The sequence below is a fragment of the Rattus norvegicus genome, chromosome 8, assembly GCF_036323735.1.
Source record: "Rattus norvegicus strain BN/NHsdMcwi chromosome 8, GRCr8, whole genome shotgun sequence".
NCBI classification, from domain to species: domain Eukaryota; kingdom Metazoa; phylum Chordata; class Mammalia; order Rodentia; family Muridae; genus Rattus; species Rattus norvegicus.
The window spans coordinates 48,733,941-48,806,029 of NC_086026.1; the positions used below are offsets into that span (position 1 = coordinate 48,733,941).

Sequence of the window (72,089 nt, forward strand, 5' to 3'; positions counted from 1 at the left end):
GGTTTAACGAGTCCACAATAAGAATGTATGTTAAACAGATTTTTGTGCACAAAGCAGAGCTTAGTTCTTTGTGCATGTAGAATTGCAGGACGTGAAGAACTATAGGCAACTGAGGAAAGCTGGAAGCCGGAGAGAGCTTCTTCCCCAGGGAATGGCACACCCACTGTGTGCACACAATGACAATTAGAGTAACGAGAGGCTGTGAATCTGAGGGAGAATGGGAATGGATATAGGAGTATTTGGAGTGAAAAAAGGTGAGGGAGAAATGTAATTATATTATGGTCCAAAAATTTTAAAAAGAAAAATAATAATTTAAAAAAATCATAACAATTTAACTGTTATGACTGTATCTTACCTAAGAAACAAATATGTACCTTTCTATGTATATATGAGACAAAGTGCCAATACTCTTTAGAGAATATGCCAATACTCTGCTCAATTGCCATTCTTTTTTTCTTTTTGTAATTTTTGTCTTTCTGCTAGAGTTTGTCTCGCCTTTAGTGGATAAAGCTTCTGTGAGAGAGACCTTTTCTGGGTAGATATTACTTCAAAGAAAGGCAAATAACAACTAAGACTAAGCTAATTTAGACCAACGTTAAGGAAGCTCACTTGCTGTGCAGAGGTCAAGGGCAAGATTGATGCTATATCACAGAAGTGATTATCATTATCATCATCATTACCATTATAATGGACAAGCAGCACCTACAAATATACAAAAAGATGTTATTGTGGAGTGTTTACATAACCCCCTGTGTTTTAAATGTTCCAAGTTACCTTCATGTATGAAGATTCCAGATTAGAATGTTACATCTTGGCATAGAAAGAATTCCAGGGCAACATATTCAATCGTTTTATCTTCCTAAACTTCAGAAATTGATCCCTTCCCATGCAGTATCTTTTTCAGAGCTATCTTTACCTCCTTATTCCTCAAAGTATAGATCAAAGGGTTCAGCATTGGTCCTACCAAGTTCATCAGAATCTGCACTGCAGTTCCCAGCATGGGGTTCGGTGTGGGCTGCAGGTATACAGTGATTATAGGTCCGTAGGCACAGAGGATAGCAATAAGATGGGCGCTGCAGGTGGAGAAGGCACGCTGACGCCCCTCTGTTGAATGAATACTCAAGATGGAGATTGTGATTCGCGTATAGGATACAAGGATCAGGAGAAAGCAGACAAGAGACACTAGACCAACGTTAGTGAAGCTCACTCTCTGTGCTAAGGATGTATCACCTGAGGCCAATGGCAAGATAGCTGGTATGTCACAGAAGAAGTGATCCACCTCATTGGGACCACAGTAAGATAAAGTGAAGGTGAGGGAAGTTAAGACACTGGAATGTAGGCAGCCTAACAGCCACGTGCCCACAGCGAGAGCCACACAGATTCTAGAACTCATGACGATTGAGTACCGCAGAGGGTGACAAATGGCCGCAAAGCGGTCATAGGCCATCACTGTATACAGAAAGCACTCAATGCTCCCAAGGAAATGAAAGAAGAAAAGCTGGGAGACACAGTCTTGGTAGGAGATAAGTCTGCTAAGTCCCATAAGGTAAAGGAGCATTTTTGGACAAGTCACAGAGGAGAAACCCATATCAAATACAGACAAGTTCCCCAGGAAAAAATACATGGGTGTATGGAGGCGGGTAGAGGAAATAACAGCCACAAGGATACACACATTTCCCACCAGGGTACATGCATAAAAGGGCAGGAATAACACAAAAAGCATAGTCTCCAAGCCCTCTGTGTGTGGGATTCCCAGAAGAATAAACTCAGTCACCATTGAGCAGTTTTTTGTCTCCATGAGAGGCACCTCTGAGAGAGGGAGAAGGAGCAGCAGTGGTGGAGAATGTCTTTGCTTAGCATCCACAGGGTGCACATGACAAGAAAATGAAATGCAAGTGGCAGTGTTTGGGCTCTGTGACACAGAAAGACTGCCAGTAATTCAATTTAGAAAATGTCATTATAAAAATGCTTGCCATAGTCAATTGAGTGTTTCGTCCACGAAATAGTTTTGCTGTATTGATTCCAAAAGCAGATGTTTTTCATTAAGTTAATGTTGAGTAAAGATCATGCTTGAGAAAGTAAGGACAATATACACATAAATACACACTGCTCTGTCACCATACCATAGATATGAAGCCTCAAAATAATTTAAAATTTTTCACATCACTAAAGTTAGGAACTACAATTTCAACACCATTTTATTTGCAATCCACTATTAATAACAATGTTATATTTTATCCCTCTGTTCATGAAGTAGTATTACCTGCTCACTACTTGACAATTCCAAAACAGGTTTATTTAATCTCAGTTCACTTAATTCTCACCGAATGTCTAACACTTTGTGTCTGAAATACAGAAAATACTAACATATTGGGTGGGACAAGCAACTTAGCTAAATCCAGGTTAATGGCAGAAATTAGGATCTAAAATATATTTTGTAGATATCAGTCTTTTCAAGGAATGACATCTCTGATGGAGTGTTCATATTGCTGCACCTGTTGGACCAGACACAAATATTATTTTTGTTCTTGCCCCCTTAGTAAGAAATGAAAGAGTAATGTGTCTTTCTGACTACATACACATGCACACATGTACATGTACGTAATTGCTAAGTCCAGGAGCAAATTGTGTCATGTGTAACTGTACCGATGGTGGAAAGTATAATACTATTTAATATTATTGAATGCTGAGAAATTAAAGCTCTCAAGAAAAAATAGCTCAGTGCCTAGAAGAACTGGACAAATTGTTTGTCTTTACAAATACTTATGTGGAAGATCAGATGGCTATATTCCTAAATAATTTTGTAAAGCGGTTGATGCTATCTACCTGTGCTTTTACTAAATATATACTTACTTGCCTCTCATAACTGGAGAATACTTGTTATTGTTCTGCAAAAGAAGAAAGAAAAGAAAAGAGAAGAGAAGAGAAGAGAAGAGAAGAGAAGAGAAGAGAAGAGAAGAGAAGAGAAGAGAAGAGAAGAGAAGAGAAGTAGGCTCCAAACAAGAGCTGCACATGTACTTATAATATCCATGTATTTATAATATCCATGTATTTATAATATCCATTCCAAAATGGTTGTCATCAATTTAATAGAAATGCAAATAAAGCTATCAATACTATTTTTATCAATGAATGATTCTATACATCCTGAATTCTAAGATCATTTGTAAATGAGCATTTCAAATTCTCTACTATGGATCCATACACTATGAGCAAAGGTGAACTTGACACTTACATAACTTACAAAAGGAAGTTTGCTCTTTAAGCTTCTGTCCATCGGTGCTGATTCACATTAACATTGAAATTGGAGATCTCTGGAGAAACCACTGAGGGATCTTCTCTCATGCTCACTAAAGCTCTTCTTAGTCAAGAAGGGGACAATGACGAAAAGAACTAAATGTGCTCCTGTCTTCCACAAAGCTATCTTCCAGGCAGCTTCCCTGTTTAATCATATATGGACATTTCAATGCCTTTGGAACTCTTTGAAGTCCCTCAGAGTCAATAAGCTTGTGCTATTCCAACAGGTTTCAGAACAAAAGGAGTAAACGGATACTAGTAAGAATAAATCCACATGTGATAATGCCTCAACAAGTGGCATTACTGTGAAATTATTTTAAATAATAGAATGAAAATAAAAAAGGCGGAGCCATATCCAACATCTTAATCCCATGACTGACCTGGAAAAGGAGAAAAATGTAATCACTATAGTTCAGTATGGGACCCATCTAGATATCACCTCTCAGCATAACTGCCTAGTAGTAAGTTGTCAAATGTCAGCCATATGCCTCGGTCTTTCTTCAAATGTCCAATTCCAAATATTTTAGTTGAAAATTTTCATACTTCTTGCTGTGGACTCAATTGGGTCTTCTAAAAATATAAGCATAAAATACCTCAAAACACTATATTATATTGTTGAGAGGAAAACTGATTAAAGTGAAGTAAGGTTATAAGGCCGATTGATCCAAAAGAAGCAACGATCTTACATACAAGAAAGGGATCACCAGATTGCTTTCTCTCCCATTTCTCACTCCCGGTGTTTCCCCACCTGAGGACACGGTGAAAACATGACCGTGCCAGCTCCCTAAACCAATCCTGACACAAGCTTTCAATTCATCTTGGATGATTGTCTATGCTAAGTGCTTGTGGGAGGCCATCATGATAACTATAATAAACTAAAGTACTTCTAATTTTCTATTAGTTTGATTTGTAAATATAGCTCCAATTATTGGCTTCCCAATAAACATGCTTTTCAACTGAAAACAGAAAGTGACTTCCAAAAGCAGAAATAAATCTCCACATGACTTTTCCAGAATTAAATATGTATACACATTAGTCAAAATATATTAATATCGGCAATAAATTAAAAATTGCTGTAAACCCAACTATTTTTGCATGAAATTCATATATTTATAATCTGACCTTTCTTTTCCACAAACCAGAAACTTCACATTCTCAAACAACTGAAAATAAATAAAACATAAGGTACCGAAATAAAGAAATCCAAAGATTAGCTGCCAAAATTTAGTTATTTGAAAAACACTGAAAAATATTGCTCTCTGATGATGATTTCTGGAAAACGAAAAAAGAAACTTACCCAAATAATGTGCAGGAAAGTAAACAGAATTACTTATACACTAGCTAAATATGAAGCACTCAGTCAAAATAAGTTATTAAAATGCAACAAATATTTATAAAAACTAATAAACATAAAATATAATTATTCACATGAAATACTTTCTATTCCAACTATGCAATTAGTTAATCTTAGTGGATGAAAGGCATTTGTTATCTTCCAGTTTTATGGGTTGGGAATCCAGGCATTACCTAATTGCATATCAGGAGTTCTGCCAGGGAGGTTGCTCTAAAGCTGTCAGCTGGGAACTGGGACTTCCATCATACCTGAAGTGCCCACTAGGGCAGGACCTCTGGGCTACTATCCAACTGAGACCTGTGACAGGATGGCTTCATAATGTGGGAACTGCCTTTCCAAGGCAGTCAAACTGAAATACTACAAAATGGAGAATACCAACTAGATGGATGGAAGGCACAGCTGTTTACATTCTAATCTCAGGGCAACATTCAACCACCCCTGTCACCTTCTACTGCTAGAACCAATATGCTAAATGCAAGCCGGAAAGGGGCATTGTACAGCAGTAGAGGAGACAGGGATCTAGTAAATAATTATCTACCTTGGGACAATGAGATATTTGTATTTTTTCAAAATCGAAATGGAAATAATTTCTTACCCTGTCATAAACACAATGCAATTTGATGTAGATTAAAGATTTAAAATGGAGAAATAAAGCCATAAAAATTAAAGGCCAATTAAGAGTAAGGTAGTAAAATACATAAATACATCCAAATATAACATGAATAACAAATTTAGACATAATAGTTACATTTAAAAACTAAAAATTCAGACTTTCATTTGTCATATCATTTTTACAAACATGCAATTATAATATATTTAACAAAATTTTGAAATGCCAACATGTGATGAGATGAAGATGCTTCCTCAAATCAATGTGAATCAACGTGGACTATTATGAAAGTCTATTGTCTATTAATTTTAATCTTGGTAACATTTTATGATTTCTAGTTTAAGCATTAGTCAATATACTCATAAAGGGTATGGAATAACTGTATCAGTCAGCCTAAGGATTTACGTTGTTTTACACTGTCACCAAATCAATGACTAAACTATAAGCTGGTTTTCCCCAGGTCCTCAAATGCACTTGTTCATTCGATAGACAATGTACAGACATTTTACAACTATCAGAGATTTTTAGTAAGGAAAACAATTTTCGCAAACATGTCAAAATCTTATTAAAAAGAAGAGCACTGTTGTTTCTTTGGACAATATATTGAATGTTCACATAGTTCTGGAAGCTCCCTTAGGTTCATTTTGTTATTAAAATCATTTTATTAATTTAAAGAAAAAGTATAAATAATGCAAATGAAATTGGAGTGACTCATGAATTGATGAGAGAAGGTCATAGTGAAGACAGGTGTTTTTTTTTTTGGTATAATCTATGCTTTACTTATTTAATTTTATTTTTCTTGAATACTTTATGTATTTACATTTCAAATGTTATTCCCTTTCTCTCTTCTCGTGTACTCCCTCCGCACTCCGCCTACTTCTAGTGGGATGCTTCCATCCCACCCACCCACCCTTGGGTTCTTTTGAAGCACCATTTTGACACTGCCGTTATCCACACTTGGAGCCCCTTAGGTAGCACTCAGAAGTGATGCCACCCTTTTCACACAGGTCATTCCATTCATAACCATCTCTTCTCATTGATGCTTGCTTTCCTCATTTTTCAGGAAAATGTTTCTTCTTTTGTGCTTTGCACTGTGCCAAACCAAACATGTGTTTTCTACAGACATCTTTCTAAAAATATTTGCCTTCTTAATAGATTGTAGTTCTTTGGATGCCTAGTCATTTAACATTTCAAAGTGTCAGTCTCTGAAAGATAGTCCTGGGCTTGAAGCTGATATTCCATGTGTAATGAGGTCCTGGATGAACCTGGGATATGAAAGTGTTCTTAGATTTCTGTGAATGAATGAGGAATGAGTGAATGAATGAATGAATGAATGAATGAATGAATTTTCCTCATTATGTGAATTCCTTGCATTAGTGTTGATTTGTTTTTCATGCTAGCACTCCTACTCCTACCCCAAGTGCCAGCTCCACATGGAAGACAGACAGAGAGAGAGAGAGAGAGAGAGAGAGAGAGAGAGAGAGAGAGAGAGAGAAGTAGTCTAGGTAGTCTTCCCACAGACCTTCTCTACTCGCTCTGTCCTGCACCACCCCTACCCAATCAACCAGGCTTCTGGGTAGCACTGAAACAGAATACCAGCTGCAGCCCTCTTCTTCCCCATCCATATCTCTTGTGCATCTTACAAACCATCCCCTCCCGGTTTCTCTCACACTACTTTACAGTGTGTGTCAGACCCCAGCTCAACCATAGGCTATACCTGCCTGAAGACCATATCAGCTGCCAAAAGACCTTCTCTACTCTCTCTCTGGCAACCCCCAGAAACAGTTCGTCAGACATGTTCCTAGCTCTTCAAAAAAACACTGAGGCCTCTAGTCCCCGACAGCCCATGTGTCCTTGTGGATCCCAGAGATCAAGACCATTCCCCTTTAACATCCTTCCCCCACTTGTCACTGCACCCCAACCACCAGCACGAGCAGCATTCCCTGTGAAAGCACCAGTCAATCAGTTCAATCAAACAGGCAATAGACAGCCATCACAGTATATGAAAATTTAGAGAGGAACTAGAAACCAAACACCCACCCAAACAAAAGACAAACTCAGAAATCAGTGCCTAGACCTACAATCACCCAAACTCCAGATGCATAGATGCTAATGTAACAATACAGTCAGTAGCAGCCAGGAAATACATTGTCACTAGAGACCAGCTACCACACTGTAGAAGGCCCTGAGCATTCCAACATAGCTGAGGGAAAAGCTTTAAAAGCAACTAAGTGAGGATGATAGAGGTCCTTATAGAGGAAATGAATAAATGTTGGTTTACAAATCCTGAATCACAATGGGCCGGATCGTCCCATATTAATCACTAATTAAGAAAATATCCTATAGTCTTGACTCCAGCTTAATCTTATCTAGGCGTTTTCTCAGTAACTCTACCCTGTGTCACATTGATACAAACTAGCCACCATAACTTGTTCCTTTGTTTCAGTTTAAGTAGCTGTCTCAGAGCCTTCAGCATGCTCAGCGAGCACTGTAGCCCTGAGCCATTGTAGGTGGTATCACCACTAGGCTGGCTGTTCCAGGTGCTGTAAGAAAGCAAGCTGAGAGGGTTGGGGATTTAGATCAGTGATAGAGCGCTTGCCTAGCAAGCCCAAGGCCCTGGGTTCGGTCCCCAGCTCCGAAAAAAAAAAAAAAAAAAAAAGGAAGCAAGCTGAGGAAGCCATCAGGAGAAGTACTGAAGCAGCCCTCTTCCATGATCCTTTCCTCCCTCAATGTTCATGACTGGTTTGATTTTCTGCCTTGACTTTTCTCACAGAATTGTGATTCGGGGTCTGTAAACCAAATAAACCCATTCCTCCATAAGTTGCTTTTAACCATGGTGTTTCAAAGCAGCAATAGTAACCCGAAGGTAAACCAACAATCACCACCGCCAAAACAAAACTATTGAGTTTCTGAAGCGAAAAATAGGCTGGCGTGGATTTTCTTACGTGTTATTTTTCTCAAACCAAACTGCATAGAAGTAAATCTTACTCATGACTTCTCTCTCACAAGAAAAAAAACAAAAACAAAATGAATTAAAGAGAAATCAAACAACTATAGAACAAATGGGATTCTAATAAAAGGGTTAATTGGAACAAATTGTATTGTTTAGAAAAATGAATTTATACTTGACAATAAAGGTGATACAAGGTTGGAGATTTAACGAGATATTTGCGAGCCTTGTGTTTTAATTTTTAAAAATTACTTTTAGATTTAAAATGTATTTTACTGGAGAAACAATTAAATTTGGATGTCAATATATTTCACTTGAAGGAAAGCTATCAATTCAAAGTGAGGCTATGATGCGAAAAGGCTCCATGGGAAAATGTGAGGAGCACAGAAGAGATAGATTAGTCTTAGAAGCCATAGAGGTAAATATGGATGACACACCTTAAATATGGCTCCCTGGGAGTTAGAGCAGGGCTATCAGTTTTACTATCACATATCTCTGTGAACCACGAACCCCATTGGATGCTATACAGAAGGAGAATGATGGCTGGCATTGATAATCACTTTCATTAGCTTTAATGAGCTTTCACAATCATCTAGCCTTTGCAATGCTCCCTGGCTACATTTTCACTGATCTCCTCTACCCCCTCATGTCTGCTTTCACAGGACCCTGTGAACCAGCTTTCATCTGCTGCTGATTCACTGGCTCTTCTCAGAAAGGTATCCATGGAAACCAAATGCAGAGACAAAGGGAAGCACACTGGGAAACAGATTAACATTGATTTTAAATCTACTTTTCTTTGAACCTTTACAAATGTTTCTTCCATGGCTAGTGCCAAAAACTTACAAATCTCTTATGTGCTGTAATCAAGGTAAATGTTAGAAATACTATCCAATAATAATATCATAAAGCAAAAGTAATGCACAGTCACGTGTCATTTAACAAAGGGAACAGCCCAGAAAACCTAATGAGACAATTATGTTAGCATGGAAAATCACAAAGTGATTTTGTACAAACCTAGATGTAATTCCAAGAAACCATAAACACAGGGTGAATCAGGTTGTCATCAGCAGAATAGAACATTCTGTTTTATAAAAGCCAAGGATTTTATAAGTAGAAGTACATTCTCATATATCCATAGACTGTGTTGTACTATAGATACATAAACTAGTATACAACTGTTCATTGTCATGATCAAGGATTTTTCAGCAAACAAAATTGTTCGTGCTGTACATTTGCATGGATTGCAGTAGAGTAGGTTTCTTGACACCTGTCCCACCATAAATGTAACAAGTGTAATGTTGCGTTGAAATGGCACTAAGTGGTATGAATTTTCCCAGTTTTATTATCTTTTAGTATCCCTTACAAATTAGGTTTTTGTTTCAGGATGTATTTATATTTTATGTGCATGAGTGTTTGTGCACAAGTGTGTGTGTGTGTGTGTGTGTGTGTGAGTATGTGTGTGTGTGTGTGTGTGTGTGTGTGTGTGTGTGTGTATACCATGTGCATGCCTGGGCCTGCAGAGGCCATAAGAAGATGTCAGGTCACCCGGAAGTAGAGTTACAGATAGTTGTGAGCCACCATATTGGTACTAGAAATGGAGCCCAGGTCCTCTAATCACTAAGCCATCATCTCTCCAGTGCTTCATTATTATCTTATGCGGCCAGCATTACATGTGTGGTCTCTCATTGACTGAGAATGATTGTAAGTGTTATTTAATGTTTGATGATTATGATGGTGATGATGATGATGATAGGCCATGCATAATAATAGCCTATATTATTGATTTTTAATTTTTATTATTTTTTACTTTTATGCATGGATGTGTATTACAATAAAAACTATATAAATTTTAGAGAACAACTTAAAGGAATTAGTTCTATCCTTCCACTGTATGGATCCTGGGGACTGAACTCAGGCTGTCAGGCTAAGTGGCAGGCACCCTTACATGCTGAACCATCTTGTTGGCTCTATTTTATGTTGTTTGGTTTGGTTTTGCTTTGCTTTGCTTTTGTTTAGTTTTAGTTTTTTAATCTGAAGCAGAGAAAAAATCAAAGTGTTAGTTTTTGAATTTTTTTCCTCATCTCGTGATTCCTTTGCCTCTCCCATTTTTTCCCCTAGTGCTTCAATCTCTATGTCTAACTTTTCCAAAACTTCAAATTCTCTCAGCTAATAAACATGATTTCTGTGTCATTCCCTTCTTCAAGTCTACCTGACATTTCCAGGTCAAATTTACTTATCCGAATCTACTTCATATTTTAAGTGGGCTGAACTTATGATCACTTGTATGCAATTTGTTTCATAGTTTCAATGAAAATCTGCCTGATTCATAGTTTTTATTCTCTGTAGTTTATTTCACACATTCTTATTAAATTGTCAGTAAATGTTGGCTAAATTAAGGCATTATTTCATTAAAATGAGTAGGGATATTCTAAATCTTGAGGCCCCTAAGTGAAACACAGAACTCCTCCACTTTATGCATTAGCCATAATGGAGTTCCTATCTAGCTAAATTCCTTTTTAAGAGTCAAGAATTAAAAAATAAGACAATTACAGTGCTGTATCTGTGTGGGTCTGATCTAAATGTTTCTGTTTAGCTCTGACCACCACTGGGTTCCAAGTTCTTAGCTGTTGCTCTAAAATAGTACAATTGGCATAGATGTGGGACAACTACACAAGGATATCATTTACAAGGAGATATCTATCCCCATTCTACAAATAGCTAAAGACTCTCAGCTGTGCTCAGCTCCTGGCAGTGAGCCACTGTGCAAAAAAATGAAGAAGGAATTGGTGTCATTAAATGCATAGAGGTATGCAGTCCCTGTTTGTTAGAAAATTGAACAGAAGCAGTAATAAGGCAAGCAACAAGATAATAGAAAATCTTATTCTAAAGCAAACAGTATCCACAGTTGTATCTACAGTCATCTACAGTACTACATTTAAATCCTGAATTTGAAGCCAAGCCATCCCTGAGATACCAGAGTTCCTCTTTATCGCTTTTTTCTGTGATATATATATATATATATATATATATTGACCTTTCAGTGTCCTGCTGATTTATTACACATAAAATAATTGCTTCAGATAATATTAAGATGCTAATTTTCTCTAACCCCTTAAAAAAGAACATAGTGTTCATCAGTCCATCATAAGATAGATTTTTGTTTACTATGGGTTCCGAATGATTTTAGGATGTGATTAAAAAACCTTTCTCTTATTGCGATGTAATTGTCTTTTTAAAAATCCTTGGCTCTTAAACAGGAATTTCAACTAGATAGGAACTCCATTATGGCTAATTCTACAAGCACTTTCTAAAGATGAACAGAATCTCTACACTGTGAAATGACTGCATAATCTTACATATCAGTGAAGAAGTTCTGTGTTCCACGGGGCCTCAGGCCTCAGAATACTATCTTAATGAACTAATACATTAATTTATCCAACCTTTATTTATGTTAAGAACGTGTGAAAAAGAGAAAAGTAGTTTCTCCTCTATTGGGTTTTAGGAATTTTATTTTTAGTCACATTGATTATATTGTTTGTAAACCCATGTGTGTACTATATAAAATAATAAATTTCCCTTATTTGAAGGAAAACATCTAAGAACATGAACTAGACTTAACTTTGTATTTTCAGAAGTGTGTCGTGATATAATATATTTTAAAAGCATGCATTAGTGTAAATAATCAGCAATTAGTTACTTAATTCAAACCATGTATGCTGATATGGTTTTCAAGTTGGGCCTTCTCAAGTCTCAAATTCCTTACCCTGGTTCTGTTGCACATTTAAACTGCCTACTCTTAATTTTTCTTTATGAGATGCACTGGCCAGAGCCAGTTCTGTCTACTGAGCTGTGATTGATAAATGCTGCTGACACTTCTTAGTGGTGAGAGGGGCCTAACCTTGGAGACTACTCAACCATTTGGAGATGTGCTAAAAATTCTGACTGATGACTAAATATTTTTAATTGTAGACTAAAAACTATTCAGTGGTATAGTAAGTGGCAAGTGAAATTTTATCATTAGTTCCTATAAAGGAAAATATTGGTAATCCTTTTCAATGCAGTTGTTTAGATACAACCAGCCTCATTATAGAAATGCAGTAAAAAACAGGAGTCAATGAACTTGTTTGTGATATCAGGCCTCGTGAGATATGTACCTTCCTCATTTTTCTCTCATGTTTTCTGTGTTAGGCACATTGTTTGACACCTCAGGGTCCTATTTACTTATCACATATAAAACAATTGCTTTACATGATAATTAAAATGCTACATCTGTGTTTTAATGATATATAGTAAAGCATTTTAATTTTATTTATAAAGCTATATTCATGCTTATATATTGGATGAAAGCAAAATTGAATGAGCATTTCCCATTGTAATTCTACTAATTTCCCATTACAATTGCGCTAATTAAAATGTGTGGGGAGGAAGCCGTGTGTTGGGATATGAATGTTACATTCAAACAAGATTTTCCTTGGAGAAACATTCCAGAAAGAGACTAAGCGATAAACACTTTAACAAGCATTTGTGTTATTTAAAGCCAACCCCCACACTGATTAATCTGCCTTTGCCCCATGACTCCTTCACACATGAGAATCAAAACTAGTGGGGGCAAAATCAAACTCATAATGAGCCCTAGATACATTTCAGGTACGCCACTCAGGAGACTAATTATTTTTAAAAAGTTCTATTCTGTGATTCCCTTTGAGAGACATTATAAGTTGATGTAAGTGGTAAGAGAAATTTCTGTAACCACATTTTCTGTTAAGAACTTTTGGTTACCTAATTAAGGCTAAGGCCCATTATCTGAATGTCAACAAATGATGGCAATAGACATTATTGCAGGGTGCATGTGTCCTCTGCTGTCCAGGAGAGGCAGAGAGCAGAGATAGCATTGGGTGTAAGACAAACTCATGGGCAGTGAGAGCAGGACCGTATGGGTAATGCTGAGCAAGCTGCCCAGCCTCTCAGTCAAAAACTAAGAAACAGGGCTAAAGTAGTAGCCACATATTCCACAGGTTTGGTGTCACAATAAATAAAATATGCGTATAAAAGACTCATCACAGCACTTACTTCACTGTAATCTTAGCCAAAATACCATTTTTGTGTTACCTCAATATTTCTTGATGGCAGCTCTTGTATATGCAGTTATAATTTTAATAGGCTTGCCTTAACAAGGTTTACTCATATAATTTAAATCCTATTAGTCTTAGTGTAAATTTTAATCTTACAGTTTGCTATAATAGGACACTTTGACAGATTCTTAATCTTTAATAGTAGTTACAAGTGAAAACATTGGTTTTTCTGATATTTAATGAGAAATTTGGACATGACAAAGTTCTTTACTCTGTTTTGTTGTTGGTTGGTTTTTTAGTTAATCCTTTTTTATCAACTGCATATAAATTGATAATTTCATTTCTAAGACCAGTGGATGTCCTGGTGACATAAAATATGTAATTCCAAATTTTATTTCTATTACTTTTATTGGGTCATATGCTCCTGGGTTTTACTGACATTTCAGTATTCTTACCTGAAACAAAATGAGTAGAAATATAATGGAAAATGCTCATCCAATTTTGCTTCAATATGTAATATGTGTATATTTAATTAGATATATAATGTAATATATAATATATGTGACTATAGTTTTATGTATAAAATATTTTATGATTAATTGAGTTTAAGTGCTTCATCGTATACAGTATTACTTAGGATAGTTAAGTGGGTGTATAAATTGACTGAGTCATAATGTTTTCAGATACCTGGGTAAACACAATTCTGAATGTGAGACTCATTAATAATAATAATGAGGTTGGCATTTTAACCATGAACTAAGTAAAGATTACCCAAACTGTGCAGGAAGCCCTCTTCTACTTAGTTGAGGCCTAAGCAGAACATAAGCACTAGGTGGAAGAGAACATTAAGGATCTAATAGATTGAGTTGACCATAGCTCTCCTGTCCTCAAATTGGATTCTATATTCTTAAATTTCTATATCCCTTGAAAGTCTCAAAATGGAATCTATACTTCTTGTTCTGAGGCCTTCACAGTCATTTAAATATGATTTACAACTATCCCTTCAGGTTTACAGCAGCAGACCCGGTTTTCTTTGTGTGAAATGGGCCTGATATATAAACAAAGAATAGTTAGTTATCAATGTAACAGTCACTCCATTGCATATCAATAGACACACTGTGCCTGACAGGCTGCTATTGTAGCATAAAACATTTATATCAGGGTGAAATCACTGATGAATTCCTTCCCTTAGCAGCCTTTGTGGTACCTTCTTCAATTCTAGGTAGACTTTTCGTTGTCTATAAGCAAGGTATATGATGTCTTTATCAACAGGGTCTTACTATTACTTCTTCTGTGCAGTTAAGAACAATGGCAATGTCCTGTATTGTTCTTATACAATCTAGGACTTCAGTGATCAATAACTCATAGGACATTACTGTATATATACCTACACTGGAATTTCATCTGCTTACTTATGACTCCAAGGATTGATATCATCTACTTTTGTAGAAATTCTCAGGACAAATTCTTTCTAATGTATTTTTAAATAAACTATATAGTAATGTGTCAATATTTTTCTCACATCCTCAGTTCTTGAGAACACTCTTCCCACTCATCCTCCTCTCCTCTATCCCTTTAACCCTTTCCCTGCTTAAAAGTTACACCCCAATATTTCTTCTGTTTTCAGTTCACCACTCTTTCAATCCCTTCACTATCATAAATATCTTCTTACTGCCTTCTCTTGCTATCTTCCTGGTCTCTACTAACATCTCAAACTCAACATCAATCAAACCAGAGTTCTATGATTTGAAGCAATGGTCCTTATTTGAGAGAGAACGTGCAGCAATTTTTTTCTAGGCCTACATTACTTCACTCCATATAATTGTTTTCAGTTCTATAAATTCATCTGAAATTTTCATAATTTGATTTTTCTTTAGTGCTTGATATAATTCTACTATGTAAATTTACCACATTTTTGTTATCTACTTACTTGTTGATGACCATGTAGACTGAGTCAATTTCTTAGATACTGTAAATGGAACAAAGTGACCATAGCTATGAATGTATCTTCATCATAGGGTGTAAACTCCTTTGGTTATATGTCCAAGAGTGGTAGAGCTGGATCAAGTGGCACTTACATTTTTCACCTTTTGTAGCACCTTCACACTTGTTTTCATAGTGAGTGAATAAATTTATGCTCCAATAAACTATATAGAAGAGCTCCTTTTTTGACCAAATTCTCACCAGCATTAATTACCATTTATTTTCTTGATAAAATCATTCTAACTGAGGTAAGACAGAATCACAAAGTAGTCTTGACTGGAATTTCTTTAAAGGCTAGTGATGTTGAACACATTTTAAAGTGTTTACTGGCCACATGTTCAAACTCATAATCATTTTTCCATGTATGGTTCCTTTTTGATGTGTAGTAATTCTTTGAGAATGTTTGCATGTGTTTTGACCATATTCACCATCCTCCTCCAACTCCTCCCACATACATATCCTTACCTCTGCATAACAAATCCTGTGTCCTTTTTTTCTAACCAAGTCTAATTTGTGCATCACAGTCAATATCAATAATTTATTATACCATTTGCCTTGTAGATTTTATTTTTTTAGTTCTTTATATATTCTAGATATTGATGTATAGTTGGCAGATATTTTCTCCCTCTACATCTCCTAGGCTTCTTTTTCTTTATGATACATTGAATCCAATAAGTGCTGTCCAAATGTAAAGAGATGTATTCCCCACCCTGGAGCATGGAAAATCTACAAGTGGGCTTTGGAGTCTTGATGAAGGAAGTGTGCCACTAGGAAAGGGTTTTTAAGTGTTTATAGTCTTGACTCTTTTCTGGTTCATTCTCTCTATCTTCTAGATATTAGTGGAGATGTGATTGCTCAACTTCTTGCTCCTCCTGCCATGTCTGTTAGTTGCTGGCATGCTTCTCTCTCATAACAGATTCGTTACTCTGAAACTGTAAACCAAAAGAAACTCCTTTTTCTATATATTGTGGTTTTTTCTCAGAGAACAGGATATAACTAATATAGAAGGTGGTACAAGAGGAATGGGGTATTGATATTAACTATCAATAATAGATTAACCAGCCCATGCTGCTTTTTTATAGGAAAGTAGAACACCTTGAAACTTTGGACTAGAAAAGTTATTGAAAATATAAAAAAGAACTTAACAGAATGTTCTAGTATGAGCTTGGAACACGGGAGTGCTGAGAATAGTGGAAAGAAGAGAGGTCTAGTTCATGAGGCTTAAGAAAAGGTGGGGCAAGCTCTCTATTAGCAACTGACAGAAGGGCAACTCATAGGCATTTTGGCAAAAATCAGGCTGCCTTCTGTACATGTCTTAAGAACTTTCTTGAATCAAAATGAAAAATTAACTGTAATGTAAATGTTCTTTTTTGTTTTTATTTTATATTTGTGTGTGTGTGTGTGTGTGTGTGTGTGTGTGTGTGTGTTGTAGAGGAAAGTTGAAGACAACATAATATTGAGTCCATGGGACTAAGCCACTACCCAAAGACTATACATGGACTGACCCTGGGCTCCAACCTCATAGGTAGCAATGAATAGCCTAGTAAGAGCACCAGTGGAAGGGGAAGCCCTTGGTCCTGCCAAGACTGAACCCTGAGTGAATGTGATTATTTGGGGGAGGGCGGTAATGGGGGGATGATGGGGAGGGGAACACCCATAGAAGGAAGGGGAAGGGGTTAGGGGGGTGTTGGCCTGGAAACCGGGAAAGGGAATAACAATTGAAATGTAAGTATATACCCAAGTTAATAAAGATGAAAAAAAATTTAAAAAAATATTGAGTCCATGGAATAGTTACTACAAATAATTTTTATTTAGGTGTACAATGCAATAAAAGCATAAGGGAAGCAAAACAAAATATAAATTGTACAGATTAGAGGCAAAAAGAGTGCTAAGAAATTCAATGCTGGAACCAAGGCTAGGCTGAAAGAGAAGCTATAATGGTTAAGGAGATTAGCACCATTACTGTCCCTGCTCTTCACAGGAAGGATTGGAAGGTACTTTTTAAATAGAATCATTGGAAACTAAGACCCCACTCAGATAATCTTCCAGCTTGTACAAGAAGAAAGTCTCAAAAGCTGTTTGGGTTTAGAAATCAATTGTTCTAAAGTATGAAAGTTTCTGCTAATGTGGTTGAAGGAATGGAGGGTCTATCTTAAGATCACAATCGAATTTAGCATGTTGTCTTCATAGTAATGACATTAAAGGCATGAAAAAATAAAATAGTGACTGGAACAAAGAGTAAGGGAGTCTTGATCTCTTCCTCTGCAGTTTCAGAGAGTTACTGAGGACAGACACTACATGATAAAGTTGTAGGGACCTCAGTAAGAAGTCCCTGAGAGGAAATTGTGCAAAACTGTATGGAAAAAACCTGGCCTCTGGTGGGACCCGAAAAGCAATGAGATACTGACTTGTACATTTAAAAGAACTTTGAATCTTGAAGTAGTGTTGAGATCGCAAAAGACTATGGGAACTTTTAAAGATGGGACAAGTGTCTTTTGCTTTTTGTTTAATGGCCCCGAGCCTTACAAAGACAGGGAATGAACTGTAGTGGCTTGAATGAGAACTCTCCCCCCTAGGCTTATATATTTAAACACCTGATTTCCCTTTTAATGGTGCTAACTGGAAAGGTCTGAACCCTTTGGAATGTGAGTATTTACTTGAAGACATATACCACTAGGCTCAGGCTTCTTTTCTCCCTTCCATGTCATTCTCTCTGGTTTCCAGGTATAGTTGAAAGCAGAATTTTTCAATTTCTGCTCCTGCTACCACTAGGTGCGGTGCATTCCTGCCATACTGGCCTCTTACCCAGCTGCAATCACAAGCCAATGTAAACACTTTCCGAAGTCATTTTTAGCCATGGAGCTTTACCACAGCAACAAAAGGTAACTAACATCGTTAGCCTGTAGTGGTCCTGCCGTATCTCCATCAGTGAGCGCCTTCCTAAAATATATCTGCATTACTTTATCTGACTCAGAGCTCAATTATAAAGAGAGTGTGTGTGTAAGGAGGGTCCTTCATCCCATTTTCTCCGTCCCATTTATCTGAGAATGGTTTCTGATAAAGGAAGTTCCCTTCAGTTCATATAAACACAGAACAGTCTAAAATTCTCCATAATTACCACTCTGAGGAACACCCATTAGAAAATTTGGGCTAGTGGGACAACTTGCTGATTATTCTAGACCATCAAACAGATTCACAATGGACTTGAGACCTCGTTCCCCACAGTGTTAAGCCACAGACATTTGCCAAACTATCACATTATATCTTACATTATCACTCTATTTCTCTGCTTCCTCAGAGAACCTTCCAAATGACTTGCCTATACCCAAATCCTATGTTAGTGTAGGTTATTGGAAAATCTAAATGAAGTAAAAATGACCAAGTTTACTTCTTCCTTGGTAGAAGTAATTTAATAAGAAGAGGTTGGAGGTTGTCCCCCCATGTTTTATGTGCATACAGAAGAAAGCATAAATAACTCATTGAAATAGTGTAGCAATTTTTTAAAAAAGGACTCCTTAGATTTTAATAACTTCTTTATTTATGAGCAAAATGAACAAATACTGACGTAGACACATAGCAGGATACTACACAGAGACAAAGTTGGCATACCTTTATATCTTGGGCTACCATACTTTGGTAATAGAAAATAATTCCAGACATATATAACTATATAGAAATAAAAAAAAACCCACTAAATCAAAAAAGAACAGTAAATCAAAGACATTTTCAATAGAATATCACGAAAGTCTTGTGATATAATATTTAGGGAAATAAACATATTCTAAAAGTAAAAAAATAAAAATAGTAAGTGAGAATGATGATTTCCAGAGTGGAAAGATAGGAGATAAGAGTAATTCTGGTGGGAAATTCACTAGTTACATTTTCCCTTTGTATGTAGAGGACTGTGTATGTCATCATAGTTCTTTATACTTAACAGTTTTCATTGACGTTATTTCCTGTCTTTGGGTATCTGAAAAAAAAATGTTTTGAAAGAGTAGCTTGTTTACATAAAGAGGCAGCTCAGATTGTACATGAAGACATGAGAGGTCCCAGCAAGTTTCAGAACAGTTAACGTTAAGAGAGATTGGGTTGCTTAAGGAGGGGATCACTCTAGAAAAGTTTGGCCTCCAATCTAAGAACAGGAGACTGAGTTGTATATGAGTCTGGCAAACGGAGAGTATACGGACTTTATCTTCCTGCAAAGGTATTACCCTTTAAATGACAAGCAGTTAAAATATTCCAACCCAAGGAACTAATTCTCACCCGAACTCCAAAGGAGACAAAGCATGTTGCTTCTCCATGAATAGAATATCTTAGCCATTATTCAGAAGCAGCTTGCAAGTAAACAAAGTGTTCAGCCATCAACTTCCTTTCTGAGAAACTACCTCCTATTCTTTCCCCACCAAGGGGTTGTGCAGGGGGAATTATGCTTTTGCCTTCATTTTCTATCCAGGTCACAATATTATTCTTGTACTCACTGTTAGTTGCATGTCTGTATTTATTTATTGATTGATTGATTGATTGATTGATTGATTTAAACCTACGGATTTTCAGTACCAGCAGAAAGGTTTAGAATCTTCACCTCTGCATCTCTGTGTCTTAGCAGAGTGTCTTTCAAATGAAATCCAAATGACTAGGGGTAAACAGAGAGCAGGACTCACTCCGTTTTGTTTTTCTTTTTCTTTTTTCTTTGTAAGATCATTTTGCTTATCTAAGAAACTAGAGCCAGGAAATGAGGAAAGAGAAAAATAGACATGCAAAAATACATGAACTGATTTGATACATACTTCTGGATTTCTCTTTAAAACTTTTTTAAAACAGTATGTGTGAATCTATGTCTATGGTAGGGTATGTACGCACAAGTCCAGGTTCCCTTGGAGGCCAGACTCACTGAATCACCCTGGATTCAGTGGATCTGGAGGTACAACAGGTTAGGATCCACCTGGTGTAGATACTGGAAACTGAACAGATCCCGAGTAAGTCCTGGGACAAGCATTAACTGCTGAGCCATCTCACTAACTCCTCCCCATTCCTCTTTAGGCTCTCTTTCTTGTATTTAAACTGACAAACTAGGGGAAAATAAGAAAGAAGAAATGGGCATCTCAAGCGTATTGACTTGGATAAAGGTTTGCTACCTTTCAGCAACACCCTACAGTTTATTTAAGTGACTGCAGGAAGAGAGGTCATATTACTAGATTAGTCCAAAACAATTTCTTGGATACACTCACTTAGGAAGCAAAGCAGAAGGAAGACTGATCTCCATATTACTCCCTGCCTTCTATTCTATTGTGTTCTTCCCTGTGCTGATTTATTATTATTATTATTATTATTATTATTATTATTATATCACTGTACAATTTAAACAGACTTAATAGCAACTTTATTCCTCAAGCAAAATAGCCTTCTTACTGAATCAAAACTGTAAACTTGGTGGATTGAACCAGCACACTTGTCTTGGAGAGCTTATTGAGAAAAATTGAAGTAATACATGAAAGTAATCCAAGCTTAACACTTTCAGTAAACAGAGAAGTCAATGGCGTAATACAGCACTAGCATAGATTCCTCATTGCACTGAGGAAGGCTAAGGCAGGTTTCAGTTTTCTAAGAGTCTAGTCTTATCTCCAAAAGGTCCCACTAGCTCTTCTCCTCATTCAGAAGCCAAATGTTCATACTCAATACCAGCATCCAGCCTCAAACCAACCAGCATCATTTGCTGAGCAGGCTAGCATGCTGGTACCTCTGATTTGGCCAAACCCTCTTCAGGACCTGATCAAAATCATTTCTCTATATAGAACTTTTTATGACTAATAAAGAATAAGATACTATTTGGAACCACAAGATTATGACTCTTTTCAGGAACTAGGCAAATTGTAAGATGTCATTCCTAAAGCAGACATTTGAGGACAACTTAACTACATCCAAAATGAAAAATCACTACACAAAGAGAGCAAAGAAAAGGATGAAAAATTAAAATGGCCAAGCAAGAAACATAGTGGAGAGAGAAATGAGAAGGTTGAAAGGGAGAAAGAGAATGGAGAAATTTTGTCGTTAAAATATAATCTCAAAAATAAGCAACAACAACATCAAAACTATGGTAAAACAGAATGCATAGGGTGCTCTGCTTGCCAGGTGGAGCATCACCTGCGTTGCTTTACCAATCATCCTTGATCAATAGTATTATATTCATGAGAGTACAGTTTCTAGAGTCACAAAACATGTTGTCCCCCTTCTACTGTTTATTCCTTGGTCATTCTTTTAAAAGTCTCAGTGCAGCTCTTCACCTCACCGTTCTTTACATAGTAAAATAATTGTAAATATATTCATGAAAACCAAATAAAAGTGTTATACCTCCCATGATGTGCATATGAAATGTTCATGACTGGTCTTTCCTTACAACTGCTCAGGAAGAAAAGCAGGACTATGTAGAAACTTCCACAGTGATGATTTCACCTCTTTATTCCTGAGACTGTAGATCAATGGGTTTAGCATAGGAGTAACCAAATTATTTAAAACCTGCACAGTTGCATCCAGCCAAGGGCTAGGAGTTGGCCTTAAGTATATGAGGACAACAGGCATGTAGAAAAGCAAGATGGCAGTGAGGTGGGCACTGCAGGTGGAGAAGGCTCTACGACGGCCCTCAGCAGAGCGGATCTGCAGAATAGAGCAGACGATGCAGCTGTAGGAGGTGAGGATGAGGAGGAAACAACTGAGGGGCATCAGGCCCACACTGATGAACCCCACCATCTCCAGGGCTGATGTGTCTGCACAAGCCAGCTTTAGCATCACAGGGATATCACAGAAGTAGTAGTCCACCTCATTGGGACCACAGTAGGGCAACTGGAAGGTGAGAGTAGTTAGAAAAGTGGCCTGAATGCAGCCAAAAAATGATGTCCCTGTGGCCAGGATGGCACATACTCTGTGGCTCATAATTATTGAGTAGCGAAGTGGGTAGCATATGGCCACAAAACGGTCATAAGCCATCACTGTGTACAGGAAACATTCGGTACAGCCAAGGAAATGGTAGAAGAAGAGCTGGCTCACACAGCCTGCATAGGAGATGGCTCTGCTATTTCCTGAGAGGTAGAACAGCATCTTGGGAGAGCTCACAGAAGGGAAAAATATGTCGAAAATAGACAATTTACATAGGAAAAAGTACATGGGAGTGTGAAGTCGACTGGACGAGATAATTGCCAATAAGATTAACAAGTTTCCCATTAGAGTGAAGATGTAGAAAGACAAAAACAGGACAAAGAGCATGGTCTCTAGACCCTCTGTGTTTGGGATTCCGAGCAGGATAAACTGAGTCACTACAGAACGGTTCCTCATAGCTTTGAGACTATCTGACTTCAAAGGGATTCAAACTCACCAGTCCGAATACCAATATCAAATTATAAAACTTTTTCTGAAAGCTTTGAATGTGCTTACTGTGGGGCAAATTTCTTTCTTATGATAGACAGGCATCTGATCTATGTACTCATATCAAATGTTATCATTGCCTCCTTGAGGGTAAGTCTACTCAGTTTTCAAAAGAAATACTGTCTGTGGGGGAAATGATCACCTTCTGCCAGGAATGACAGTTTAGAGATATATTAAAAACATTTTCAGGTTAGAAATCTTTTCCTATGGCATTTCCTTTGAGCAATTTTTTATGTATTTTGAACTCTTGCGATATCTTTAATTAAAATACTCCCACTGAATTTCCTTCTGCAAAACAACAGAAAAAGGCTTTCTTTACAATTGGTGTCAATCTGACTTTACCTCTTATTAGTTTTATTAGTTAAAATATTTGTGCAGTGCCACATGAATATCTATAAAATGAGATACATAGTTATTTTAACAGAATCAAGAGCAGCAAACATAACCTGTACTATAATACAGTTGTGTGAAACTTAGAATTGTACCTAGCAAGACTATAAATTCTAATGAAAATCGTTCATTATTCTACATATTTTAAAGCCTACTTGTGTAAGCACCTTAATTTGGTGTTGGTATTTTGAAATCATTTGCATATAAACATTTGCTAAATATCATTATCAATAAGTTTTATGCCACATCAAGTTAAATCTCTTAAGAACTGAGCTTGCTCTGGATATTTTGGATCTTTTATCCTAAGAGGACAGAGACAACTCAGAAATATTCACTGAAAGAAACACCAGTAAGAAGGTATCAGATTCAGGTCACTATAATAAAGTAGTGATAAGGTACAACAGAAAATGACCCACATAAAGTCAAGAAATAGCATCATGGAAGTGATTTATCTAAGTGGAATTCGTGATGCCCAGAGATGAAGGGGCTTCTTTCCTTGATTCACCTAGGATTAATGACATTAAACAGTAATACCAACAATATGCCTGCTTTCCTTCCTTCTGCCCATCTTTACTTCTTTTCTTCCTTCTTCCCTCCCTTCCTTTTTTCTTTCTTTACACATAAATACTTATTTTGTTTCAAAGATAGACACGTCTTTTAAAAACATGATTTTACATGTTTTTAAACATGTGATACAACATATCTATGAAAGTGCCAATTACTATTACTCGTCAGACTTGTAGACTAGCAGTGAAGTCTAGCTACATTCAGGAAAGTATCTGTTTCAAAGCTAATAAAGGACAGACCTGTTTTCTTTGTGCTCTTTATCTTTTGAGAATTCGCTCTTCTGTTTTTCTCTCTCAAAGAACTTGCTCTGCTGCTACACAAGACACTTGCCACTGGGTTCTCACAGCTACTTTTCCTGAGTTTTGGAAAGGTATCCATGCCTTACTTCTTCCAGGTTAATTATTCTTTTAAAAAAATCTCTCCTTAGTTTAAGAAACCATACAACAATATTTTTATATCCTTAAAGGCTAAAATTCGTGTTATCTCTAAAATAGGTTTGTTTTTTAGGCAAAGGAGATAATCATTTTTCTACATAAATTATTCCTTCGGCAATAAGTAGACTTACCCTGAAGGAGGCAACTGTAGCATTTGATAGTGTTCGTAGATCAGACCCCTGCCTATAGTAAGAAAGAAAGTTGCCCTGTGTTAAAAGCACAGTCAAAGCTTTCATCATCAAAAGTTTTATAATCTGATACTGGTGTGCAGACTAGTGACTTTGAATCTTTCCAAAGTCATGACATTGAGAATGGTGGTTCAGATTCGAATCTGTAATAAATGTTCTTGAACACCCTTTCTAAAAATAATGACTGAGTCATCCTGTGTTCCCTAATCTCTCACTCCGTTGGATACAAGGAGGACAGTCACATGGGAAGCGGTGGGGTTATAAGGTTGGGAGCGGATGACTTCTCCTTGATGACAACTCTAGCCACACCTGAATATTCTCTCTAAGCAAGTCACATTCCTGTTTTCTTTCAATCTTCTCTTCTTGATGAGAAAGGATCTCAAAGGTCTCTATTTGCTTATGATCAGATATATTCTGATTCAATATTCTAATTCTTTAGGTCCATTAGAAGAAAGAGCAGTTCCCAAACAAAGGAAGGACTCATGTGTGGTCCAGCAAGTGTGAAAAGGAATTGAAGAGTCCGCCTGGAACAGACACAGGAGTACTCACATCATCCTCCCAGAAACTCTATTCATGCACACTGAAGTAACAGGACCTGACATCTATATATCTTGTTAGAGCCAAAATGCACTACAGATGAAAGAGTTCCCATTTCACTGTGTATGAAAGAAAAGGTCTCATGGGGCTTGCATAACCAGCATCAGAACATTTTCCATAGATTGTTTTCTGGGGAGTGCCTGGCAGAGCCTCTTAAGGCCTTTACAGTACCTAGGGATAGCTTGCAGAAACAACTAATTTGCCAACTTCATTCATCATTTAGTCATCCAGTAACAGTGATGACATAATTTCCAAGAGATGTTCTAATTGGGAAACATGTGTGTGCCTAGTCAAATAGGCTGCAGTGGTATATTTATTTTTGTTGCCCTTTATACCTTTAAACTTTGCCTGTGGCATCATTTATCACATCATGTTAAAAAAAACTACATGCATATCTATATAACTAAACGTTTATCTTAAACAAATAATCTTATTCAAATAGAAGCATATGTTACTGAGACCATTTATAATTTGAGGGCAAGTCACACCAAACTCTTTCTTATTTTGAAATTGATTTTATTTACACTGCAAAGCTATGCAATGGCACCAGTAAAAAAAAAAGAAAGCCTTTGGATTAACGATTATAGTTAATCTTAGCCTCCAAGGCAAACAAAGCTAAAAATATAACTCCATAGCCTCAAAAATAACCATTGGGGCATTAATAATACTTCTCATCAAAGTATCTTCAGACAATGTTAACTTCTGTCACTGAAGTTGTGAAAATATTATTTGTTTGTTTTGTTTTGTTTTTTGAGAAAGGGATTCTCTATAACTGCTCTGGCTGACCTGGAGCTCTATAGACTACGCTTTGAACACAGAAATCCATCTGCCTCTGCCTCTCAGCTCTGGGATTAAAGTAATATGGCACCACTGCCCAGAAGATAAGTCTTGGATAATAGTCTGCAGTAGCATAACTAGCACTGTCAGCATACCCAATATCAGATCAGAATGTTGGGCATTCAAGATATTATGATTCAAAGTTTACCGTAAAGTTATCATTCAAATATAACTTCATTTGTTCTTCCATTTTCTTTTGTGTGTGAGGCTGTCTGAGCACTGTACACTTGTAATACCTGAGCAGGCCTGAAGAGGACATCACATCCCTGGCAAGCTGCTGTTACAGATGGCTGAGGGCTCCCATGTAGATACTCAGAATTGAACCAGTCCTCTCCAAGAGCAGCCAGTTTTTATCTGCTCAGTCATTTCTCCAGACTTATATCTCTCTTATATTTATAGTAGAAAATTATTTTCAAGAAACTTAAGCAAATTAACCAAGGTGATGAAAGTAAATTAACCATATAGTTTTGTTCTATATGGAATGCTGTTTATATTCTCATGGAGCTGTAAAGTAAAACATTAAGTTTATTCCTAATTGTAATTTTCAAGGCCTCACTCATAAGTGATATCACCTGTCAAATGCCATTTCTGGAGTTTCTCTATACACTTTTACATTGTTAAATTAATTTTCAACAAATGTGATATGTGGATAATATTAATCTCATTTAATAAAGAAGAGCGGGCACCGGAACTCTGGACAGTCATGGCATTCCTAAAGATAGACAGTAGGAGATCCCAGTCATTCCTGGGCTTAGCTCACTTTCCATTGCATCATCGCCAATTCCTAAAATGACTCCATGCAGAAGACAGCTGTCCCTGTGAGAGTGGGTAGTTATTAATAGATTTATGAGGTTTACTGTAGAGAGAGGTCTGAACAAGTTTCCTACAAGCCTCAAGTGACCAAACAATACTAGAATTTGAAAATAGATACAGTATGTCATTTCTGTGAAAATACAACCACTTTCTATAGTCACCCGTGTTTTCTCAAAACTAAGCAGTGTGATACTTGATGCTTTAATACGAAGGAAGAAGATTAGCTAAATATGCATTTCTTAAAATGACATTTTACCAGAAGATGTCATTATTCAAGGTAAATCTCTGGCTCTGTGGAGATAAACGTTTTGCTGTTTTGTTTTGTTTTAATTAGTTTATAATATGGGATCTTAAAATAAAAGTTAAGAACCATACCAAGTGCAGACACACAAGCTAAAGTAACACCCTGTTATAAATTGGGACAAGAATGGATTCTTGTTCAATGTAAACAAATTACCATATCGCCATGGAGACAGGAATATGGGATGAAGGCTGGGTTGTTGGCACAACTTTTAATTGTAGCGCTCCAATAGGCTGAACCAGGCAGATCCCTGTGACTTCAAGGTCAGACAGGTCTGAGAAGTCTCAGGCAGCCGAGGCTACACAGTGAAACTCTACACTAAAAAAAGGCTATGCGATGAAAAATTTAAATCCTGAAATAGAGTAAACAAAGGTAGCTCTTTTATATTTATTTATAAGAGGATGTCTTATAAAATTGCACCAAATTATGCACAGCTTGAGGAAAAGAAAAGTTATAAAATTATAAATATCCTTTGTACTAAGAATTACTGTTTTCTAACCATCTTCATTTCAATGTCATTTACATAGGAAAAATACTAGTGTAGATGGCAAGGCTACCTTGCATCTAATATAGCAAATATCTCTACCTAATTCAACCTTTGTTCCTAAAGAGAGAAGATATTCTTCAGCAATTTCTAGGAATGTTGTTTTGAGAATTGTCAGTTTTGAATTTAGTTACTGTTAATTTAGGAAGTCTTTTTAGCTCGTGTATCAGGAAAACAGAACTTTTAAAATACCTGACAGTGTAATTTCAGCTTATTGTAAAATAGCAATCGTTTAACCGAAGAGGACATCGGACATCTATACTTATATATAAGAAAAATAAATGTCACTTACTTTTTGAAAATTAATAAGAAAATAACAGCTTGCTTATGAGAAAATCCTGAATTATCTTGAGAAAGAATTAAAACAATATGAAACACAGGAAACCATTCTATCCACATAAATGACTTTTTTCTAAGAAGATTATTTGATGGGTAAATCTGTATTCTTTTAATGTCTCAATATAAATAAATAATCCAAGATAAGCTATTCTTTCCATAAAATGAATACCAAATTCTAGCTTTGTGATGATACATTGTTGAGCTCATTAAAGTAAAATCTACAAAGAAGGTTTAGTCTTTTGACCAAACGTAAATATCCTACTGCAGAGAACTAAGTTTCTCATCCACACAGCATATTTTACTCCTTCACTCCAATCTTCACATGTGTATATTTCTTTAATTATTGTTTTGGAGAGAGTATGACTGGATATCTTGGTGATCCTTGGATCTGTTACCTTCTTAACTTAGGATCAAAACTCTTGGAATTACAGGTGCCTTACTTTTCTATTGCTGTGGTAAAACACCAAAACTAAGGCAACTTATAAAACTAACTGTTTAATTGGGCTTACGGTTTCAGAGTGTCAGAGTCTGATAGCTGATGGAAGCATGATAGCAGGAAAAGCTGAGAGCTCGCATCTCATCTCAGGAGGCAGAGAGCACACTGGGGATAGAATGAGGCTTTTGAAACCTCAGTGGTATAGCTCCTCCAACAAAGTCACACTTCCAAATCCTTCCCAAACAGTTTCACCAACTTGGGACCAAGTATTTAAACATGTGAACCATTGGGGCTATTTACATTTAAAACAATACAACAGGTTTTGTCATCAAGCCCAACTTCTCTAGTGCTTCTAAATTTTTGTGTTAATAATATTTTCAAGTTTTATTTTGTTATTTTATGTGTATTGGTATTGTGTCTGCATGCATATCTGTCTACTGTGTTCATGTCATGTACCTGAGGAAGCCAGAGGATATCAGATATCCTGGTACTGGATTAATATACAATTGTGGACCACTATATCTGCTGAGCCATTTATCTAGTCCCAATAATTTCTAAGCTTTTATTTTAGTAGAAATAAGAAAATAGAATGATCACATTAATATATACTTCCTCATTGTAAGTGTGTGTGTGCATATTCATGTGCGTGCGCATGCACATGTGTGTTTTCAGGACAGGATTTCTCTGTATAGCCTTGACTCTCCTGGAACTCATTGTGTAGACCAGGCGGCCCTCAGACTCAGAGAGATGCACCTGCCTCTTCCTCCCAAGTGCTAGGATTAAAGGCATGTGCCACCACCATCCAGCTGTATAATTATTTTTTAAGGTGATATATCACATGTGTACTAGAGATTTTGGTCAGCTGTGTGGCGTGCTTTTAGCAGATAAAAATCTCCAAAAGACAAAGGTCCATAGACTTACAGATATTGTTACTGAAAACAGAATTGTATAGTTTTATGACATAAGATCTGGGAATTAAAGCTCTGATCACTATAAGAGATTAACTTCTGTGTCTGAACTACCACTAGTCCTACAAGTAAAAGCTAGTGTTATACCCAGCACTTTCCCACAGAGCAATAAGAGCAACCATAACCAGTTCCAACGCCTTAGTTCCTAGGACCCTCTCTCGTAATAATGACTGAAATAGTATTTGGGACTGGGTGATGGAACTTTCAGCACTTAAGGCCTGACAGTTCCTTAGAAATATTCTAGCAACCCTAGCCTGGAGTCACTTGTCACACCCTTATCTATAACTCTACAAGAATGCACTATCTGCCCCCAATTTAATTTTGGAACTCTTTGCCTCCGTTCACTAGTGCTGCTCTCCTAGTACCATTGTGTGGATGATGTCATTTTTTTTATTGCCAGTGCATATGATTTTACTCATTGGGAAGATAATAAACAAATAAACATGGAAATAATAAAGCACAGAGAGGGTGATCATGCCACAGACTTCCATGCAAATGAAGAGTGGCATAAGTCAACTGTCCTCTCTTGAGCCACCAGGAAAAAGGATTCCCCTCTGGCCTGGGGGAAAATGAATATAGGGTGTTCTGGTATAGATCAAGTCTCGACTTTGATAAGAGCATAGTTTTCCAGTGTGTCTCGAATGGTCATGAGTAGAACATGTCTTCATCCAGAATGTAACAGCAGCAGGGGTACAGACAAAAAGGTGACTGAAGAGTCCTGGGTCATTGTTCAGGATTGAAAAGCAAGCCCATGAAGTGGAGATGAGGAGGAAGAAGGAATATAAATGCAAGAAAAGATAGAGACTCGTGTCTGAAGACATAGACTACAAACAGGCAGATATATATATATATATATATATATATATATATATATATATATATATATATATAAAATCAGGACTTTGCATTCTACACATAGTTTTAGTGATAGAATCTTGAGGTCATAATGGGTTTGCCTTTTACTTGTCAGCAGCTTGAAAAGCAGACAGATAACAAAGTCAGGGTAAAGGTAACACAAAAAATGAGGGGTTGGGGATTTAGCTCAGTGGTAGAGCGCTTGCCTAGCAAGCGCAAGGCCCTGGGTTCTATCCCCAGCTCCGAAAAAAAAAAAAAAAAGAAAAAAAAGGAAAGAAAAAAATGAGAAGGGTTCTTCCTAGTGCATCCATGGGTCTTTAATGCTTATGAAACATAAAAATGTCATCCATGAAAGGAGATTTTTTAAAGAAATGGTTTAAAATAAAACTTGTCTTAGAGCTTTATTTTCATATTTAATTTTGTGTATGTAAGCATGTGTCAGTAAGGGTATGTGAATATCAGTACAAGTGCCAGTGAAAGCCTGAAGAGAGCATTAGCTCCCTTGGAGCTGGTGTTCCAAGCACTTGTGACACACCTGATGTGAGTCCTGGGGGCTGAACTCTGGTACTCTGTAATCTAAGCACATGCTTTAGACTACTTGTGCCATCTCTCCTGCCCTAGAAAATAGCAGTTAATTGTAAAAACACACTTTAGATTTGAGGTGTGTTTACTTGTTTGGCTTGTTGGTTTGTTGGTTTGAGACCGGGTCTCACCACGTACCCCAGGCTGTACTGAAATCTACTATGTAGACCAGGATGACCTAAAATTCAGAAATGCACCTGCCTCTCCCTCCTGAATGCTAGGGTTAAATGGCATGCACCATCACACATACATATATTTATGTAAGGGTGTCTGTTGGGGCTATGTGCAAAAATGTACAACTGCCAAGAGTCTGAAAAGATGGGTCTTGATACCCTAAAGACTGAGTGACTTGTGTACTGGGAACTGAACCTGCATCCTCTGAAAAACCAGCACACGTTTAAATGTCTGAATCATATCTCCTGCCCATAAATCTGAGGAAGGTACAATTGATGCAATATTTCCTCCCATGGAAACTCAAGAAGGAACAAATAATAATAAAGGAAACCTGCTACTTGAAATCTGTCAGTGCTTCTCCAAGTTTTGTTTTACTGTTTTGCATTAGGAGGCCATGCACCAAATTACCAAGCTCTTAAATTACCTGGAAGTTGAGAGATGGGGAAAAAGGCACATGAATTCTTTGTAGAGCATCATTCTGTAAATGTATTGCTCCTTCGACAAACAGTTACTTCAGGTTTTTAATATATATGGGTCATATAGATGGGAGACATGATGCACAAAGTATCATAAAACTACTAAGTTCCTCTCGGAATTTAACGTGGACACATATTATCTCGTAGTCCTCGTTAAAATGTCCACCTCCTCCAGTCATTTTTGAGGTTGCCTAAAAATGTATATTTCAAAAACAACTCAAAACACCCAGAGTTTGCAATAGCTCTATTTCAAAGTCACATTCAATTATATGAACACACATTAGAGGAAAGTTTTCAAAAAGATTAGATTCCATGATATTGGAAATTTTCTCTGCTTGGGTTCCCAAGTGAGGAAATATTGCATCAATTGTCTGTCCTTCCTTTCTTCAAATCTAGAGCCTGAAGAGATGGTTCAGTGGTAGAGATGGTATGCTGTTCTTCCAGAGGACCCATCAGGGCTCTGAAAGCTGTAAGGTCTATAGTGTTCTGGTTTAAGGCCTCAGCTTCACATGTGAGATATTAATCACCTAATAAGAGTAATTCACCCATCATCATATAACCATTTACCTGTATGTTCAGGGTTCTTGAAGTGGTCCTCTAGCACGTGTTATAATCTTACTTCCTATAAAATAGTAAATCAGGGATTGGAGAGATGATTTGATGGTTAAAGGCCCTTGCTTCTTTTGCAGTAGACCAGGGCTTGAGTGTGAAACCTGTATCTATAACTCCATTTTCAGGAGCTCCAATATCCTCTTCTGGCCTCTGTGGGCACCAAGGCCACATGTAGTGCACATAGATGGATTCAAGTTTTAAAAAATTCATACATATAAAAAACAAAGATAAATCATCTTTTAAAGGACAAGAGGATATTTAATCAATGAGGCACAGGCAGGGAGAAGACACCCACTGTTTGGCTTGCCATAGGATGAGCCACTATGATGTAGAGAGATGGGACAGAAACAGAAGCTTAACAGTTTGAGGACTATGAAGAGAGGCAGAATTGGAAAATAAAGGGCGGATAGGAACAGCTTGATGTCAGTAGTCTCCTATGCCACTTGAGGTCATGGTGAAGTGCCAGAGGCCCATGCTTCCCCCGAAGGTCATATCAGAGTCTATGGCCATGGAGCAGCAAGGGTCTATGTCGATATCTGAGGCTTATATTACCACCAAGAGCCATGCTGACATACCTGCTCTGGGCTGCTGCCTGGGACCATGTTGATTTCCAAGGGCTATGCAGAGCTGGCCCTGCCCTTCACTGGCTGCAACAGAGTAGGCCCTACACCTCACCTAGGGAGGACAGTAGAGCTGATGACCCTGTTAGCAAAGGTGCAGGTAAGTGAGCACCAAGCACATGAGTAGCGCTGCCCCTACCTTTTGCCTGGTATGGCATTAGGTAAGCTAGCTAGGGCAGTGTTGGAGAGCTCACTCTGGTGTTATGGGCACAGGAGAACTGGCAGTGTGACTAACTAAGCTACCACCCAGGACCATATCCAGGGCTTTGCGTTCACACATGCTAACATTTACCTAATCTATGAACTGCTAGAGCACGTGAAAGGGTCAGTTCTACAGAAGCAAAGCTGCAGGATCTCCATGATACAGGGCAACAACAGGATATCTGAGAAGAGTCCAGGTGGGAATCCAGTATTGATGGGGTAACAGAGGTCTCTGTCTAAACCAATGACACATTACAGTGAATATTTGCAACTGAAGACATGTGTACAAAAGGGTCTGCTGCGGGACACAATGATCTACTACAGCTTCCATAGAGGATGGTTTTTGTTGGTTAGATTTTTTTTTGTTTTGAATTTTATTTTTATTTGGTTACTTTTGTGGGGGGAGGTTGCAAAAGCAGAGTGCAGATATGAATGGACAGGGAGATGAGCAGGATTTGGGTGCGTGAAGTGATACTCACAAAGAATCAGTAAACTGTTTTTTAAACACACACACACACACACATTTACAATCAAGTTTATTTAAATACAAAAAAAGAGATAGCCTACCAACAGAGGATATTGTGACAGTGGAGCTGGACTGGCAGAAATGAAGATATTTTTCTTTCTTTTTTCTAAAGAGACATTGATGTCTCCCAATCTGAATGTTGGATTAATGAGCAATAGACACCCCACCCCACCCTAAATGGGAACTGACCTAGAAAACCTATGCTATATCTATATATGTATCTATATACATATGGGTATATCTGCTTGGCCCTTTGTTACAATTTTAATCCCTCTTTAGTATCCTTAAGATGATGGACTTGGAAAAATCAGATTGGGGAAGTGTTGGGCTAGCTGAACTTGGAGAAGCTTTGGGTCTCTCTGTTCCTCTTCCCAGAGTAACTATATTGAATACATTTTGTATTCTATTTTGTACCATTAACTTAGCTTTATAAATAGGCTTTTTGGAGATAGGTAGTCAAATCTGACTGAAGGCACAAACCATGCCCCGCTTTCAGTATCGTATCAATAAATATGGTGTTATCGATGGACATATCCATAGTTTTGGGGCTGAAAATGGGACAATAAAACATAACTTATGTTCATTGACTCAACTGACACAAAGACCAACACAAAGTCATAGTAGAATATTAATTTTAATATTGGTATAACAGCAATCTGGAGGAATGGGATCATTTAATATGATAGGGTATGTGAAAAGCAATGGTCAGAGTGATTTGGGAACCTGATTCTTTATGGGACGAAAAACGAAACATACTCAACTCTCAGCAAAACTTACATTAATTCTGAGTAAACCAGGCCATAACCAAACTCATGGGCTTAATGGATTAATGCTAGGTCTAAACAACTCATTATTAACCTCCTACAGAATGATTAATGGTTAAGGACAGACATCTGTTGATAGGTATGACTCATATCAAATCATTTAGGCAGGAGAAAGAAAAAAGTATGGAGTATAGACTGACAGTGGCCACATAGAGTACACCAAGAATGTTCCCAACAGAAGCAGTGAACAAAATGAAACCTTGATTCTCTGTGATCTTGAAGTTACGTTGACTCTGAAGTTGGCTTTCAGTTTATATCCAACTTCCTCCAAGAATGGAAACATTCAAATTGTATCTGAGAATGTAATGTATATAATGACAAGCATATAAAATGAAAGGTGTGTACCAAAAGGACAATGAAGACAATTATTTGATGCAGGGATTCTTAGTCCTTAGACTGGAGTGAAATATGTTTTTGAAACTTAGGAGAAACATCACTACATGCAAATGTTCTATACTACTCGAAGATAGGAAACAGTTTCTATATCTACCAGCACTTGTCTTAGGGGATACACAGACACCCAAGGTTGTAACCAGTGGGACCTACAATAGATAGCCAAAGCCATGTGCTCATCCTTTACTTTTATAGTATGATACAGGTCGTAAGGTACCCAAGACACAAATCTATCTTAACGGACAAGGTGAAGGATGTGATAGGAGGCAGGAAAGAATGCCCTTCTCCCAGGCACCACTCTCATAAATTGAAGATGGAGGGACTCAATGATGTCTTCAAGAACTTGTTGGCAGTATCCATGGCCTTGGTGAAACCTTCGACTGCGTAGGGAGGAGAAACAAGAGTCAGGGCTGTGGGATAACACGCATGGAAAAAGCTCCTTCCTTGACCTCTCTCGTCCTCTCAAGTCATCTACTCTCATTTCTATCATATCATTCCTCAGTACTCCTGGCTTTTCTGTGTGCTCCAGTTGGCCTTTAATCTACTCTTCAGCAGAGAGGCAATGAATGCCCAAGGAGCATCCAGGACTATTAAGCCTCAGCTCACTATTGAGTACCAGAGGACAGTCACTACTACACTGTGCTCTTGCTACTCACCATCTCCCCATCTATGTCTTTTCCACCTTTACTCACCTCTTTCCACCCACAATTACAAACATCAACCATATTCTGCCACAGAAGGATGACATAAGGGAAAAGAAAAACTCTGAATCAGCATAGGGGAAATGAATTCAGGGACTATCCAGTGCTCATTCTCTGCCAGGCCTAGAGGCTCAGTAGCTGCCATCCTAAAGGTGAACGAAAAGGGGTGGGGACTGTGTTTGTGTTTCTACCTGCATTTTTGTGAAGCCAAACCACAGCCTTTCTTTCCAGAAGCTCCCACTCCTCCTTCAATTCCTTGCCATTCTCATGTAGCCAAAGCACAGCTAGCATTGTAGCCCAAGCCGAAGGTTCTAATACCTGCACAGACAGAGAAGTCTCTCATGCCTGGATGGAACAAGAAGTCCCACAAGATGAAACATGCAAAACTTCATGTGTTCTGTATCCCCCATGTGTTCTCCATTCTGTATTCTCCACACTGCTGTTGCATGAAGTTTTTTTCTTATCTATCCCCACCATGCACATATCATTTAAGTGATTTTCCTGATTAACAATCCACTGGGTCTTAGGACAGAAAATTGTTGAGCTACAAATCCAGTACAACCTGTAGGTCAGCAATGGGAACTAATCAAACACCTCTGAAAAGATGGTCCCACTATGCCAGAGAAGAACATGCATAAACAGCTGCCTTTACAAAATATTATTGTTATATAAATCATCTTTTCTATTTCTGGTCTGAAAGAGGAAGACAAAGTATTTCAACTCAATAGTTACATGAAATAAAAAAGTCATAGAAACATAAAATGTTTTACCCAGTGTTATACTAGAGTTAAAGACAGAGGTGAGACGGAACACTGAATGAATTCTTACTAACCACATTGTTGAATTGAAAACTTCAAGAACATAACATCATCCACGACGTTTCACTCATTGTTTCTCAAGGTTCCAGCTGTTAGTCTCAGCTGATCCATGAACATTCATGCTTTCCAGTATAACTCGCCACATCCAGAATCAGCTATCTTGACCTCTTTGAATGAGGTTGTTTCAGAACCTGAACTTCATCACTAAGAAAACTGTTCACGTAAAAGAACTGAGAACCCCGGGCATGTTCTCCTTCTCTAAAGAACCTCAGGAATTTTCAAAACATACCCTGAAATGGTTACTTCTGGAAGTAAGTGTTTTTGTGAAATTCAATGGTCAAAACCAAAGCATGTGGCTTTAGAAGTCAGCCTGTGGCCCTGACCATCAGAACTTCTGCTTCTTTCTTACTCTGTGTCAGCCAGTTGAAGTGTCTTGTTTCACAAGAAACTTCTTTTAAGAGTTTGCGTCTCTCCTCTCTGCTGTATAGGTGAGAATAGCCATACTTGCTTTGATTTATAATATAGGTTATGGTCATTTTATGAAGTAAATTCCAATTCTCTTTCAGAACCCAGACCCACTTTTCTATTACTTTGGATCAGGATTCTGCTGCATAAACTATGCCTCTGTTCTATCATATAGGAACATCCAAGTCTTCATGTTCATCAGAATCTTCATTGAAAATCCTGACAATCATAAAGATTCAGAATTTGGAGGATTTAAGAAGTATTCAAATAAAATATTTAACTACTTAAAAATACTACAACTTAAAATGTATTGACTATTTAGTGCTACCTATTTTCCACTAGTTTGTACTTGGTCCAGATACTTCTTTTTTTCCCCATAAAACCCTTTACTGAAATCTCCTACACGAGCTCTCTTGCTCACTTTATTCTGTTAATCTGCTTGCCATGGTGAAGAAGGGATGCGTATGTGTTGCTCTCAATCAATCTCTGCTAAAAATTTCATTATCCCTATATCTTCTTTACAATGTTTATCAATCATTATTTTCTCTGTTCAAAATAGCATTTTTAAAATAGAAAAATACAACACTAGACACATGTCCTTTCAAATCATCAAATACTCATGTGTTTAAAGAGAAAAATAAACAACACAATAATTTTACCACTTTGTTGTTGTTGTCGCAAGGGCTTCATATTGCCAGACTTGTACTTGCCCAATGTGAGCAGTATATACGCATGGACTGTACCTTCAGGTGTTCATGTATATTATAACTATACTCTGTGGACCATACTCTCATTTGTTCGTGTATTTTATATAACTCCATATGCTGCAAATCACTGTATTAACATTTAATTCGAACCAAATAAATTCTGTAATGTATTTTTGTCCTGACTCTTTGAAATAGCTGTGTGTTAAACACTGCACTTCAGTTACAACCATGGCCTCTTTTTGCATTAGTCACATTCAAAGACATACAATAGCCACATGCCACTAGTAGATACTGTACTTGACAACAGTGGCTAGAGATGAGGTAACATTCACATGACCACATAACTTGGTTTAGTAATTATTTAGAATATAATTTTCTCTTCATAATTTTGTAATTTGTCCTATATTTCAAGAATTTCTCACAAATCAGATGGATTACCAAGATATCATAAAATCTCAAATATAATGTATCCACATCCCTATAAGTCAATACATTTGAAATAATTGGTCAGCCAATTGTGATCTCAACTAACTTGGTCTAAAGTTAATCTAAGGTGAAGCCATGATGGGACTATTATTAGGGGTTCTTAAGATACAGACCTAGAACTGAATACAGCTCCAGTCATCCCAGGAAGACAGACAAGTTTTGCAACATTCATTTTCTTCATCTATAAGTAGCAACACAAAAGAAAGCCACCTTCCCTACTTCACTGGTGTGAGAGACAATAACAGGGTGGGTTTGAATTTCTTATCTAGCTAATTTTCACTTTTACAAGGAAGAAACTAGCAGAGACTATAAATGACATAGTGGAGGCCCTTAGATTTTCTTTTGCTACTATTACCCTTAAAGTGAAATTCATATGAATACTACCCTTGTTCTTGTTCATACAGTTCTATTATACTTCCCAAAACTCTTAATCTCCGTTCATTGACAAAGATGTCAATCTAGGCACTATCACCCTCGTATGTATTCTTCTATCTTAAGTAAACCCCGATTCATAAAATTTTTTCACTACTAACAATATTATATAAAAAAACAAATACTTATTTCTCTGATTTTCTTTGGATCTTACCTCACTAGGGCGTGCAGCCGTCATGTCTTCCAAACTAGTACCTAGAATCTTAACTAAATCTTCATTCATATCCCAGGAGCCATCTGCATTCTGGAGATTTATCAGCTGTGCAATACTATGCTCTTTATTCCCTTTGAGAAGAAAAGATAAAGTGTTTGGAAAGTATGTGGCTATTGTCCTCTTAGCCTACCTGAGGGCTTTCTGAAGTCAGTCATACAATAGCAAGAGGGCTGTAGAAAGAAAGCTTTCAGACATCCTCAAGATATATTGTTATGCTCAATATGTGAAGGGATGGCCAAGGTAGAATGAGCAAAATAAGATGGTACCTCAGTTCTGTAGGCCCTGTTTACAAGCGGGTTATGTATGAAGAGATGGCAAACAGAAGTTTGTTAGTCTAAAAGATACCCCAGAGCCCATTAGAGGAGGTTTATTGAACTCTATTGAACTATGTGGCAAGTGCACATACTAGAAAAAATCTTACCTGCTATCAGGTACTCCTGATTGAATTCCTTGGTAGGTGTTGGCATTCTGTCTAAGCTCCACTCACACAGTTACCTGGCAACAGTCAGGTATGCTCCACCCCCACAGTTACCTGGAAATAGCTAGGTATGCTTCACCCAACAGTTACCTGACAACAGCCAAATATGCTGGACTTAATATAAAAGGGGCTGCTTGCCCCCTCCTCATTCTCTTACTCTCACTTCTCTTGCCTCTTGCACTTGTCCTCCTCCCCTCTTTCCCTTTGTCCCTTCCCTCCCCATTCACCTTCCCTCTTCCCTCCACTTGCTCATGACCGGCCTTTACTTCTCTTCTCTTATACTCTTCTCTCATTAAACCTTTCCACATGGAACCATGTTTTGTCCAGATGCAAGCCGAGATTTATACCCCAATAGTAGGGATTTGGAGGACTATTTCTTCAGTTCCCATAGATCAGAGAAATACAATCTAAGGTCTGTCTCACCTTGTGGGGAACTGTCATATTTAGCCAGGTGGGACAACTCAGGGCGAGTATCTGTAGGAATCACACATTTCACCCGATAGCACTTCTGAGGCTCTTGCGGTGTGCCTAGTTGGATGTGTGAGAGACAAACCTTGGTAAGGCAAGCATTCTCTGAGATTGTAGCAGCCATTATGATACATTGAACTTAAAGGACTCTTACCATTTGGATGGTGTTTTTTGCGCAACCACTTTGGAAGATGATTTACAGGAACAACACTGGGGCAAAATACAATTTTGCTGTAAGCTGAAAGATACCAGTACAGACATTTACACTGAGGCATACACGTTCTACAAAGTTGAAAAGGACAAAAAAATGATGATCTGAGATGCAAGCACTCCCATCTTCCTCAGCTTTTGTTGTCACTTATATGTCCCATCCTTCCCTAATGTCCTGCCTTTTAGTGCACTCTGAACCACTCTTCCTACTCTCCTTCCTCTGAAACGCCCAGCACTCAGGGAAGAGTCTTTCATCCATCTTTTGATTCATCCCAGGGAGCTCCTTTCAACCAAGTCTTAAGGTATTATTTCCTCCATAAACTTGCTATCACTCACAAATTGTCTTTCTCCAAGGATTGTATCTGCCAGAATAAAGGTTTGAGAAATGGTGTTGGCAGCTTCTTCAGGCTCATATGATGCCACTTTCTCCCTCATTTGGGTAACCGTCTATCGGTCTTCATATTTTCAGCCTTCTCTGTTACTTCTTATGATCCACTGGACTATCTGAAACTCAGGCAACTGACATCCACTGCATTTCAACCTCTGCCATCAACTTGGAAATTGTGCTACCCTTGTGGTTAGCAAATGCAATATCCTACTGCAAATGGACCTGACTTTTTCAATCCCAAGGACTTTTCCCCTATTCTACTTCAGCATCAACCTCCCAACTCATGAAAACCTTGTCATCATTCAGCACTGTTCTACTTTTCAGAATTTAATTCACACACACACACACACACACACACACACACACACATGCACACATGCACACACGCACAGAGTTATTTATCGTGTTTTAACTTAAAGACTATTATATTTGGTCTGGCTATATTTTAGACTACTTAAGATGCCTTTTCTTCTACATGTCTCAGTCATTACTTTTAATAATTAAACTAATTGTTAGTTACAATTAGTTAAACTAACAATTAGTGATTGTTTCAGCCTTTGGTGATCATTGTGCTCTTCACATTCTAATCATCCAAATCACAAATTATCTTCAACTTTGAACCTCATTCAAGGTTTATTTGTATTTTTTGATGCTTAAAGTTTTTCTCATTTCTTTTCTCAACACTTGGTTGTATAGCATTCTGGAGTAGTAAAAACTCTTCATTCATAAAAGTATTTAGGGGATAAAACTTACCATCAGAGGTCCTTCTATTACGTCCATCCATGAGAATTGGCCTTAGAATATCCCTATGAAGCAGGGGCCCCTGGATTGGCTCATTGAGCTCCTTGTTGATGGCAACAAAGGCTGTGAAGGAGCTTATGATTCCAGAGTCTAGGCTGATGTCCAACACATCTCTTCTATACATTGCTGCTGTCTCCTTGAAGCCAAAGTCTTTGGACTGAATCATGGACTTTGCAGCAAGACGATGAATGGTGAAGCTGAAAGAAAAACTTTCTCGAAGTAGGAAGAAAATCTGCATGCTTTTAGCTGGAGCCTATAAAAGTTACACATCACAGGAGGGAGGGAATGCAGGAGAAGAGGAGGGAGGTGACATGTGAGTGAGAAGCAACTAAAGGTGATTGAAGTGATGCAACTCAGTTCAGCATCAAGAAAGTGATTTGGCCATCAAAGACCACCAGAAAGAAAGGAGGGGAAAGGAAACAGAATTCTCACTTGTCATCAGACTTTGGCTGTAGAGAAAATGTCATTTTTTCTTCATAACTTTTGCCATGAAGCTTATATGAGAGACACACTTCACCAGTTGCCTCTTCTTGCTGTAAGAGAAGGAATGAAAAAGAGAAATTGCTTGGAAGATAGTGGGTCATAAATGTCATGTTCCTACCCCCAGCTTAATATATTCAAGTTTCTATCTAGAAACCATGTGTTCAGGAGAGCAGGAACCTGGCATGATGGGAAGAGTGCCTGGCCAGTTCCAGTTAGCAAACACAATAACCTGTTGAAACTCAAAATCATCTGTTTTATTTGATGAATCTGCCAGGGAAGTACCTGCACCAAGAAGAGAGACTAAGATTGTGGACTTACTGGTATTTTTCCAATAAATAAGCTGTAGATGATTATCTTTTGACCCCGAAAGATAGAAGTTTGTTCTGGAGCTAGCACAGGTGCAAACATTTCCGGAGGCAAATTCCAGCTCAGAGTGACATCCTCTACTACAGACTGTAGAGAACGCCTCAGGGATCTAAGGGCCTGCAGGAGAAAAAAGAGCCTAGTAAGTATAAGCAAGAAGAGATAGTGAATGATACAATTAATGACATACTGTATATAGAGGTCATGAGACTTAATTAATACTCTGTCTAATAATAGCCTTACTGCTCTCTTTTCAGAGTCCAAAGTTGAGAAATTTAACACATAAATACGAATGAATGAAATGCTGAGAGGAAGAGATTGACAGAGAAGAGATTTAATAAAGATAGTACTGGGAGTCAGAAGTGTAGAAATATATCTGGAGATGGCTTCTCATATATAGGCATTAATAAAACTGTATCAATTTGAATTCACTTGGATCTTATAATACATAGCACACTCTTGATCTTTCTCTCCTGCCTGAATTCTTTTGCAGTAACCATTGGCCATAACACTAGAGGAGGTCCTGAAGCACACATATGGACTCTTAAGTGTGATAGCCAAGCTTTTTGTCTATCTGGTTTCAATACAAGAGCCTCAACTCTCAACAAATTATCTCTGACCTAATGTATAACAGATCAGAGACATTTTCCCCCAGGAAATCAGGCCCTCTTTCCACAGGCTGGAATTGTCACCCTTAAGTATAAATGTTCCTTTCTGACACAGATTTTAATTGTACTATCCATTTCTTTATTCATGGTTGATCGTTACCTTGGACTGCATCCTGTCATTGCCTGTGATAAACTCTGCAGTGCCCCCTGACAACAGGGCAAGGCTTTTGATTAAACTAGTGGAGGCTCCTTCTCCAATGCCAAAGGTGAAACATCTATGAATGTAAGAAGACGAAGGTTAAAGATGGAGCCTGAATGGAATTAACAAACTAACACATCATTATCAAAGATTTTAGGAATTCAGGGTATGTTTTTGAATAACTATGGAATAATTGACATTCATTATATATGTTCTCTTTTAAGGATACATAAAATGTCTCACAGTTGTGACACAATTTACCTATCCAGAGCCTGAAGATATAGTCTCATATTTTGTCTTAACACTCAGATCAAAAATCAAAGTGCAAAATCAAAGAATTCTGTCCAAAGTCATTCCCTAGCAATTGATCTGTCTAACTATGCGATTCCTCTTCTAAAACAAAGGAAAGATATAGTCAACAGCATCTTTTTGATACTACCTAACATAGCGTTAGCCTTGTTAGAGGGAGAATGTCAGACTGAGGACCATGCGTCCTGCTTTCTACGGAAATGGTTCTCATTCTGTCCAAGTCTATGCACATCAAGCAGTGTATTTTTAGTTTTTGTTTTAGTTTTATTTTGTTGTTGTGTTGTTGTTGTTGCTGTTGTTGTTATTTTCCATCATTTCATTTCCCAAGAAGCACAGTATATACACAAACAGTATATTATGGGGAAAACAAACAGGTACTTTAGATGATGTAAAAATTTTCATTGTAAATCAATGCAGTATAACCTGGGCCTCCTTGTTGATCTCTTTTTTTTTTTTTATTAACTTGAGTATTTCTTATATACATTTCGAGTGTTATTCCCTTTCCCAGTTTCCGGGCAAACATCCCCCTCCCCCCTCCCCTTTCTTATCGGTGTTCCCCTCTCCACCCTCCCCCCATTGTCCCCCTCCCCCCTTGTTGATCTCTTTTGATTGAGATAATATAAGTCACAGTTCCCAATGAGTCCAGTTATAAAGCTAATGCTCTACAAATGGAAGAATAAGGACTCAGCTTTTAGTGGCAGAAAACCAACTGGGGATTCTCATCTTACAGAACACAGCCTTCCATGTTCTTTATACCACCCAAAGCTGGAAAAAAAAAACCAGATGCCCTTTAACAGAGGAATGGATATAGAAAATGTGGTACATCTACACAATGGAGTACTACTCAGCTATCACAAACAATGACTTCATGAAATTCATAGACAAATGGATGAACTAGAAAATATCATCCTGAGTGAGATAACCCAATCCCAGAAAAACACATGGTATGCATTCACTGATAAGTGGTTATTAACCCAAAAGCTCGAATTACCCAAGATATAATTCATAGACCACATGAAACTCAAGAAGAAGGATGACCAAAGTGTGGATATGTCACTCCTTCTTAAAAGGCAGAACAAAAATATTCACAGGAGGGGATATGGAGGCAAAATTTGGAGAAAAGACTGAAGGAACAGCCATTCAGAGCCTATCCTCAATGGGTATACAGCCCATCTCTCTACCAAAACTAGATAAGATTGATAAAGCTGAGATGTGTATGCTGACAGGAGCCAGATATAGATGTCTCCTGAGAGGCCCAGCCAGAGCATGTCAAATACAGAGGTGAATGCTAGCAGCAAACCATTGAACTGAGAAGGGGATCCCCATTAGAAGAATTAGAGAAAGGATTGAAAGAGCTGAAGGGTCTTGCAACTCCAAATGAACAACAATGCCAATCAACCAGAGCTTCCAGGGACTAAACCACTACCCAAAGACTATACATGGACTGACCCATGGCTCCAGCTGCATATGTAGTGGAGGATGGCCTTGTTGGGCACCAATGGAAGGAGAAGCTCTTGGTCCTGACAAGGCTGAACACCCCCCAGTGTAGGCGAATGTGGTGGGGTCAGGAAGAGGGGTGCATGGGGAGGGGAACACCCTTATAGAAGAAGGGGAGGGAGATGGGATAGGGGGCTTATGTCCTGGAAACCAGGAAAAGGAATAACATTTGAAATGGATATAAAAAATGGATAAAAGAAAACATTTCAACCACAATCTATATGATCTTTACATATAGAACCAAGTGAAAAATTGTTCATGCCTGATCATTTGCTCAGAACTCAAAATACTGCTTTATGTGGAAGGTAATAAAAACAGTAATTGCAATGACAGAAAATATTTGTGATACTTAAATTGTGTTAAGACAATTCCTGATGTTTATACATTTTTATTATTTCTACTGTCACAGTAAATATTTAAATAAATACTGTTACTTTCTCCATTTCAGGAAGAAATATAAGGGTTAGAGAGGTAACTTGACCTCCCCATTTAGTAAGTAAGTAAATGGGTAGGGAAGTGAGACATACAGGAATTAATATGTAGCTTAGGTTCCAGCACACAGTCTGGACTCTGGTCATGGAAATGTGGCTGCAGTTTGTGTTTGCTTGCTTGTTTGCTTCTTATACCCCATTATTATTGTCCTTTTCTTTTCTTTTGTTATTTTTATTGATACTTTATGTATTTAGATTTCAAATGCTACTCTCTCCCCCCTCCCCTTACTTCTATGAAGATGCTCCCGCTCCCACCCACCCACTTCCACCTCAACACACTGGCATTCCCCTGCCCTGGGGAGTTGATCCTTCACAGGACCAAGGGCTTCTCCTATTGATGTCAGCCAGTATCGTCCTCTGGTACATAAACTACATGGTTAGTTGTTTAGTCCCTGGGAGCTCTAGGGCGATCTGGTTGGTTGATATTGTTGTTCTTCCTGTGGGGTTGCAAACCCTTTCAGCTTCTTCAGTCCTTTCTCTAGCTCCTCCATTGGAGTCCAATGGTTAGCTGCAAGCTTCCTCATCTGTATCAGTAAGGCTCTGGCAGAGGGCAGAGCCTTTCGGGAGACATCCATATCAGGCTCCTGCCAGCAAGCACTTCTTGGCATCAGTAATAGTGACTGGGTTTGGTGGCTGCATATGGGATGGTTCCCCAGGTGGGACAGTCTCTGGATGACCTTTTCTTCAGTTCCTGCTCTGCTCTTTGTCCCTGTCCTTCTTCCCATGAGTATTTTCTTCTCCATTTTAAGGAGGACTAAAGCATCCACAGTTTGGTCTTCCATCTTCTTGAGCTTCATATGGTCTGTGAATTGTTTCCTAGGTATTCTGAGTTTTTGGGCTAGTATCCACTTAGCAGTGAACATATACCATGTATGTTTTTTGTGACTGGGTTGCTTCACTCAGGATGATTCTGAACATCTATGTTCTAAATCTAAGGGTACCCATATTCATGAAAGAAACTTTACTAAAGCTCAAAGCATATACATATACATATACATATACATATACATATACATATACATATACATATACATATACATATACATATACATATACATATACATATACATATACATATACATATACATATACATATACATATACATATACATATACATATACATATATACATATACACAATAATAGTGGGAGATTTCAACATCCCACTGTCATCAATGGACAGACCATGGAAACAGAAACTAAACAGAGACACAGTGAAACTAACAGAAGTCATGAACCTAAAACAAAAGAATATACCTTCTTCTCAGCACCTCATGGTACCTACTCAAAAATTGACCATATAATCGGTCACAAAACAGGCCTCAACAGATTCAAGAAGTTTGAAATAATCCCATGCATTTGATTAACTGCAGTTTTCTAAGCAGGCAGAAAACTAGAGACCTACATATAGTTCCTTTTCATTCTTTGAGAATTTCATACATGAATGCAGCATATTTTAATTATATCCACCCTTCACTACCTCCAACAAATCCCCTTAGACCCTCTATTTCAACTATGTACCCTACCAACTTTTTATAACCCACTGAATGTATTCAATGCTGTCCATATGTACATGGATGTAATGCCACCCACTGGCACATGGGCAACCTACCAGTGGGCACTGCTCTAAACACACTGATTTCTCTGCCTAGAAATGCTCACTCACCACAGCTTCACTGAATGGGAGTAAGTCCTTCTCCCACCAATGCTGGAAATTCTGTAAAGAATTTCTTTTTAATAAGGGATGCTTTAATATATGGAAAACCATCAACATAATCCACTATATACAAAGTATTTTTAGTAAATACTATTTTAAAACATTAAAGAAACTAAGACATTCAAATTCTATCCCTTCGAAGACAGTAATAACATGGGTGAAAACCTCAGAAGGCATCCATCTACCTTCTGGAGCAAATATCGGGTACAAATAAACAGAAAAAAAATCTAAGTTTGGGCTTTCAAAGAGCAGTTTCCCTTGTCATAGAGTTGTAGACAGAACCTTCTGGGGACTTACACATTTAAGAGGTTTAAAAAATGTAAGGGTAAATTAGGTTTTCTTTTTTCTTATTTTTATTGCAATTGATGTTATTTGGAGTATTGGTTTTATTTCCATAGAAAATAAATAATCACTTGGTAAGTCTTCAAAGTGCTTAGTATCGGATAATGCTTTGCTACATTTGGCCTTGCTAAAACTCCCCAGTAGAAATGAGACCACCCTCATACCTGTATTTTCTGCTCCGGAACTTAACTTCTCTGATTACACTAAAACTTTCAACAATTTCTCCATCTGTGAAGACAAAGATCTGTACAAAGCAAAAAACAGAACACTCATCAAGTGACTATCAGGTTCATTTTAAGAGAATAGAATTTAACCCTTGAAACAATTCAACAGATTATCCTCAAATTCTCTGGTGCCTCTTTAAACAAGTAGAAGATCACTATTCTCCAGTGTTCTGCTATAGCTAGAATGACCACGGGGTCAGCACAAAATCATTGGGCATTTCAGACGTTAACACATTAGTTTTTACTTCAGTTAAGAAGAAAAATGCCTGTTATTTTTATTTCTCTCTCCTATACACCAGAAGCCTGAAGTACATACAGTGTTTCTAGAGTCTTTCAGTGACATGCAAGGACATACATTCTTAAGGAGAATTTTCATTCTCTCTGCCCTTCAGTTAGCTTTGGTCCAATTCTCACCTGTAAGGGATGCCCTGGGATTGGGGGTTTCCTCACAATTTTCCGTAGTGGTGTTAAAAGTTCAGTCCCTCCTAGATCAGCGAGCAAAAGCTTTACTTTTGCCACTGCCATCTCCATGGTTTCCTGAGAATACTTCACACTGATTCTGAGAAAGGCAAGCACATGTGGTTACATGATAGTACCATCGAACCCTGATCAAATAGCAATTCTACCTGAATTTCCCCCATGCTCAGGTCAGCTCTTCACCTACTCTTTCACCATTCATTTTCTCCCTTTAAAATGTATAGTTTATGTGATTTTACAACATTGTTTGTGTGTGTGTGCATGCGTGCGTGAGAGCACACCAGTGAAAGATTGGAAGACAGTTTGTGGGAACTGATTTTTTTTTCCTTCTACCATGTGAGCTCTGGTTACTCAAACTTGGCTTGTCAAGCTGAGCAGTAAGGATTCCTACCTAGCTAGCTATGTTGTATGCAAGCCCTCTTATAACTTCTTGGCCCCCTTTTCTGGAAACTTACGGAAAGAACTCCTCATGGGTGGCTCCAAATCCATAGATGTTGAAATAGCAGCCCATGGGCAAACTCTTCAGTAGCAGAATCAGTGTTTCCTGGAGGTGAGAAAATGTGGTCAGCAAAGTGACTGTGTATGCACATGCACACATGTATGGTTCAAGTGTGTGATATGGGCTGTCCATACTACCTTACTCCATCTCGTACTCTAAGGAAACACCAAGAACTCAGACAAGGGGCATACAACCATCACAAACAGAGTGCAACTGAACCACTCCCTAACCCCAGATCCATCTTCAATGAGTTCTTTTTACCTTGGCAGCATCTATTCTCAGCTGAGACTTGTTCTTGGAACTCATGGGGTTATTCATGCTTTTTGAACAGTCCATAAGGAACACAAATTCTCCACATTTTGTTGTGGTCTCCACTTCTGGGATATCTGGGTAGAAACTCACCATTGCAGAAGGTGCTCCCATTAAACTATCTATATAGAAAGGATTAAGATGTTGTAAGACAAAAAGAAACCCAAGAATCCTAAAGTCCCTAAGAACACTTTGATGATATAGGTTTAAAATCTCACCTATCTCCATAGCTAAAGAAGCAAAATCACAAGTTAAAAGTACTCTGGCAGACAGAATGAGTCCAAGGCCAACCTGAGTAATTTAATGAAGTCCTTTCTCAAGAAAGGAAATATAGCCTACTAAATAGTGTGCCAGGACCACGGGTCAATTGAAGCATTTGCCTAACATTTGAAAGACTCTAGATCCACTCGAAAGACTCTCCCTCTCCCTCTCCCTCTCCCTCTCCCTCTCCCTCCCCCTCCCACTCCCTAATCTCCCAAAATCAATTGTGAACAGAACAGTGAGATGGAAAAACACAAGCTCAAATCCCATTTTGTTTTGTTTCATTTCGTTTTGTTTTGTTTTATATGTGTGTGGTTTGGTTTGGTTTCTTTCTTTGTGTCCTTTCTTTTTCTTTTTCTCTTTTTTAATATTTTAAACAGTTTGCTTGCAAAGGGTGGGAGGTGAGCTATGAACATTCAAAAGACACAGTTGAAGGAATATGAAGATGAAGAAAGGGGATTAGCATATAAAAGTAACAGTGATACTGGTGCCATTGCCAATGAATGTTCTTTTCCTGGAAGCTCAGAAAAAGATGTCAGACACCCAGGGTTAGCATTTGCCAGCATTTGCCAAAAGCAGTCCATGAATTTAAGCTTCTTCAACAAATAAAAATAATGAGAATTAATTTTGCTTGTTTTTAAGCTGTTAATTCCAGGGACCAAGAGATAGCTTAACAGGTAAAGCTGCTGTATTTGGACATGTTTGAACTCTTGAGAGGGGAAAATGTCATAGAACTATTTTAAATTGTATCTTTTCAAAATTGGTTATGGCTCAAGTTTATACCATTTGCATTTTCCAGTTATTTATTCATGTTCTTCCAATTATTTATTAATGGAATTAAACATACTGATTATTAAAAAATGTTTGGTTAGAGAAGTGTGAGGACTTTCAAGTATTTCAGATTGTTGATATCTTCCTTATGACTTACCAGACAATCAAAGTGTCAATATTTGAGAGTAGTTTTAAGACAAGGTGAGCTCCTAGGGGGTAACTTCCAAGTGAGGAAGAAAATACCTGATGGCTTTTCAGGCATTCCCATCTCCACAGCTACACTGGGGCTGTGCACCTTTCTATAGAAAATAAGGAGTTCCACATCTCGGTCAAACTTGTGTCCGTCAGCCAAGGAAACCTGAGGAAGGAACCAACAGAGAAGCTGTGTTGGAACTTCCACTGACTGCTTCAAGAGTTTTAAACCAGATCTAGGACTACAGGTGTCCATGAGCAGCATGAAAAGAGTTATTATACAAAGAGTAGGTAAGAAAGTCAATAGCTCAGAATTGAGTCATTAGCTAAAGCACAAAGAACTGGTAACTTTTGCATTGTTTACCTGAGCTGAGGTCTTGTTATCTCCAGTGTACTCAATGGGATTCAAGGGACAGTTGGATTGGATTGTACTGATACCAAGCTTGGAGCTGATGTTGGCAACCATGCTGAGTGTGTAGGGCAATTCTTCCAAGGGAACTATCGGGGTCTTCATATCCAGGCAACTGTCCACACATTGATCTACAGAAAGAACCCCAGTTCTGTGTTTCTTGCCAGCACATCTAGTACTCCAAAAATGCATTGTGTTTTCCCAACTTATTCCACCAAAGATAAGTATCCAAAAGGGAGAGAAACTCACCAGAGAGATGGTATCTAGGATTCAGGATGGCTGGGAGCACATAGCGCAGGGCCCCATCATCTTCCAAGGGAAGTTCTTGCACATATCTCAGTGTCAGTGACACTTTTGACCCTGGCTGCAGGTTCCCCACATTACAACAGAAGACATCCCTGGAACACTTGTCTTCTTCCAATAAGTAAGGCTGAAATCCCCCAGAGAAAGCCTCTTCATACCTTTTGTGGGGCTACAGGAAAAAACATGAGGGGTGAGGAAAGAACATGACACGAATGAACCATCAACAGACACCCAGCGTGCACATAAAACCGACACCGTTTCCAAGAGACTGGTCACTGGAAGGGCTACACTCTGGATGACAAATTATCTGCATCCCAAATAACTTTAGGCAAATAGATTAAAAGTAAATGAAGGAAAAGACATTGGTACTCATTTTTTTTTATTTACTGCATTTGATAAAAGTCTAAGGAGTAAGTCCAATGTAAACAAGAAGGGAAAGGGATAAACTCATTCCTCAGACCTGATACTTGTCCTCCAACTCTGCCACAATTTTCTTTCCATCCACACAGGCCTCAAAGCTGTAGACAGCAGAATCTTCATCCATGGGGAACACAAAGAAGGTCTCTAAGGGGGTTTTCTCTTCATTCTTATAGTTTAGGGTTGCAGACACACCAGCCACAAAATCATTGATGGACAGAGTCACGGCAATGCTCTTCGGCACCACTAGGGAAAGAGCAGGGTTCTGTAGTCTAACAAAACGTGCTAGCGTCATACCCACAGAACTTCCTAGGTTCTGAAGAGTCCAGCACTAAGGGTTTTGGCTCTTGCTTACCTGGCTCTCTTACTTTAGTGAGTAAGCCACTCGAACTCACCATGTTGACACTGTGGTTCTGTGGAAAGATACATCATTTTCTACATTACATGGCTAGAGTCAAGCACTGAAATATCACCACCTTCCATATCTCCCTGGCAGAATACATGCAGGCATGCAGAGTGAGTTTTAGAGCTGGAAAGAAGAATGTGGTCTGAAGGAGACAGAAATGTCAAAGTTCCGGTTTCTATTAAATGGCAAACCAGGTGGGAAGATATGAGAATCCTGAGGTATCTACAAACAGGAAATCTCAAGAGGCTGCTTTACACAATTAATTCCACTTTCTCTAAATTGGGAATAACATACTGCATCTCATACCTACTGAACAGGTACCCTAAGTATAGCCAATCTGAATATTAGAATCTGTTAAAGATGAGAAACATAACACCATCATAAAAATGTACCAATCCTATGGACAAGCTTTCTAGACTAGGGGCAGATCCTTAAAAAGCCTTCCTCAATGATGTTAGCAGTGTTCCTGTTGTCATGGTTACTACTGTCTAATAAACGCCAGCCACTTATTATTTCATTCACACTACTCAGAGATCTGTGTGAGCAGCTGTGTGATCCAAGGGTTGTCTGCCTGCTGACTCCTTGTTTGTGAGTTGCTCTAGAGGGCAGAACGCAAATAACAGTGCCAGTAATTCATCCATGCTTTTCTAATTTACACATGTATATGATAAATGCAACATAACCTCAATTTAGAAGTAAGATAGCCTAAATTTGTTTCTATACTATTATAATCATTTTTAAAGCTAGAACATGTTATAGTTTTAAAAAAGAATGGAAGGAGTTCATGCTTTATGATTGCCATGACTGTCCTATCACAGGCTCTGTATGTTGTTTGAATCTCCCATGTGTGGTAGCTCTGCAGGTTTGAAGGGCCCTGAAACCCATTAGGAATGATGAACGCTTCCCTTTCAGCTGACTTTGGACTCCACTTCCTGGCAACCTTAGGAAGGGAAACATGAGCTTGGCCTGACTTCAGAATTGAAAATACCATATGAAAATGTGGAGGTATAAGGCCTTGGGTGGGAGCGGGGGCATTAAAGGGAACGCACTTGTTCCAGGTTAAAAAGAATAAAATTTGAGTTCTACCTAAGGCCCTGGTTAGAGCCACGCACTCTATACTATTGTCCTTCCCTCTCCAAAAGGCTGCCAGCAGAAGAGAAAGAACTACCTAGCTTCTTAATGATAATTAATTCACCCTGGTGCCCATTAGCCCTCCCACAATTTGGAGTTCACAGAGCTTTTTACACAGGACTGGCTTATGGTAGCAGGAGAGACAACTAGATGTTTCTCTATAGATCTACCTCTCCTTTCGACAGCCACATAAATGCCTAAATTAAGGGCAGGGATAGCCTCTCTTCGTCTGGCGGAACTAACTTGTTTTATTTCTCCAACTCTACTATAACCATTCTTGAACTTCCTTCTATGTCAGCTTCATAATGTTTTTATTACGACACACACACACACACACACACACACACACACACACACACACACACACACGAAAGTGAACACCATTTTCCCAGTAACACCTATGATGGGTGTAAAATGTTCCATGAGCACTCTGTACTTGATCATCGCCTAGCTTTCCTTTCCCTGTTGTGACAAAATGGGACCTGAGCTGCAGTGGCAGGTACCAATAAAGGTACATTTCATTGGAGCTGAAGTGTCACTGCCTGGAGCACACAGAATGCTTATGACAACTGATAGTCTGATGCAGATGAACTGGCTGGCGGGGCAGTTGATTTAAATACCTCCACCTTCCTTGGGACAGACAAACCATACCAATAGGGCTCTTGTCTTTCTCTGTGGGGCAGCCCTACCTTGAGGGTTCCAAAGCACTGCACAGGGATAGGCCTGGGCTAATCATCCTCATCTAAATATCAATTTCAAATACATTCTAAGTTGTGATGTATTGTAGTGATACAGCATTTGCTTAGCACTCGTGAGTGCACACACATACACACCCACATACACACACAAACCACACACAAACACACACACATATACACCCACATACACACACACATACACACCCACATACACACCCACACACACCCACACAAACACACCCACATACACACCTACATACACAAACACACACACACACATACACACCCACATACACACCCACACCCACACCCACACACACATACACACACACAAACATACACCCACAAACACACACATACACACCCACATACAAACACACACACAAACACACACACACACACACACACACACACACACTGGGGGGGGGGGTCCGGGGAGCGCAATCTTCATGCTGATCACACACCCACTCTCACAAATCACCTGCAGCTATGATTCTGGCTCAACTCTCCATGTTGTTCTTCAACAACTGCGGAATAAATCCTGGCTGTTAAAATGTTTTACCACTTGACAGCAAAGCAAGAATTGCAACAGATGAGAATTTATGAAAACACAGAGCAACCAGGAAAACATGCAAGGAAGGGGTGGGGGGCGTCCTTTAAATGAGACAAAATGCCGCAGGAAAGGCCTGCGGCCAGAGGAAAAAAAATGTCTAATCATAGCAACAGGAAGCTTAGAGCGGGAGACTCACCCTGAGCACCAACAGCTGAAAAGATACACGCTGTCTGGCAGCCGAGAGCTCAGGCTGGCAGTGGCCACTGCAGGAGGCTGAGAGGAGAGAGGCAGACCACAGTCACTTGTAATGAAAAAACAAAACAAATATCCTTTATTTCCTGAATCTAACCTCAGAGTAAATTTCCCTCGCGGAGGGATTTCCCTCTCCCTTTCCACCCTTTCTCATATAAACAGTAAATTGTGGCACGGCTTCGTTCTGCCTCTCAGGAAAAAAACTAAGACAAGTGCCTCTCTTTAAGGTAGAGAGGTCCCCCCAGGTGGGACCAAGGTCCAAGTCCAGAACCTGTTGTTGTTGCTGGTGGTGGACGTGGAAGGGCTTCTATGCTGGGCGGGATGCGCTCTGGCGTGGACCCTCTGGGCAGAGCAACTGCAGAGAAGAGGGCGGGAGTGTGAAGAAACAGCTGGCCACTCCCCTGCCTTTGGCTGATGGGAACTAGAAGCTAACCGCGGAGGAAACTCGGAAAGGGGAGGATAGCTTGTAAATCAAAAAGAGGGTAATTTCAACTTTCGATTGTCTGCCCTTGGTTTTCAGTACCTCGAGGATTACAAAAACGGCCAGTTTTCCTGAGTTTTTGTTGTTGTTGTTTTGTTTTTTTGTTTTGTTTTTTGTTTTGATTTTTTTTTAGGACTTAATGAGCTCCAAGCAGTTTTCGCGGTCAGAGGCTTAAAACTGCACTTCCGCAGCACAATTTTACATAAAACTGATAACTTTATTGAAAGTAAAGGGACTTTGGAGGTGGAAGAAGGGGCGTGGGGCGGTTTAAGGATGCAGAAAAAGAAGGTTTAAGACAGACAGACAGACAGACAGCTGAGAGCAAGAGGGGATTGCTTGAGGATGTCAGATGATTAAATGACTCTTGCATCCTGATAAACTTTCCATGGCACAGAAATCATCCACAAGTACCCGCTCCCCACACTTGGAGTTTGCAGTTTAAGCAAGCCCCAAAAGTGGGTGGACCTCCTAAGTAAGCGGAGAGGGGGAGGGGAAGGCAATTTTTAAGTCCCGGATGGGAGTGGGGGTGTGTTTTCAGGGATGGGAGTGGGATTTGGTCCAAGCGTCTGCAATGCGAGCTCTTACCTTCTGCAGAAATCCTGGTGCTGTGATTCAAGAAAAGTGAAAACAGCTGCAGATCAATTTTCCTGGAAAACACACCCACCTCTCTTGCTCTGTTGTAACTTAGCAACTCTAAGAGGACAGCATCTGCAGGGAAGAGAAGCCCTGTTGAATTTCAAAGCTTGCTGTTTACCTCTGCCTGTGCTCTGCAGAGCAAGGATCTCTGACCAGGCAAAGCCAAAGACAAGCAAATCGTTGTTCAAGTGAAAATTTAAAATTATAACAACAAAAAGACTCGGTAGGAAAAGGTATGAAAATGAAATGCTTCTGTAACAAATTAAGTTACCAACAGGTTTGTATCAGTGCTTCTAATTTGAAGTGAAGGTTTCTTGACTTCCATCTCCTGGTGATGACCAGTCCAGGAACACACTCTGCCTCAAAACCGGGGGGCCCAGCATATGCAGTGTATAGAAATCACATCTGATGTTGCAGACTGTCTGCTGGAGTATCTAACAGCAAAGTGAACAGAGTTCTCCCTCCGATGTGCTGGAATAAAAGCCTAGGACTCGTCTTACCACATGACACACATGTTGTAAGAAGCAGAATTGGGGAATGTTTTTGGCACAATATATACAAATAAATAGAACTTTATAGTTAACCATAAATCCAAACTTGGTTTTAAAACAATGTTTAGTTTCATTATGTCGTGTTAAAATTTTAATGAGTCCAATTTTCAAGCCTTTAAAGAAAAAGGTCATTTTAAATGCATACATATTATACATACATTCATGCATATATGGAAGGCACTGTTGTACGAATTTGCATTTTGTCAATAAGAAGAGATAGGAATTTATTACCCAACAATACTAGCTAGTTTTTATATCAAAATGACAAAAGCTAGAGTCATTTCGGAAAAAGAAACCTTGATTAAGAATATGAACTCGTAATATTGGCTTCTAAACAAGCCGTTGGGATATTTCTTTTCCTTTCTTTTTTTTTTTTTCTTTTCTTTCTGCTTCTTTGTTTTGAAAAGAACACAGATTCCCTTTATTGTATTAGACATTTGCATTCCTATTTACCACTTTTTACACTTCCCTCACATATGCTCCTGTTTTCATTTTATCTTCTTTGTCATTGAAACTGTTTTTCTCACTGTCCTTTCATTTTAAGTTTTGCTATTCTCAGTGGTAGAGTGCTTGCCTAGCAAGCGCAAGGCCCTGGGTTTGGTCCCCAGCTCCGGGAAGAAAAAAGTTTTGCTATTACTTTTCTCACTCTCTCTTTCCACATCTCTCCTAGTTCAGAAGTCCCGAACTGTGTTCCTCCAGCCAACACCTACACCTGAGCATTCTCAGCAGTCTGTTCCTCTATTAAAGCCTCAGGTGCAGAAAGCCTTGCCCTCCTTCCAAGTAACTCAGAGAAGCCTCTGGATACTTTCACTCAGGCCACTTCTTACCCAGCTTGTACCATGTCCTTGGTCACTGACCATAGACTTCTCTCTAAGCATCATGGCAGAGGGGTTGTTTTGTGCAGCCACTGGGCCTTAGATCAGCCCATGCTCACCTGGCTTGCTCAGTGCTTTTCTTCTCAGAATGTTGGACCTTTCTGAGGACATTTACGTCTTACTGAATACTATCGCTCAGGTAGTCCTCCGTAATTTCTCAAAACAACGTTTTCCCAATCCTTTAAGAGGGAGTATCTCTTGGATCCAATTCCAGTTACATTTTCACCTTCTGATTTCTGTTATCCCCAGGGAGCCTTTGCTCTCTTTGATCAACTTTTGTGAATGAGGCTTTCTATTTTCTTTTTCAATGGTTTTACATTGCAGTATGAGTGTGTTCTCTAGTTTCACTACACGATTTACCGTTTGAATTTACAGATTTTTGGTTGAACTGAGCATCTGTTGAGACTACTGAATCTGAGAAGAGATGTCTTCATCACTTCAGAAAGTTAGCAGCCTTCAAATGTTGCATCTTTTCCATTTTCCATTTATTATTCTTTCTTAGTTTAATCAGACATTTATAAAACTAATGCTTAAACTCTACTCATGAGTGTCTAACAATCTCTTTAACCCAACATTTAGTTTTCGCACTAGCCATTTCCTTCCTTCCTCTCGTCCCTTCTTCCTTCCTCCCTTTTCCTTCTTTCTTTCTTCCTTTCTTTCTTTCTTTTTCTTCCTTCCTTTCTTTCTTTCTTTCTTTTTCTTCCTTTCTTTCTTTCTTTCTTTCTTCTTTTTCTTCCTTCCTTCCTTTCTTTCTTTTTTTCTTTCTTTCTTCTTTTTCTTCCTTCCTTCCTTTCTTTCTTTCCTTTTTTCTTTCTTTCTTTTTCTTTCTTCCTTCTTTCCTTCCTTTCTTTCTTTCCTTTTTTCTTTCTTTCTTTTTCTTTCTTTCTTTCTTCCTTCCTTTTTTCCTTCCTTCCTTTCTTTCTCTCTTTTTTCCTTTTTTCTTTCTTTCTTTTTCTTTCTTTCTTTCTTCCTTCCTTCCTTCCTTCCTTCCTTTCTTTCTTTCTTTTTTCTTTCTTTCTTTTTTCCTTCCTTCCTTTCTTCTTTTTCTTTCTTCCTTCCTTCCTTCCTTTCTTTCTTTCTTTTTTCCTTCCTTCCTTTCTTCTTTTTCTTTCTTTCTTCCTTCCATCCTTCCTTTCTTTCTTTCTTTTTTTCTTTCTTTCTTTCTTTCTTTCTTTCTTTCTTTCTTTCTTTCTTTCTTTCATTCCAACCAAAAAAATGCCTTAGTAAGACAGAAAATAAAGCAAAGCCATTACACTGAAGCTGCACAAGTAAAAGACACAAAAATTCAAGACCCATTTAGTCACACACTCAGGAATTCCATAAAATACTAAAATGAGAGTTATAATATATGTCCAGAGGACCTGGTGCAGACACATGTAAGCCTTATGCTTGCTTTTCCAGTCTCTTAGAGATCACAGGAGCTTTATGTTAATTCAGAGGCCATCGTTCTGGTGTCCTCCATCCCCTCTGGCTTTTACAGCATTTCTGCCACCTGTTCTGAGGGATTCCTTGAGCTCCCAGGAGGAAAGTAATTCAGTGGAAACATCCCATGTAGAGGTGTGTGTTTCAAGGACTCTCTCTCTAGTGAGGGGGTACTGTCTGCCTGTAGATCTCTGTATCTGTCCCCGTCTGCTGCAGGAGGAAGCTTCTCTGATGATAACTAAATGTAGCACGGATCTATCAGTATAGCAGAATACCTTTGGGAATCATTTTGAAACCTATTGTTGTTGCTATTGTGTTGTTGTTGTTGTTGTTGTTGTTGTTGTTGTTAGATCAACAGTATTTAATTTTACCCTAGTTCTCAGGACTATTTAGTCTTTTGTTCTTCGTTACCCAAGAGGTATTGGTTATGAGTTTCATCTTATGGAGTGGACCTTACGTCAAATAAAATAATGGTTTGCTCCTCTCACAACGTCTGTGCCACCATTGCCCTGGCATATCTTGCAGGTAGGCAGATGTTAGGCCAAAGGTTTTGTGGGTAGGTTGGTATGTATATTTCTGTTCAGTAACCTGCAGAGTACCTTCCCACACCAAGGATATTAGAATTTAGGAGTAAGGACTTTGTGTAGGTACCAGGTCAACACCTCCACATTCAGAGTTGTATGAGTATTGCCATTGGCAATGGGGCCTTGCTGTCAGTTTGCACAGAGAAAGCCATTGTCTTAACAATAACCTGCTAGGTTGTTTGGGGATTTTCATGGAACCATTTTGGCCAAGGACTCAACTGAATGCAGTCAGGTCCCAGTACTGGAAGTCTTGTTTGGTGACAAAATATGGCCCTTTGGGACTTTGTATTTCCCATTCCTAAGAAACCTTATTAAGATCACTCATATATTTTAGGAAGTTTCCACTGCACTAGGTTTTCATATTACCCCTCAGCTGCCCATCACTAAAGCACTTTCTCTCCACATTCCCTTCTTCATCACTATCTCCTCATCTGATCTTGCCAGTTCATACCCTCACTTCCAGCCCCAATGCAATTTTAACATATTTTATTTTCCCTTCCCAGGGAAATACATGTGTCACACCCTAGTCATTTTCTCTGTACCTACCTTCTTTGGGATTATGGATTGCAGGTCGGTCATCATTTACTTAATGGCTAATCTCTTCACATAAGTAAGGTTCTGGGTTCCTCACTTGGGATAATTTTGTCTAGTTCCATCTACTTGCTGGAAATTTCATGGCATCATCTTTTCACTAGCTGTGTAATACTCCTTTGTGTAAATGTAGCACATTTTCTTTATCCACGCATCTGTTGATGGGCATCTAGGTTGTTTCTAGTTTCTGGCAATTATGAATTATGAATGAGGTCTCTGCTCCATTTTTAATTGGATTATCTATTTTTAAATTTCTTAGTTCTTTGTATATTTGGATAGTAAATCTCTACTGGATGTGGAGTTTACTAAAATCTTTTCCCATTTTTCGGGCTGTCTATTTGTACAATTCTGAAGCTCTTTGCCTTATAGAAGCTTTTCAGTTTCATGAGGTCCCATTTATTAATTGTTGGTCTTAGTGCCTGCACTGTGGGTGTAAAGTTGTCTCCTATGCCAACCCGTTCAATGTGTTATTCTTCAATTTTTCTTCTATCAGGTTCAATGTGTCCGTTTTTATGTTGAGGTCTTTGATTCACTTAGACTTTGTTTTGTTCATGGTGATAAACATGTATTCTTCTACATGAAATTTACAGTTTGACCAGCATCCTTTATTGAAGATGGTTTCTTCTTTGAATGTGTGGTAGAAGTCAGTACCAAAATCTTATGGCCCTGGGTTTTTCTTGTTTGGGAGACTTTTAACAACTTTATTTCCCTAAGGGTTATAGGTTTATTTACATTGATTATCTGATCTTGATTTAACTGTGGTAAGTGGTACCAATTGAGAAAATCATCCATTTCCTTCAGTTTTCCAACTTGGTGGAGTACAGGTTTTTATGTACTTAAGTATGTCCTTATGACTCTGTTTCCTCAGTGTCTGTTGTTATGTCCCTGTTTTTGTTTTTTGTAGATTGGTTTGAATGCTATTTGTGTTAATTCGGCTCCTGAAATAACACAGGAACCTGTAGGTCTGCGGGGTGAACAATGACTTGGAGAATTGTAAAAGGTTCCAGGGAAAGAGCAGAGGGCCTTTACTTCAGGTACATTTTGTTTCCTGCATTGTTCTTAGACCTGGTTTTGCTACTGCGCTGACAAACATTTACATTCAACTTATATGATATGTTTATTCTTGTTGTATACCAGATCATAGCTTTAGAACCCAATCTGGTCAATGTAATATGAATTGAGATATGACCTTTTGCCTTGCTTTTATGCCTTCTTAAATATAATCTATAGTATATGCCAGGCAATTGCATTTAAATTGGCCTGTCTGGAGAAAATTCTGACGAAGGGTTACCCTGATAATATTTAGTATGTGCCAACTGGTGTTTATTTACATGTTTTTCTGATCATGTTTTTTTTCCTACATTCAACCAATTTTTCTTTAACCATTGTTTGTTATATCCACATATAAAAGTTCACTCAAACTGAAGTAAAGTTGCCTACAGCATCAGACTGTAGTCTACCCTATTCTTTTATGTTCTCAGCTCCTATGTCCAGCAGAGAAGATCTACATAGGTCAGCCAAGAAGTCGACAGGGCAGAAAGATAACCCAGTAGGTAAAGGCACTTCTTGCCAAGACTGCCCACCTAAATTTGATCCCTGAATGTGAATGGTGGAAGGTGAGAACCAACTCCTGAAAGTTGTCTTCTGACTCCACATGCAGCCCTTGATGTACAGAATAAAATATCATAAAAATAAATAAGTGACAAAGAAACTATTTCATAGTGAAGTGGCTAAAGAAAACAAAATACCATCATGGACTTTAATTTCCAGGAACAGTCTGAAGAAAAATGAACCCTTTGCAAGTTCCTCTGGAACTTTGAGTACTTACTCAGCTCAGAGGACAAGCCTGTTGCTTACTATGGGTTCCTGAGGCAGTGGGAAGAACCCGCGAATGCAAGGCACATAAACTACTGCTGATGGCATACTCTTCCCTCCCATGCTTCACTTTTATGTAAATAAAAGAAGTATAGTCTAGATTGATGGCAAATGTATAATAATATATAAGCTAACAATGAGTAGTTATTACACTGTTGAATATTACCATTCTTACGAAATTGTAGATACTAAACACATTCATGACTGGCAATGCAACAGGTTTCTTTGTCACCAGAACAAATAGAAAACACAATGTTCTATGATTTTTTTTTATTTATATCAAACATTAGGTAACAGAAATTTTTGGCTTTGTAATAATTTTCTGCATCTTTGTAATAATCTTCTTGCACAAGTCTTTGTAGTCTGGGTGGTGGTGATAAAATTATCTTTTTGAAGAGAATGACTATAGTGTAAAATATTAGAAATCAAGACTACTTCAGATTTGATATCTCAGTCAAAAGTCTTTCATTCTGATATGTACTATTACTTAATATTTGAAAATAATTCATTTTTCACCCTGTTTTCATACTAGAAGAATTTTTGGTTTGAGGTGAGTATATGATTGTTCAAATAAAAGCATTTCCTGTCCCTACTAAACTGGTTTAACCTTGAATGACTTTTGATCAATTGGACACAAGATGTGGCAAGAGATAAACAATCAGGCAGAAACTGGAAGCAAGGAGAATTGGTCAAATGAGATTCCTAAGGTCCCTGGAAGGACTATAAGTCAATGAAATACTTGCCTCAGTCAGAATACATACATACATACATACATACATACATACATACATACATACATACATACATCAAAACAAAACATTGGGAAAAACCCAAACCCCCAAACAAGGTCTGAAGGGATTCACGGTCCGAGTCCCACCTGATTACTGTGAAACTCTTCTTTGCTTTTAATTGTTCCCTGCTCTCAGAGGGCTTAGGCACCCAGAGCCTTTGGATAAATTGAGGATGGGCTCCACAGGGATCGAGAAACCATTTGAAGTTCCACAGAAGTAAGATGATTTAGCTTCCATTAACAAAGGAAACCACCTTAGGTGCAACTTCTCTCTCCTTTTGTGATTCTGAAAGAAAAAGGAAGACCAAGTAGGGTCTGAAGCTGCAGACTAGATGCCCAATTCTATGGAAAGGAGAAGGCTGTGATGGAGAGCACATACTTACTTAGAAGAAACTGCTAACAGAAGGAGGGAAATCTGCCTTCCATCTTTGAGTCATTCGTGATCCACTATTCATGTAAGCCCTCACAGCTTCTCTTCCTGTGTCTCTCATTTTTGTTTGTCCTCATTCCAGAAAGGTAGACACATAGATTTAGTGTGGGAAATGACTGTATAGGCTTCCTTCTCCTTTAGAATGATAGCCATGCTCCTTTCCACATTCTCTGTCTCACATGTAACATGTGGGAGTGCAGCCCCTTTTTATTTGTTACCAATTAATTGAACATCTGTCCTGTTCCGAGAATTATAATGTGACTTACGAATAAAAAGTTAGTTGGATATATTCTTTACACAGAGAAAATCAATAATTATGAGACAAAGAAATATAAAGGACAGTCCCCTGACTCCCTGAAGAATGGAAACAGTTTTTGTAGTATGGCTTAATTTCTCTCATCTGTTTTCATGGGTTAATTTTCTGAAATTTGCATTCCAGTCTTGTTTGATCCTGGCCAAACCCTGCTTCTCTGAAGGATCCCATCTGGACTTAAGTTAGCAACTACTGTTCCCATGCAGCCGTCTTCTTAAAAATCTCTAACACAAAGCCTACCTGTAGAAAGGATAATCACAATAAATGATTGGATAAAATCATGCTCTATATCAACACTTTCCAAAACTGTTATTGTATGCACTTTTTTTTTACGGTGCATAACTCTGTGAAGCAATTGTTATCACTTAACCAAAACCAAGCCCAAGACAATCCTCATTCTATACCAAGAAAAATTATGAAAACATTCCATGTGGTCACTGAGCACTTGTGATGTCAGTTGCGGAACAATAGGTGTCTAGGACACAAATGAAGACTAAGAAGCAAAGAGGAATAGTTTTCTGGTCCTGGCAAGAATTTTACTCTGTTTACTTTATTTTTAATCCATTTTTAAAAAATGTCCCCTCCATCATGTAAACTCCCTATGTTGGATGATAAGCCTTTGTCTAGCTAGTTAATTTTGAGGCTACTCCTGGGAGAAATACTTTTGGTTTCTTTAACAAGAAACTGAGTTTCAGGGATTATAAATTACCAGCGTTTAGTCCTATCAGTAGAAATCAAACCTTGAAAGTGGGTCTTCAGACCTACAGGCCAACTTCTATAAGTGAGAGATCGCTGTCTTAATCCTCAATTCATTGGAATTTGACTTCAGTCTTTTACAAAACCTACATTACCTCCATAATGGGAGAAAGTATATACTACTAACTTGTTATATTCTCCTATCTATGATGTCTACAAGAGTAGCTAGTGACGGGTAGCAAAAGCTAGCATAGAATTTCAAAAAATGACATTTGAGATTGTAAGACAAATTTTTCTTTTAAAATGTTTTATTATATTTCATTTAGTTATTTTATGTGTAAATGTGCATGTGTGACGGCACTGCCAGATGCAACACTCTTTTGGAAATCACATCACAATTTGAATAAGCTAGTTAATTTTTTCTATCATGTGGAACCTGAAAATTCATTCCAGGTCCTCAGGCCTGGTAGCAATATTCTTCGCCAACTGATCCACTACATTGGCCACAAATTATCTTTAAATATTGAAAAATAATCTCAGCCTGTAATATCTCATAGATTTTCCTTGTTGAGGATCCTACTGCTTCTGGGAATCAGATTTGTGCTGCTTTATAGGTAGGAGCACTGTGAGTCGTGGGTTGAATTGGACGCCACTGCTTGGATGTACTGCCAGTTCATGCTGCACTGCTCTGAATGGTTTGGAAAAGACTTTACATATGGACAGTAAATGATTCAGCCAAGTCTGAAACCACGGTTTTCCATCGTTTCCATTTTATGTGTTAGTTTTTAATCTTAAAAAATTAAGTAGTCTTGATGAACACCCAAGGGCATGTTATAAATTCTCTTATTTAAAGTTAATGATGTTTGCGTGAATATCAAACCATACGTTTATAAGTTAGATGTCTTTTGTAACTGCAGATAGAACTTAAGTTCTCACAGACATTCAGACCTGAGCTATATTGTAGCTACAGAAAACCATTTCTTCCATTGAAGGAGTATATAGCATTTGCTAAACATCTCTAGAAATCAGAAATCCTTCAGGTCTCATTATTGCATGACCTTGTTTGGTCTAATAAAGGAGGAAGGGGGAGCACACTATAATACTATCCTTTTTTCAGGGATTAGAAACTAAACACATTAAAACACACACACACACACACACACGCACACGCACACGCACACACACACACACACACACACACACACACAAAGTCACTGACCAAGAGTTAACAAAGTCACTGACCAAGAGTTAACCCAGACAAAATTCTTAAAAATCATATGTTCTTTTATCTCTTTTCTCGTATGTCCTCCCCTCCCAGAAGATAGCAGTAGATTTTCTATCATTCTCAAAGTTATTTCATGAATGTTGTCATATTTAAACTTCACAGTGCTTGAAGCATGAGGATATATTCTCAATTAATCAAGAATAATCATTTAGTGGGTACCTGATGTACTAAAGACAATTCTAGGAACAACCCAAAGTTTCAAGTTTGCTTCCTTATCCATGTCACCTTGATTTCTGACTGCAAAATATTACCTTTATTTATTCTTAATTTTCTCACAGCATGAAGGTCGCTTGTCGCACCCCACCATTTTCTAGATCATGTGTTTACTAGGAATGTGTTCAAATACCAAATGCTTACATGAAAGCTATTTGTTGTGCATTAGACCCTTCATGTTTAATCGCAGCTGTTCTGAAACCACCAAGGAGGCTATGCAGAGAGATGCATAGCATGAGAGCCACCCAGTGGCCATGACCTCTTCTACAGTTAAGACCAAATACAAACTGGCCTCTTTGGAAATAGAGGATAATAGGAAACAAAAAAGAAAACTGACTTTCTTCCAACTAAAAACATAAAAGAACCTAAAACTGAAAAAGCTAGATAGAATAAGCTGCCTATGAACATGAACATGACAGTAGGGAAGTAAAACAATTAAATACTTCTAGGTGACTAATGAATTATGTCACATTAATCACCACATGAGAAAGAAACATGGTATAAGCCCAGAAACTATACACCTCATTATATATAATTCTGTACTACTGTATCTAAGGATACACACATTCTTATATATAATTTTATATCAATTCAGGTATTTTTACACTACACATTTTATAAATTTTGTTAAAAAAAATCCAATAACCAAAACTTTTTAAATTTTCCCCTTGAAAAAACTCCATTTTCTTCCCTTCATTCTTTACTCCAAGTTATTTTATGCAATATTTCCCAAGAAGGTTATAATTGGTTGTCAGCAATTATGAAAGCTATTATTGAATATATACCATATATCTATCATTTCATATATATATATATATATATATATACACATATATATTCTCTTATGCTTAGTGCTTCAGCAACCAAAAGCTAATTACTCTCCAGGAACATGGACTTAATTACTTAAAAATTTCTTGTGTATACATAGAAGGAATTGTTTTATGTACTAATATTTAGAATACCAATCTATCTATCCATTTGTATTAATTATAAAAAAGGAAAAATCAGAGAAATTATGCAGAAATTAATGTTGGTGTTTGAGACAGTTAAAATCAGGCAGTTTTCATATACTTTGCAAGTCCGAACTACGATCATAGAAGAAGAGCTCTAAATGGAAAACCATCATCTGTATTTGCATGATTCACAAGGACCTTTAAACGAGACTACTGAGGCAGACTACCAACCAACCAACCAACCAGCCAACCAACCAACCAACCAACCAACCAACCAACCAACCAACTAACTCCGGAAAAAATGTCTGACCCTCAGGATATCCCTATTCTCCCATTGATAGAAAACAGCACAGAGCAGGAGTGTGTTGCCAGCAGCTGGATGAGGGGAGACTCATCTATTGTTCTATTGTTCTGAGAAAGCTGTGATCCCCCACAACTTCACATCTGATAAACATGTGACCTGTTTGATGATCTCTTTGATGTTAAACATCACTCAATCAAACAATATGCAGTTGGTTAAAGATACATGTTTTTTTTTTTCTGTTTGAAACTAGTGGCTTGTTTTCTGAAGCAATCCTAACTTGGTGGGATAAATTTCATTTAGCTTGGTGTAGGTAATCAGGAAGGATTATCATACGTATACTTCACTAATCATAAAGTATTTCTAGCAAAATCCCTAATATTCAATTTTAACAACATCTGTTATGATTGGACATGTCTAATTAAACTAGCATTTAAATTTAATTGTCTTCTAAAACAATCTGTTAAATTTGTGTTTGTGTTTCTGTGCCCATGTGTGTGTGTGTGCGTGTGTGCGTGTGTGTGTCTGTGTGTGTGTGTGTGTGTGTGTGTGTGTGTGTGTGTTTTCCCATTGGAAGTATAAAGAGATGATAGGGATAGAGACGTTGACATTTTCCAGTTATAGAGAAATAATGGGCTAATTGGTTCACTCTCCTGTAATTCTCATAGACATGCTTTTTTCTTTCGTTAATCTTTGATTCATTAAGGCCATGTACTGCTTCCACTTTGCAGGGAATCCTTACCAAGGAGAATACCCTAACCAGGTATGTTTTATCTACATACACTCCTGCAGAATATCAATTGATAATCAAGCAATTTTTTTCCTTCGTGGTGTATCTAGTATTAAGTGCTGATTGGTATTGTTTCATAACCATGAACAGACCAAGATACTGACTTTAGAGTTTAGCACTAACATTGATTAGTATATTACTATTGAATTTATTATAATTACTTTGCTTTGCTATTTTCATGTTTAATTGACAGTTACTTCAACCAAGACCACCTCTGGAGATAATGAGGAATTACACACTACTCAATGAATTCATTCTCCTAGGAATACCCCAGACACAAGGACTGGAGACTCTACTCTTTGTGATGTTCCTATTCATATATTTCTTCACCTTGCTTGGAAATTCACTCATCTTTACGGCAATCATTTCTTCATCTACCCTTCACACACCTATGTATTTCTTCTTGGGACTTCTATCCATTTTTGACATGTTGTTCCCATCAGTAACATGTCCCAAGATGCTATTGTATCTTTCTGGTAGGAGCCCAGGAATCTCTTACAAAGGATGTGCTGCCCAGCTCTTCTTCTATCACCTTCTGGGTTCTACTGAAGGATGCCTCTATTCTGTGATGGCCTATGATCGTTATGTTGCAATCTGTCACCCACTGAGATACATGCTCATCATGAAACCTGGAGTGTGTGTGAGCTTGGTAATAATAGCTTGGTTAGTGGGCTGTCTTCACGCCACCATCTTGACCACTTTAACATTTCAATTAGTCTATTGTGCATCCAATCAAGTGGATTATTTCTTCTGTGACCTTCCTGCAGTTTTACCGCTGGCTTGTACTGACAACAAATTGGCCCAGAAGGTGGGTTCCATCAATGTTGGCTTTCTGGCTCTGATGCTTCTCTTCAGTGTTTGTGTCTCTTATGTACACATTGGGGTTGCCATTCTGAGAATCCGTTCAGCAGAGGGCAGGCAGAAAGCATTCTCCACTTGTAGTGCTCACCTCACTGCTATCCTCTGTGCCTATGGACCTGTAATCATCATTTACCTGCAGCGCACGCCAAATCCTCTGCTTGGGGCTGTGGTGCAGATATTAAATAATATTGTCTCACCCATGCTGAACTCTTTAATCTATTCTCTGAGGAATAAGGAAGTGAAGAGATCCTTGAGGAGAGTTTTCCAGAATATAATGTTTGGTGGTCAAAAATGAATTGTGGACTTAATAAGGGTATATAAGACTGTCTCTTAGCTTCTTTTTCCTGCAGCAGGCAGAACACATACCCTCAGCCAGACATTCATTAGTGAGAGACTTGAAATACTCAAACCTAAACAGGTTATCTCCATTAAATTCCTCCCCTCAGAGTTCAGGAAACCTGGAGGAAGAAGAGGCAGAAAGGGTGTTAGAGTCAGAAGGGACGGGCAACACCAGAGAAACAAGGGCTGCTAAATCAGTGTGAGCAAAAGTCATGTGAACTCACAGAGACTTAGGCAAATGGCCCACATGAGTCTATAACAGGTCGTATGCATGGACATTAGGGCTAATAGTTTCTTGTTTTCATGGGACTCCTAAATGTGTTAACCAGTGGGCCTCTGTTTTTTTGTGTCTTCTGTTGGGCTTCTTTCCTTGTGTTTATATGTTTCACCTAATTCTATAGTGTTTTATTGTATTAGATTTTATTTTATTTTATTATTTAAAAAATGACCTAACATTTTTTGCTACAATAAGATATTATACAGTCAAACAGTCTGCCCCAAATTACATTAATTTCCCTGTCAATTTAATTAAATTTGTCTTTTAGATTGCTTTGTTGTTTTGAGGAAATAGGAGTAGTTGTATTTTTGCACTCCTGGATATGAAGTCTTTAAAGAAAACAATTATCAAAACATGTAGAGATATTAAAGAACAACAAAACCTCAAAAAAAAACCCTCTCCATATACCTTGTCTCTTGGTATAAACCTTTAATTCCAATTTTTGAATAAATAAATAAATAAATAAATAAATAAATAAATAAGCAGGAAATGAAATATCTGAACACATGTGGTGTGCCTATAACACTTTCTATGTTCTTCTGACTCTATAATCCCTGAGTCGTCCTAAGTAAATCCATAGCCAACTACAGAGGTAACTAGCTCTGAATTCCAATTAAGGAATCCAAGAGCATAGGAAGCAACAACAGAGATATTTCTGACTTCCACAATCCTCAACACAGACATATATCCTGGATGACGATTGGAGACAATTGTGAATCTATTCATACCTTCTCAATGTCAAATCAATCTCATTTCATCCTCCGCTTTACTTAGGAGAAGGTTAATCTGCTTTTCTGCCTACAAACATGTCAGTTCTCCTGTTTATGAAGAAGAACATGAGCTACTTATTAGGCATGGTATTGTCTGATCACTGTGATGCTCTCTCACAACTATCTTCTCCATACATGTGTGCATCTCTCCTGTGAAGTAAATTTACCTTCTCTGTGAAAGAGTTCTCAGTATTGGAAACTTCAAATAACAGGCACAAAATCACACATGAATGAAGATTATGGACCTGAAACACATATCTTAGTTGACTAAAAGAATCCTGTTCCCAATGGCTCACCCCTTCAGGACCTGACCTTCATGATCACTGTGTTGCTTTAACACACTCCATATTTTTTCCAGAGAGCTTTTGATATTACAAACTTCCTCAGGAACCAACTTAAAAGTGCTGTGAGCAGGTCTTGGATACACGCGAACCTCATTGCTGATTCAATTTTCATCCATGTGTGTTTTTCTTCCTCCTCTAGCAAGAGCAGTTAGAATCTGAACTCCTGCAACAATCTATTGATAATTAAACCTGGACTGGACCAAGTCCTGTGCCTTCCTTCTTGGTATTGTGCTAGCAGCTTGATGCTGACACAAGTTAGAATCATAGTTTTTCTTTGTCTGTGTGTCTGTCTCTCTGCCTGACTGTTTTCAGAGCATGACTCTTTAGAATTTCTTCCTAGTTTGGGCATTTTTTAAAATCAATTACTCCAAGACAAACTCATATCAGCTCTGAAAACCTTGGCCTATAAAATAAAGATATTTGGGGAAGAATAGCCTTTGGGATCCCCATGAAAATCTCCAATCTACAGTCATGGCTTTGGGAAGTTTCAATATCAATATCTCATTGCTGGCCATCTCCCAGGGAAGTGCTGTCCTGGTAGCCAAGTACCTTCTCCAGGACATAACCAGATTATCACTAAATCAGTCTATTTTCCTTTTCCAGCTGGGTGAATCTATCACTTTACTTCCAAGTTGTGCTAAAAAGTTTTCAGAGGACAGTCTCTTTAGTCTCCAAATATATCTATGACTGTTCCTGACCCAGAATGCCTGTCATAAATGTCAGGAAATGAACTCCTAATGTTTCAAGATGGCATAAAGAACAGTACTCTAAAGCTATGGAGCATGCACTGGGACAATGGGGGGAGGTCAGGGTTGAGAAATTCTAAGATTTGACTTATTTATTTTATTACATCTAGGAAGTGCATCCTACTAAGGTCACTATTGAATATCTTTCCCCTGAGCATTAATTTTTTAATGACACTAGTCCACCTTAAAATTAGAACAGATAGTTCAGGTGGTTCTCTCACCAAGCCTTGTTGTCTTACTTTACACATAATAAAACTGGAAAGGAAAATCATTTCTCATTAAAATTTTAAGATTCAGAAAAGCAATGAAGATGAATGTTTATTGCTGTTACAAACAAATTTTCCAGCTATTATTTTCATATTGATTTTGAATATACTACCTCACCCCATGCCGAAGGCAATGAAGATAATGCCAACCTCATCAGCTTTGATGCAGTTTCTGGATGAGCCCCAGGTGGGTCTTTTAAAAATGCCTTGCAAAAGATCAATTCTTCTGGAAGTGGTGCCAAGAGTATCTGATCTCTCCAGGTTCATCTGACTAAAATTTAACACCAGATTATGCTTCTGGAACTAGACACAATCCTTTCCATGTTCCTTATGTATGGTGGCCATACACTTAATCATAACCATGTCACCTGGATACTGGTCAAAGATTTTCTATCATAATCAGCCAAGCCCCAGGTTATAGACATAGTTCTAGTAAGACATAGGTGCTCCTATTCTTAAATCTCACTGCCCGACTTGGCCTGAGTGTTGCCTTCTTAAACACAAATCTTATAGCCAAGCAGTTCACCCATCTTACTCTTTAGGGGCAAACCTTCCCATCCACTGTGGAATCCCATAATTGTCATGTGTTAGCTTGTTCAAATGTTTCTCTCACAAATCCTCATTGTCATACTTCTAACAAAGCTGAAAATAAAAATCTTGTCCATTTTTTTCAAAAAGAAGAAGGTGTGTTTATGGTTACTACAATTTTCATCTTGAATTTTAAATTGTACATTTATCCTGGCTTCTAGATTCAGTTTAATACACATATTTCCATCATAATTATATCTAATCCCCGGTAATTTGTTATAGCAATGAAAACATGGATAAGGAGATCATTCAAATTATGACTGATCTCATAATTTGGCACTGTGCCTCACCAAGTTTCCCAGGCTGAACTTCCATATCATCTGTCACTCAGGCAAGCCTAAATTTGTGATTGTATTACCTAAAACTCCTAAGAAACTGAAAATAGAGCCCCTGACTTTCAGCCCCCACTATTAAATTCTTCGAGTATGTTGACTTCCTTTCCATTATTCACAGCATCCATGCTAATGCCTCTGCTGGGAAACTACTTTGACCTTCTCCTCCATGTCTGTTGATAAAACATTTTCTGAGACAGCATTTCTCCCACCTTCAGAGAACCTCATCTCAGCATATAGGTCAGTATGTGACAAGTAGGATTTCAGAATTATCAGATTTTATAACATTTAATAACAGGTTAAGTATCCAAGAGGTGTGCTTGAGGTTTCAAGTGAACATTTTGAATAACATAGTCCATAAAAGTGTTTAGAAAAGATATTCAAATGACGCCCCCCCACACTCACACACAACATAATCAAACCAGTGAGTTAATGAGATGTTTTCTCAGTAAGACTCCTTCCTCTTGGGATTAACACCCAATGGAAAATCATGATTTAAATCTCTGGTGTTGTGAACTATTGCAGTTCCTGGAAGTAAACAGGAACAGGGACATGAAGCACTTCCATGTATGGTACCCTACTAGAAAGTGATTCAAACCAAGAGGAATTCTCAATTCCCACTTACAGACTGAAGGAAGGTGGGCTCCTCCCTTCTGCTGCAGGTAAGAAGACAGCACTCGGGTTGGGGATTTAGCTCAGTGGTAGAGCGCTTGCCTAGCAAGCGCAAGGCCCTGGGTTCGGTCCCCAGCTCCGGAAAAAAAAAAAAAGACAGCACTCAACAGTGCGATTATCTTAGGCTTTCTGTGGCTCAGCTATGCCTTTCACTTTTATCTTAGTGTTATCTTAGCCACAGTATAGTGAGGTTTGGACATATCTCTGTATCTTTGTGTGCGTGTGTGTGTGTGTGTGTGTGTGTGTGTGTGTGTGTGTGTGTGTCAGAGAGAATGAAGAGATAATCATAATAGATAAAGCACTGCAATCATGCAAGAACTGTCTAGAAAGATATCAGTCACTATGTTATTCTCAATTTTCCTCCATACAAGCCACAGGATAATCCCACATACAATCACAAAATCTCATTTTTTCCAAAACGAAGAGAGCACACACGCATAATAAAGAGTAACAAAAATTTAATAAAGTCATTCAACCTCAAGTTTCAGTGAGGTTCATATTTGGAGAATCAAATTATAATGTATATCCATTGCTGTTGTAATTATGTTCTAAATACTGTAAGCTCTGACTCTCATTACCCTCCATGCAATAATCTGGATGCCAGTAAGACGGAAAGGATGATTCAATAAGTTCTAGGATACTTTCAGAGGTGCATATGGTGCACTCTGAT

At 38.2% G+C, this 72,089-nt stretch overlaps 5 protein-coding genes across 6 annotated transcripts in view; 2 read left to right on the top strand and 3 right to left on the bottom strand.

Annotated features, from left to right (window-relative positions):
• Positions 1 to 859: 859 nt before the first annotated feature.
• On the bottom strand, positions 860 to 1,798 carry Or10d3 (olfactory receptor family 10 subfamily D member 3). The gene has a single exon (NM_001000465.1). It carries the CDS (start codon positions 1,796 to 1,798, stop codon positions 860 to 862), a length of 939 nt encoding a protein of 312 aa, NP_001000465.1.
• Positions 1,799 to 21,656: 19,858 nt separating this feature from the next.
• Positions 21,657 to 22,592, bottom strand: Or10d1 (olfactory receptor family 10 subfamily D member 1). The gene has a single exon (NM_001000519.1). The coding sequence runs from the start codon at positions 22,590 to 22,592 to the stop codon at positions 21,657 to 21,659; it is 936 nt and encodes a 311-aa protein (NP_001000519.1).
• An 11,165-nt stretch (positions 22,593 to 33,757) lies between these two features.
• Vwa5al1 (von Willebrand factor A domain containing 5A like 1) lies at positions 33,758 to 54,800 on the bottom strand. Of its 2 annotated transcripts, none has more exons than XM_063266330.1 (20): positions 54,505 to 54,800; positions 53,383 to 53,459; positions 50,754 to 50,811; positions 50,442 to 50,644; positions 49,928 to 50,150; positions 49,634 to 49,809; positions 49,321 to 49,435; positions 47,998 to 48,167; positions 47,693 to 47,781; positions 47,175 to 47,319; positions 46,701 to 46,780; positions 42,142 to 42,256; positions 41,329 to 41,493; positions 40,960 to 41,060; positions 40,480 to 40,724; positions 39,283 to 39,366; positions 39,084 to 39,188; positions 38,123 to 38,253; positions 35,252 to 35,378; positions 33,758 to 34,739 (listed from the first exon to the last, which is right to left on the bottom strand). In XM_063266330.1, the coding sequence occupies exons 3-20, from the start codon at positions 50,794 to 50,796 to the stop codon at positions 34,660 to 34,662; spliced, it is 2,397 nt and encodes a 798-aa protein (XP_063122400.1). In that variant the 5' UTR covers positions 50,797 to 50,811; positions 53,383 to 53,459; positions 54,505 to 54,800; the 3' UTR covers positions 33,758 to 34,659. The 2 variants fall into 2 exon arrangements, with proteins under 2 accessions (XP_063122400.1, XP_056840500.1); XM_056984520.2 differs by lacking the exon at positions 54,505 to 54,800 and adding an exon at positions 53,710 to 54,391.
• An 11,647-nt stretch (positions 54,801 to 66,447) lies between these two features.
• On the top strand, positions 66,448 to 67,380 carry Or10n1 (olfactory receptor family 10 subfamily N member 1). The gene has a single exon (NM_001000795.1). It carries the CDS (start codon positions 66,448 to 66,450, stop codon positions 67,378 to 67,380), a length of 933 nt encoding a protein of 310 aa, NP_001000795.1.
• Positions 67,381 to 70,109: 2,729 nt separating this feature from the next.
• Or10d4b (olfactory receptor family 10 subfamily D member 4B) overlaps positions 70,110 to 72,089 on the top strand; it is a 3,535-nt gene continuing 1,555 nt past the window's right edge. Inside the window, exon 1 of the mRNA XM_039081027.2 lies at positions 70,110 to 70,987. The gene's annotated coding sequence lies outside the window, so the exon portion shown is untranslated. The remainder of the gene's footprint in view (positions 70,988 to 72,089) is intronic.

Excerpts from the sequence above, each read along its gene's own strand:
- Or10d3 (NM_001000465.1), bottom strand. The coding sequence starts at position 1,798 with ATGGAGACAAAAAACTGCTCAATGGTGACTGAGTTTATTCTTCTGGGA.
- Or10d1 (NM_001000519.1), bottom strand. The coding sequence starts at position 22,592 with ATGAGGAACCGTTCTGTAGTGACTCAGTTTATCCTGCTCGGAATCCCA.
- Vwa5al1 (XM_063266330.1), bottom strand. The coding sequence starts at position 50,796 with ATGGTGAGTTCGAGTGGCTTACTCACTAAAGTAAGAGAGCCAG. Across the intron at positions 47,782-47,997 it reads TGAGAATAGATGCTGCCAAG|GAAACACTGATTCTGCTACT; the intron begins GTAAAAAGAACT and ends TCTCACCTCCAG. Across the intron at positions 47,320-47,692 it reads ACCCATGAGGAGTTCTTTCC|AATCAGTGTGAAGTATTCTC; the intron begins GTAAGTTTCCAG and ends TGCCTTTCTCAG.
- Or10n1 (NM_001000795.1), top strand. The coding sequence starts at position 66,448 with ATGAGGAATTACACACTACTCAATGAATTCATTCTCCTAGGAATACCC.